The 69708-nt window shown below is 40.5% G+C and overlaps 2 protein-coding genes, 1 long non-coding RNA gene and 13 other non-coding genes across 19 annotated transcripts; 11 read left to right on the top strand and 5 right to left on the bottom strand.

Annotated features, from left to right (window-relative positions):
* Nucleotides 1-5233: 5233 nt before the first annotated feature.
* TRNAI-UAU (transfer RNA isoleucine (anticodon UAU)) lies at nt 5234-5327 on the bottom strand. The gene is made up of 2 exons: nt 5290-5327; nt 5234-5269 (listed from the first exon to the last, which is right to left on the bottom strand). It is a non-coding gene; the product is annotated as a tRNA-Ile (tRNA).
* Nucleotides 5328-8463: 3136 nt separating this feature from the next.
* LOC110144467 (transmembrane protein 225B) lies at nt 8464-11927 on the top strand. 2 transcript variants are annotated; one of them, XM_020904434.2, is made up of 5 exons: nt 8464-8620; nt 9200-9407; nt 9751-9894; nt 10180-10317; nt 10743-11927. In XM_020904434.2, the coding sequence occupies exons 1-5, from the start codon at nt 8576-8578 to the stop codon at nt 10877-10879; spliced, it is 672 nt and encodes a 223-aa protein (XP_020760093.1). In that variant the 5' UTR covers nt 8464-8575; the 3' UTR covers nt 10880-11927. The 2 variants fall into 2 exon arrangements, 1 of the variants encoding a protein (XP_020760093.1); XR_011483866.1 differs by having other exon boundaries at nt 8466-8620; nt 9812-9894.
* Nucleotides 11928-16795: 4868 nt separating this feature from the next.
* On the top strand, nt 16796-16868 carry TRNAR-ACG (transfer RNA arginine (anticodon ACG)). The gene has a single exon. It is a non-coding gene; the product is annotated as a tRNA-Arg (tRNA).
* A 4356-nt stretch (nt 16869-21224) lies between these two features.
* On the top strand, nt 21225-21297 carry TRNAM-CAU (transfer RNA methionine (anticodon CAU)). The gene has a single exon. It is a non-coding gene; the product is annotated as a tRNA-Met (tRNA).
* A 2352-nt stretch (nt 21298-23649) lies between these two features.
* Nucleotides 23650-23722, top strand: TRNAA-AGC (transfer RNA alanine (anticodon AGC)). The gene has a single exon. It is a non-coding gene; the product is annotated as a tRNA-Ala (tRNA).
* A 1469-nt stretch (nt 23723-25191) lies between these two features.
* Nucleotides 25192-25264, top strand: TRNAM-CAU (transfer RNA methionine (anticodon CAU)). Its single transcript has one exon. It is a non-coding gene; the product is annotated as a tRNA-Met (tRNA).
* Nucleotides 25265-33999: 8735 nt separating this feature from the next.
* TRNAM-CAU (transfer RNA methionine (anticodon CAU)) lies at nt 34000-34072 on the top strand. The gene has a single exon. It is a non-coding gene; the product is annotated as a tRNA-Met (tRNA).
* Nucleotides 34073-36868: 2796 nt separating this feature from the next.
* TRNAA-AGC (transfer RNA alanine (anticodon AGC)) lies at nt 36869-36941 on the top strand. The gene has a single exon. It is a non-coding gene; the product is annotated as a tRNA-Ala (tRNA).
* Nucleotides 36942-38964: 2023 nt separating this feature from the next.
* TRNAM-CAU (transfer RNA methionine (anticodon CAU)) lies at nt 38965-39037 on the top strand. The gene has a single exon. It is a non-coding gene; the product is annotated as a tRNA-Met (tRNA).
* Nucleotides 39038-41275: 2238 nt separating this feature from the next.
* On the top strand, nt 41276-41348 carry TRNAV-AAC (transfer RNA valine (anticodon AAC)). Its single transcript has one exon. It is a non-coding gene; the product is annotated as a tRNA-Val (tRNA).
* Nucleotides 41349-41807: 459 nt separating this feature from the next.
* TRNAA-AGC (transfer RNA alanine (anticodon AGC)) lies at nt 41808-41880 on the top strand. Its single transcript has one exon. It is a non-coding gene; the product is annotated as a tRNA-Ala (tRNA).
* A 1205-nt stretch (nt 41881-43085) lies between these two features.
* On the bottom strand, nt 43086-43158 carry TRNAM-CAU (transfer RNA methionine (anticodon CAU)). Its single transcript has one exon. It is a non-coding gene; the product is annotated as a tRNA-Met (tRNA).
* Nucleotides 43159-48867: 5709 nt separating this feature from the next.
* Nucleotides 48868-48940, bottom strand: TRNAA-AGC (transfer RNA alanine (anticodon AGC)). Its single transcript has one exon. It is a non-coding gene; the product is annotated as a tRNA-Ala (tRNA).
* A 562-nt stretch (nt 48941-49502) lies between these two features.
* Nucleotides 49503-49575, bottom strand: TRNAA-AGC (transfer RNA alanine (anticodon AGC)). The gene has a single exon. It is a non-coding gene; the product is annotated as a tRNA-Ala (tRNA).
* Nucleotides 49576-50186: 611 nt separating this feature from the next.
* On the bottom strand, nt 50187-55704 carry LOC110144457 (uncharacterized). Its single transcript, XR_002315898.2, has 3 exons — nt 55642-55704; nt 53106-53253; nt 50187-52975 (listed from the first exon to the last, which is right to left on the bottom strand). It is a non-coding gene; the product is annotated as an uncharacterized lncRNA (long non-coding RNA).
* Nucleotides 55705-55813: 109 nt separating this feature from the next.
* ZNF322 (zinc finger protein 322) lies at nt 55814-68074 on the top strand. 3 transcript variants are annotated; one of them, XM_020904439.2, is made up of 3 exons: nt 55814-55987; nt 56919-57007; nt 63708-68074. In XM_020904439.2, the coding sequence occupies exon 3, from the start codon at nt 63890-63892 to the stop codon at nt 65096-65098; it is 1209 nt and encodes a 402-aa protein (XP_020760098.1). In that variant the 5' UTR covers nt 55814-55987; nt 56919-57007; nt 63708-63889; the 3' UTR covers nt 65099-68074. The 3 variants fall into 3 exon arrangements, with proteins under 3 accessions (XP_020760098.1, XP_020760099.1, XP_070312380.1); XM_020904440.2 differs by having other exon boundaries at nt 55814-56131; XM_070456279.1 differs by lacking the exons at nt 55814-55987; nt 56919-57007 and adding an exon at nt 57490-57674.
* Nucleotides 68075-69708: the final 1634 nt, after the last annotated feature.

The raw sequence follows: 69708 nt of genomic DNA, 5'->3' as shown, positions 1-69708 counted from the left end.
AAACACAGTTGCCTGGGCTTTCACTCCCTTTCTAGGGTTGTCTCGTTCCCGGCAGGGACTGAACCTGGGCTGAACCACAGTTTGCTGTCAGGGGAGCCTGGTCCCGGGTTCGAGCACGCTGCCGAAAGTCCCCCGGGGCAAAGGTTCCCGGAGCCGGGTCCACTGGAGTCGACCTCGGCGGAGCTGGCGAATTTGGACTCCTAATTTGTGGTTAATAAAACAGTCTGGAAAATTAGACGATGGATCTGAGTAGGGCTCAATTTCTGTTCAGTGTTATTGACGGTTGTTCAAAAGCTTAGGGTGAAATTGCATAGAGAAAAATCATTAGCTTCGCGGGGCTCTTCTCCCCGGTCATCCTCAGAGGAACCACGAATTCTGATCCTCCCCACTGAGTGTTTTCTAAGGAGAGTTTGTCCAACTTCCACTAGGTTTTCCAGGCGTTCTGGTACCGAAAACAAGAAACTCAACACTAGCGAGAAATAATTCAAAGAAAGAAAGGCGGGGCGGGGGGTTGGGCGGGGGGGCGGGGGGCAGTGTTCAGCTCCATCCACTTCCTTGTTTCATAAGAATAAACACGACAGACAGGTGAATGAATAAGAATAGGAAATAATTCTGACTAATCAGGTTGATCATAAATGCCTGGGGAAAGAAGGTAATATTGAAGGCGAGTCTTGACCAGCAAGTTTTCTAGTGGGCGCGAAGAATGTGGTTGTCGCAGGCTGAGAGGAAAGGGCCTGAGCAGAGGCAAGGAGGCGTGCAAAGCAATCATGACTCATCCTGTTGTCAGTTTTGATAGCAAAGGATAAAGGAGTTATATTCTTTTCACAAGGAAGAGCAGTATAATTAACAACAACAACAACAAATGTCAAAAATACATAGTGCTTTCTCAGAAAGTAGTGGTGAATCATTGGGAAAGTAATACACTAACTCAAGTATTTGAAATTATTAAAGAGGAATTTGAAACTTAAAACACTGAAAACATATACATAAACAGATTTATTAGATAGAGCAGAAGAGAGAATTAGGAAGCTGAAAGTAAGATTTGAGGGAACTATGTAAAATACTATCCACTGATACAAATAGTTGGAAGTGAAGGAAGAGGGATAATAAAGATTAAGGTTAGGAGAGAAATTCTACCATATATCTAATTAAAGTCTCAAAAGAAGTTATTAAGAAAATAGGAAAGAGTTAAGTGTCTCAAGTATGCCTGACACATGCTTTAACAATTATCAATATGTTGTCAAACTGGTTTTCCATATTATTGCAAAGTTTATCTCAGGCAGTGTATTATTTTGTATGTCCTTTCATTTGTTCAATAAGAATACTTACTAGAATATTTATTAGTGTTCATTTCAAAACTTCTAGAGTATAATTTGTTGAATAAATCATTTTCAATCAGCCAATTCTGCCACTGTTTTCAGAAACAACAGTGGGGAGAGGACAACAGTTTTTGTTTGTTTATGATGCTATTACCTATGTTTCTATTTATTTTCTACTGTCGTTAAAACTCTACAAAGTAGAAATGATTCTAGATTTAACTGTTTAAAATAATATGGTTGGTGCTTAAAACAAGAAGCAAAATTATTCAGTGAATTTCTACAAAAGTGCAAGTCTTGAGTAGCATAAGCTTGCAAGTTCAAGACTACTACCTTCCTAACAGTCTGCTCTATCACTCTCTTCAGCATTTAAACATCAAGATTCAGTCTATAATTGCTCCTCATCGCTTTCACTTGTCTCTTCTTTCCTCTTTAGGTATCCAATACTAGGCTTCTCATGGTGATTCAGCTCTCAAATACCTCGAACTGAGTTATCTCATTCTCTGGCCATGCCCCCTAGATGTCAGAAGTCTTCTGCTTGAGTAACCAGCATGCCTGCTCCAGCCTACTGTCTACCCAGACATCAAGGACTGTAAGCCCAGATCCTGAGCATACTATAAAGCCTGCTTAAAACTCTTTAACAACTATCAACCACCTACCCCCTGGTGACAGACCTCTACCCTCTCTCACCAGCCTCCTCTGCCCTCTTCCAGTCACACTTTGGCTGCATTCTCTATTTAGTAACAATGTATTTGAGGAAAATCAAAGTATCTTCTTTGGGGAAAATATATGAGAGTAGTTCATATTTTTTCACAAGCCACATGTGGAAAAGCCTGGACTGCGAGACTGTGCTTGAGTGTTGCTTTTCTTTATATCTGCAGAAGTTTCTAAACTGTTCTATTCAGTGATGGCCTGGCTCTCATTACAAAAGAGAACCACAGAGCAATCGGAGAGACCTAAATAATGAACCCAGTTGTCCTGCACGGGGCCTCTTCTTCCTCTGCGGAGAGGTCCAGGAAGTTAAAGTACCTCAGAGCTAGAGCTTTTCTAGAGTAACCTTCCAGGCTTGGCTGTTTTTCTCTTTCCTTTGCTCGGTGGTCCAGGGTGCCTGCTCAAGGCTGCTTATGAACTGTCTCAATTCCAATCCATACAATTTGGCCTTGGTGAGCATATAGTCACCAATGGATCCTGAAGGTTCTGAAAAAAAAAAAAAAAAAATTGGATATAGAGATGAAATTGACAACTGCTCTCATTGGCTGAAGACAGAATTGGCTCAAATGGCAGAACACTAGCTTTGCCTGAGAGAAGGGTAGTGGGATCAATGCCTGCCTTCTCCAGTTTTGGGTAAACCACTTATGAGGCAGATTCAAAGCCAGGAATAACTGGGTATGTTAAGGGAGGTTGTTAAAACATTCATTTATTTCTGTTAGGTTGCTTACCATTCTACAGCACCCAAGACAGGATTACAGTGGTGGGGAACAAATCCAGAGCAAGTGATGACATTTAATGAGGAAAAAAAGAAGGCTGTGGAAAAAAATTCCTTGTGTAATTTATTTTATTCTCTGTAATCATAAAAGCTTTTAAGGATTAGAACTGAAACCTAAGTGGAGTCTTGACAGAGTCATATAAACTTTAAGCTGATATTTCTTTTTCATTATTTTCTGACTACATTATGCTCTGACTACATTTTTCTTTTTATTCAAAAAATGCATTTGAAAATATATATTAGTAGATTTACTTTGTTTTCCATATGCTATGGTCTGAATACTTCTGTCCCTCTAAAATTCATATGTTGAAAATATAATGATCAGGGCAATGGTATTAGGAGGCAGGGGCTTTGGGAGATGATTAGCTAATGAGGGCAGTGTCTTCATTAAAAAAAAAAAAAAACCCAGAATACAACTGGTTTATTTTGCTATTTCACCTCTGGGAAGTTATTTTCAGTTCAGTTCAGTTGCTCAGTCATGTCCAACTCTTTGTGACCCCACGGACTGCAGCACGCCAAGCTTCCCTATCCATCACCAACTCCCAGAGCTTACTCAAACTCATGTCCATTGAGTTGGTGATGCCATCCAACCATCTCATCCTCTGTCATCCTCTTCTTCTCCCACCTTCAATCTTTCTCAGCATCAGGGTCTTTTCCAGTGAGTCAGTTCTTCGGATCAAGTGGCCAAAGTATTGGAGTTTCAGCTTCAATATCAGTCCTTCCAATGAATATTCAGAACTGATTTCCTTTAGGATGACTGGATCTCCTTGCAGTCCAAGGGGCTCTCAAGAGTCTTCTCCAGCACCACAGTTCAAAAGCATCAATTCTTCAGTGCTCAGCTTTCTTTATAGTCCAAGTCTCACTTCCATACATGACTACTGGAAAAACCACAGCTTTGACTAGATGGATCTTTGTTGGCAACTTAATGTCTCTGCTTTTTAATATGCTGTCTAGGTTGGTCATAACTTTTCTTCCAAAGAGCAAGGATCTTTTAATTTCATGGCTGCAGTCACCATCTGCACTAATTTTGGAGACCAGGAAAATAAAGTCTGTCACTGTTTCCATTGTTTCCCCATCTATTTGCCATGAAGTGATGTGAATGGATGCCATGATCTTAGTTTTCTGAATGTTGAGCTTTAAGCCAACTTTTTTCACTCCCCTTTTTCACTTTCATCAAGAGATTCTTTAGCTCTTCACTTTCTCCCATAAGGGTGGTGTCATCTGCATATCTGAGGTTATTGATTTTGCTCTCAGCAATCTTGATTCCAGCTTGTTCTTCATCCAGCCTGGCATTTCACATGATGCATTCTGCATATAAGTTAAATAAGCAGGTTGACAATATACAGCTTTGATGTACTCCTTTCCCAATTTGGAACCAATCTGTTGTTCCATGTCCAGTTCTAAATGTTGCTTCTTGAGCTGCATACAGATTTCTCAGGAGGCAGGTCAGATGGTCTGGTATTCCTATCTCTTTAAGAATTTTCCACAGTTTGCTGTGATCCACACAAAGGCTTTGGTGTAGTCAATAAGTCAGAAGTAGATGTTTTTCTGGAACTCTCTTGCTGACCCAATGGATGTTGGCAATTTGATCTCTGGTTCCTCTGCCTTTTCTAAATCCAGTTTTAACATCTGGAACTTCTCAGTTTGCATCCTGTTGAAGCCTGACTTGGAAAATTTTGAGCATTGCTTTGCTAGCATGTGAGATGAGTGCAACTGTGCAGTAATTTGAGCATTCTTTGGGATTGGAATGAAAACTGACCTTTTCCAGTCCTGTGGCCACTGCTGAGATTTCCAAATTTGCTGGCATATTGAGTCCACCACTTTCACAGCATCATCTTTTAAGATTTGAAATAGCTCAACTGGAATTTCATAACATCTGCTAGCTTTATTCAATAGTGATGCTTCCTAATTCTCACTTGACTTCTCATTCCAGGATGTCTGGCTCTAGGTGAGTGATCACAATTTAGTGATTTCTAAGTACCTGCCAGAGGTTACCTGAAGAATGAAGGTTACAAGACCAAAGGTGGGGGTGGATGTTCTTTATCAGAAATCAGCTTACAAGACAAGGGGGCTTTCCTTGTGGCAATCCGCCTGCAGTGCGGGAGACCTGGGTTCGATCCCTGGGTTGGAAAGACCCCCTGGAGAAGGGAAAGACTATCCATTCGAGTCTCTGGCCTAGAGAATTCCATGGACAACAGTCCTTGGTGTCTCAAAGAGTCGGACACGACTAAGTGACTTTCATTTTACAATACAACGTGGGGGATAGAGAATTACAGAGGCTAGCCCACTGCAACACAACAAGGTCGTTGCTTGGTTCGAACAGTGCTAAGGGGCAGGTAAGAATAACCTCTATAGGATAAATTCAAACACATCAAAGATGGTGTAGTAGGAAAGGAGAGCGGAAAGCGTCTCAGAGATGCTGGCAAAACAGTGCTCCAGGTGAGGATCGAACTCACAACCTCGGCATCACCCGCACACATACTGCCATATAAGTACCGCGCGCTAACCGATTGCGCCACTGGAGCTCTCGCGTCTTGCTTCCGGTCACGCATTACACGGCGTATGCACCCCAGTCCCTGCATCACCACCACCACCGTCTCCGAATCCTGCAGCTGCATCCTGAGCGGAAAAACAAAAGTTCAGCTGCAGACCCCACCCAGCCGCCAGTCCTGAAGGGCAGAGGGTGCTCTGCTAGCGGAAACGAGGGCGGATACTTTGAACACAACTGCGAAAAGTGCAGACACTCGGGAGACTCTGACTGTCTCGAGCATTCCGAGGAGGACATTCGGGGGGCTGAAAGGGCTGGCGAGCCTTCTGCTGCTGCGTGGGTCCCGGAGTCTTTCCATTTGCCTCTCTCCTGGATGCTTTTCCTTGCGGCGTCAGAAGAAGGTTTCCTGTCTGAGCCTGGGGAGGGGGCTTCTGAGCCTGAGCCGTTACAGGCTATCTCAGAGTGTGTGGGCATCCAGAATTCCTGTGGGCTTCCAGGGCACGTTTACTTAGTCCTCTTTAGTTAGGTGCAATCTTCTTTCACGAGTTGGAAGACAGTTTACCCCCAAGGTATACCTCTTGTTGAAAGTCTTTGACTTTTTAAAATGCAATATTTGGATAACTTAAGAATACAGTATTTGACTCTAAAACGTATCTGTATAATCAGTCAGCTGTGACCCAGTTGACTTTAAATGTTGTGAATCCAAGTATATAGTTTCAAGCAATGATAACTCATTCTAGCCTGTGTGCTGCTAGATTTTAAAGTTTGTCAAGAATACAAACCACTTGGTATGTAAATTTTTATACTGTCCTAAGATTCTTTAAAACTGTTTCATTTTACTTTAAGTTACTTTTCTTAATAAGCTAATAGGGATCTCCATGGAGCAATACTTAATATCAAATTTTAGTATGATGTTTAAAGATGGAGCAAAGGATTCAGATTTCCAGTAGTAACTATGATGATGGTTTGAAGTAGAATTTATACAGGGCTTCTTTTTTTTTAAGTACTTTTATATTTACTTTCTCAGTCTAGTTCTATAGCAGTCCTACAGAGGTAGATTTTTTATTTAAGTAATATATAAATGATATTCTCTAATCATTTACTGAGATTAAAAAAGAATAAGTATAAATGAACAAAACAGTCAATCTCTTGTGGAGTTTATATGTAAGAAACCCAGAAAAGTCATACAATTTAAAAAATGTATTAGTGAATACACTTGAATATAATAGAGAGCAGACAGCATTTTCACTCATATGAGCAGATTGTTTACTAAAGAAAAAGAAATTAGCTTCTAGCCCTTTAGGTGACTGAGATGTCAAATTTGTAAACTTATGGAAATTTTCAAACATAATGAAGTTGACATAATTAGGTAATGTAATTGATTACATGTAATTGATTTTACAGTCATCAACATTTTACTAATCTTGTTCCCTCTATCTTTCCACTACCATTTTTGTTGGGGGGTCAGGGGTAGGTGATTGAAGGTGGGAGTGGAAGTATTTTAAAGTAAAACCTAGACATATCGTCTCACCCTAACTTCTTCAGTCTGTACGTCTTCGAGATAAGAATTCTTTTTATTTTATTCCGCTTTTCCTTTTTTTAATGTATGTGCAATATCTTTATCACATTCAGCAACTTTGGCAGTAATCTCTTACTAAAAGAAGTGACTTGGCCAAAAAGTAAGTGGCAAAACTAAGGTTTGAATCCAGGTTCTCTGCCCTTGGGGCTTCCCTGGTGGCTAAGATGGTAAAGAATCTGCCTATAATGTGGGAGACCTGGGTTTGATTCCATGTTACCCACTCCAGTATTCTTGCTGGGGAATTCCATGGACAGAAAAGCCTGGTGGACTATAGTCCATGCTGTCAGGAAGAGTTGAATACAACTAAGCCATTAATACTTTTCTCTGGCTCTAGCTTCTCATACTTGATTCCTTTTCCAAGCCATTTTAAACAAAGAGTTGTCTTCTTTGAGGGAGTGTGTGCCTTCAAGTGAATGTGGAGTAATTAACAATTTTTTAAAATATTTAGACTGAGAGGTTGTCTATAAGGGAGAGAGTAAATGACAACTGTTTAGAGTAAACAATTTACTTGATAAATATATTTATAGTTTCTCTTTACTCCTTTTCTGACATTAACAGAAATCTGTTTACCTATCTTCTGGGGTCAGTTCAAAGCTCAGGATAAAATATGGCACTCTTCTCAATGGGGCCTTCTACCAACCTTGAGACTTAAAGATATTGTCTTGCAATAACTACTTTTCCTAGATCTCAGGGCTGGATTTCCACATGCATATGACTGTCTAAAGCAATCTTCACTTTGTTTCCTCTGATTTCATGAATAATCCTTCTTTTTTCAACCAATAGCATTATCATGCTATCTGCTTTTAATAGTTCTACTGATTGACACATAAACCTACAATTCTAGGCTGGAAATATATTACTGTTGCACACTCTAACATCCTAGTTTATTCTAGAAATATGTAGCATACATACAACAAAAATTCAACTGAGAGAAACTGACAGATATACCAACCCCCTGTCCTAAAGATGATCCTTTTGTTCCTAGATTAGTCATTCATTCAATAAATATTTACTTAACACCTGCCTTGTACCAGAATCCATAAGTGAATAGAATAGACAAAATCGCTGCCTTCCCAGAGCTTACATTTAAGAAAATTTTAAACAGAGGTTCTTAGCAGCCCTCTGTTTTGTCTTTCTTGTATCCATTTATTTGTTAATCCGTTTATCAAAAAACACATGTGTCCATCATTGCCAAGTGGTATGTTAGACAACAAGGTTGAGATCAGAAAGTATTGCATGTCTTAATATTATTCGGGTGAAGGAATTGAAGGGTGTAGTGTGAACCACTGCACCCTTAACACAAAACTGGTTTCCACTTACATCTTTCAGTTATTTCCCTGATTATCCTATTTTCTATGAAGCATTCTTTAATCTTGTGCAGAGATATAGTGTTCCTGCCTATTCCATATTAGAAGTCAGAACTAAGGGCATAAGCCATAACTTCTGAGGCACACGTGTACCAAAGAAAACCAAGACATTGCTGGGTGGAGGGAGTGGGAAATGACATATTAAAAAAAAAAAAACAGGGCCAGTAGGATAGGATCTCACATTTTTGTTGGGATGTAGAGTTCACATACTTATGATGTCACTAAACATTTCTGCCAATGAGGAAACAGGAAGGGACCACAAGGTTCTACTCTTGAAGAGAAGGCTAGGATGGGCCTCAGTGTTAAAAAGTACTATAGAAAACAAAATGTAATCAAAAGATGAAAACTGAAACAGAAATATTAAAAGAAGAAATAAGAGAAAAGGTAACCTCTTAACAGTAAGAGAAGGGAAAGGGGCTGTGATTTGAGGGGAGTGATGATGGAGGGCAATGTTGAGACTGCAGAGCATAGGAAAATTTTTACTTCCCTTGACATCACTAGGAAATGTATTTGGTGTGCACATTTTTTTTTCCTTTCTGTTAACAGATATTCACTGAGATCCTCCTACATGTAAAGCACTATGCTAAACATGATGGGAAATTAAGAATTCGGGGCTGTGGTTCTCCAGGGACTTCTAGTGTAGGTGGTGAGACACAATACCCAGACACCCAGGGAAAGCAGAGTAACAAAACAGAGTTGTGGATGGTTGTGTCCAAGTGGTTTAGACATGATATGTAGAAAAAAGGAGAAAGATGTCAGTTCTTGCTGATGAGGGACATAGGGTCAGTCTGTGACCTGGGGAGGATTTGGTTAAGAGATGAGAAGGGGAGCTCTGCAAGCCTGAATATGAAAGGCAAGGAGGTTGGACTTATATGGGCTTGTATGGGTGTTTCAGAATGGAGAGAAATCCCACAGTAACTGAGGGCATCTGACTCATTCGCCTCCCCCTGCCCTTTTTTTCAGTCAGCACCCTTTTGTGTGAAATGTGGGATAGTTAAACCATACCGAGTTCTTATCCTCATCTGCAGTTTCACTGGTTCTGCCCTTCTGTGGTGGGCCTTGAACCTTTCAACCTGGGTGAAGATAGAAAACTCACACCAATCCTTCTTCAGTGCTCTCTTTGCAATATGCAGTGGTGAGATCAAATGTTGGGCTCTACCATCAAAATCAAGTAAGTTCTGGCCTTGAAAGGGAGGGCCCTGCTTCCACCCTGTCCCTTCCCAGAATTTTCAACCTCCTTTCCTGCCCCAGCATACCTGAAGGAAGCAATTATAAGCCCACCAGTAACACTGGCTACCAGGCCTCTCAAGGGATACCAGCCCAGCTAGAATCACTATTTTAGATCTTTTGGCAGCATACTTCTCCCTCCATCCCTATGCTTCCCACCATGTGCCATTGGTTCCTACCTTAAAGTCTCTGCACTGCTTCTTTAGTATTCTGGGGATTCAGACTCAGAAGGAAGGGGGCCCTAGAGGGAGCTCCTGGCCTTTCTCCCCTCTCCCTCCCTAATTCAGACTACTACATATTTGGTCAAATTTTCATGATCAGCGCCCTTCTTCTCTCCTTCTTCCTGAGCTTTATACTCCTGGCCTTCCCGCATTCCCTTCCTGATACCCGGAAACAGTACTTCATCTTCACAACCACCTTCTTCATCATAGGTAAGGGATGAAACAAAGAGGACTCCTTCAGTCATTCTGGTTCTGGGCTGGGGTGGTGCTCCATTGGGCATAACCTCTTAGAAACTGTTGAGGGACTGTTAAGGGCAAAGGTAATACAATGACAACAAGTGGAATGACAACAAAAGGAAAAAATGACAAAAGGAAAGAAATAGAGAGTATGGGGAGTTAAAGCAACAACTTAAGTCTCGGAAATTAGTCCTAAGGCCACAGATTAGGCTAACCAGATGGGTTGTTGTCCCTCCCCCCTTCCTTTTTTTTCTGCAGGTATCTGTGTGTTCCTTGCACTACTACTGCATTATCTGTATATTTTGAAAACAACTAACCTTTATAAGGACATGAAAATCACCTTTCTCTACCCCTCGTTCCTCCTTATATTCAGCACCATACTGTTTTTCTTATCTGGTGAGTGTTCTTAGGGCTTAGGGAGTTTGTGGGGGTAGGTACTGAATTCAGAACAATTCTATTTATGGGTTTCAAGTATTTCCTTTGAGTACTGCTAATTTTCGGACATGGATTTGGTGCAATGATATCCCATTTGCTCATTGCAGCTCCTCCTGCTCTACAGTGTTAGAATGTTGCCTTTATAGAAGACATAGAATCCATTTCTCCCCTATACTGTAAGAACCGTGTCTTGGAGATGGAGAGAGAAATTATAAGAAAGATTGTAGTAGAGTAAAGGGGGGGTGGGGTGAAGATTGGTGTTGACAGATTGGTACTTTAGGTCCTAGACCATACTGTCATTTGCTAATCCTGTTTAAAAACTAAATTTCATAGTAAATATCAAGTAATAGTCATTTTCATCTTCAACATGATCACTCTTTCCTCAGGATTTCTCTGCTTGTGCAGCACCCATCATTGTTGGCTCCAGTGTGTCTTAATGCAACCAATCCAAGTGAAACCCATGCAAATATCAGTGGACAATGGGAACTCAGTCACAGAAGGGATACCGGGGAGAGATGGCTAGCCTAACGTCAGTGATGGTGAGAAGGCTAATTTCTGAAGAAAAATCATGTCTACCCTGTAACTCAAGACTTCACAGCTATGCACACACTCTTGTTTAATTACTAAGACTAGAAAGAATTGACTTGTTACTAATCATTATTCAGATATGGATTAAGATTCCAGGAACTCAGGTCTTTCACTAAAGAGAAGACACAGTTGGGATGAGGGGATGGCTGAGCATGTTTGGCTCTGGGGACTTGAAGCGAAAAAACTTCTCCTCACCTTGAAGATTCCCTAGGCACCCACCTCCCAACCCTCTCACTGGTATTCCTGGTCTCCTGGAAATAGATTTTTTTTTTAAACAGTAACAAAACTCTTTCTCTTGTGAAGCCTTAGTTTTGATAAAAAAAAAAAATTTTTTTCCCTGAGGAATTTTATGAGTGGAATCTTGTAACTACTGTATTGTTCAGGCCTTTTGTATTGTTCAGGCCTATATGTTGTTGCATATAACAAAACCTTATCCAAACTACCTCAACAACAACATAAAATGAATATATTGGAAAAGATGCAGGGGTAGCTCATAGATGCACAGAAAGTTCTAATATAACTAGGGTTACATGAGAGATGTTGGGGACTGGAATTGGAACTCATTTCCTTCAAGATACTTTTCCCCCCACTGTTTATTAAAGGTTAAAGGAATTTCCTGATCTATAAATAGTAAAGTCCACAGATCCACTATCCCCAATTCCATTTGTTCATCACTTTGAATGAATTATCAAAGCCTGTCGCTTCCACCTCAGCCAAACCTCCATTCCCCCCTCTGAGCTCTCCTCACACCTAGTTATCTGGACCAGGCCTTTGTTATTCCTGCCCAGACCTGGTGTGTCTACACTAGGCGTCTCCCTGCACTTCGGTCTACCTCTACAAGTACTGCCCAATTTGATCTTCCTCAAACACAGAGCTGAGAATGTTCTCCTTGAAGACCTATTTTGCCTTCTTCTGTCTTCAGGATAAATTTCTTATCTTGATTATCTTGATTTTAAATAAAGGTATTTACAAATTGGCACCAACCTATCTTTTGGAATGTTTTAATTTTTTTATTGTGATGCATCTCAAACATGTCACATAAGCAAAATATATCAAAATATTTACAGTTGGAAGGATAAGAAATGAACCACCATATCTAGAAAAAAATAATATTGCCGGTATATTAGAAGCCTCTAGTGCGCCCCAACAAGCTGTTTTTACAGCCACTTGTCCTGATCCTCCAGTTCCTCTTCCTTATGCCAATTAAAACTGTAGTTCTACCTCAAGAAACTGCTTTCCTCCAACAGACCTTTTGTAACTTCTCCTCATACAAATACTGAATACTCTGGCTTTTTATTTCCTCCTTCTTTACAAGGTCAAATTTGTTTCTTCTTCAAGATTAAAGCCAAATGTGATAGCAAGAAAAACTTCTCCTGACTTCCCTTCCAGAGTTAATTGCTGGACTTCCATTCTGCTGGGAAGTCCCTGGTGGCTCAGTAAAGAAACTGCCTGTGATACAGGAGACCCAGGTTCCATCCCTGGATTGGGAAAATCCCCTTGAGGAAGAAACGGCAACCCACTCCAGTGTTCTTGCCTGGAGAATCCCATGGACAGAGAAGCCTGGTGGGCAACAGTGCTTAGGATCACAAAGAGTTGAACACACAGTGTGATGAACACTTTCAGGCTGCTGGCACATTTTCCTTTTTATTTCTGGAGTAGCACTTCTCCTGTTGTAATTATGAATTTAGATATGTCTCTCTGACTTGATGTTAGTTCTTTGAGGAATTCAGATTATTCTTTACCTTTGAATCCTCCACCTTCACATTCTGCTGTAAATGAATATTCAGTAAATGCCTTTGGAGTTATTAAGCTTTAGAATATTGGGAACAGTTGGACATTACTATTACGGACTGTTACTTTTTATTGACAGCCTAAATAGTTAACAGGACTTGACCTGCTTTATGTAATTTAACCTCACCACAAACCTGCAAAGTAAGTATCATCTCCATTTTGTAGATAAAGTAATGGGGTGACTGAAAAGTTAAATGATTGGTCCAAATTCACACATTCTAGTAAAGGGCAGAGTCTCTTTCTAAAGCTGCTCTCATTTTTCCATATCAAGTTTCTTCTACATGAACAGTGATAAGAATAGAGAATAATAAGAGCCTGCTGTGTAGCACAGAGAATTCTTCTCAGTACTCTCTAATGGACTATATGGGAAAAGCATCTTTAAAAAAAAAAAAAGAGTAGATTTTTTTACATGTGTAACATTCATTTTGCTGTACACCCAAAACAAACACAACATTGTAAATCAATAAAAACTAAATACTCCAATAAAAATTAAAAAGAAAAAACTTTAAACATACAAAAAATAGTAAATTTTAAGACAGAAAGTGTTCAACTATGCTTATACTGGAAAGGAACAGATTGTGATGAAGAAATAAATTTAAAATGTCACCTGTTAAAGAAGCTACAAAAATAAACCTGGGGATCAGTGAGTGTAATATCTTTTATAGACAAATTTAGGTAGCATAAATTACTGATTTCCAGAGTTAGGAATTTAAGACTCCTGCCCTGCTCTGGAGCTGTTTAAGGTTGAGCTTCAGATCTCTACACTATTATACACTTGTTAGCCTCTGACACTTTAAATTAAAAAACTGTAGTGTCATTTTACTATGCAGTCATGTTAAGATCTGTGATGTATGGCATTATTAATAACCACACTTATACAATTCTGATTTTTAAGTCAATATGTCATCATGAGAGACTCTTGAGAGTCCCTTGGCCTATAAAGAGATCAGACCAGTCAATCCTAAAGGAAATAAACCCTAAACATTTATTGGAAGGATTGATGCTGAAGCTGAAGCTCCAATACTTTGGCCACTTGATGTGAAGAGCCGACTCATTGGAAAAGACCTTTATGCTGGGAAAGATTGAAGGAAAAAGAAGAGGGCTGTGGAGGGTGAGATGGTTAGATAGCATCAGCAATTCAAAGGACATGATCTTGAACAAACTCCAGGTAATAATGAAGGACAGGGAAGCCTGGCGTGCTGCAGTCCATGGGGGTCACAGAGTCAGACATGACTTAGCAACTGAACAACAACATGTAATCATGTACAATTAATGTACTTGTTCTAAATACAAATACTAAATATAAGCTGTATATCAGATGCTTTTTGTAATGGTTAGCTCTGGAAATTTAGATCTAATGTTGACACTGACAGTAGTGGACTTGGCAGCAACAAGGGTTCAGTTAGTCCTTCCCCAAGAGGGTGTTAAAGTATTAGGTAAAAAAAAAAAAAAGAAAAGAAAAGAAACCTTGCTGTGCAAGTAAGGTGTGAAAGAAAATCACAGAAGCGTGGGAGAGAGAGTGAAAGGCGGGAGTCTCCAGTCAGCCGTTCAGACAGGACCCGCAGTTTGCCTTGAACTCCTGGGTTTTGGTACCAAATGATCTCAGAGGGATAGCAATGAGCAGTCCTGAAAAGAGATCTTAGTTTCCTGCCCAGAAATTAAACCTGGGGAACCTAGATGAAAATTGAAAGTTCTAGCCACTAGACCATTGGGGGCTAGAAGTTAGAAGCAAAGTGGCCCTGGCTGTTGACCCTGTTTGAAAGCAAAGAGTATTTCAAGGAGGCAAAAACTGTAAAAACAGGTCCAAAGTTTATTATTAGAGACACAGCACAATGTATGGGAGAGCACACAGGAAAACAGCCTCTACCTAACTAGCTTAGATAGAAGACTAACTAACAGATAGAAAACTAGCTTCTATCTAACTCAGAAGCTAGGCAGAGATACACACCCGGAGAGGAGTGCAGGCGTCCTGAGCGCAGAGGAGCTCAGTAAGGAGGTGATGTAAACCACTTATATAGGACAGTCCTTCTGAGTCTTTGTTACCCGTGGCCAATTATCTTGCTCCTTTCTTCACATCTGACTGGTCCATGGATCCTCTCCAAGATGTGTGCGCAACATTTTTCTAAGATTGATCCCACCGCAGAGGCCTATGAGTGTGTGTCCACACTTGTTATGAAATGGGGCCTGCTCCCTTTTCGACCCCCAAGAAGCCCTTCCTGCATGTGTATAGACAAGGAAGTCTTCCTTGACCTTAGGAGTGGGCAGCTTATCTCTTGAGCAGAGCTCAACTTTTAGTTTTGTCCTTGGAGTGTCTGGGTGAGAACAAAGGCTTCATTTTACTCCATTTCACAAACACCAAGTGTTTGGCCCAGAGGCCCACTGTCTCCTACCTCAATGTGAGTTAATAAGATAAGGAATGGAGGTCTTGAACATGCTAAAAAAAATGCTTACTTCATTTTATTTCAAATATGGGGATGGTGTAGGGTACAGCAACATTGCTTGTTAGTTCCACCACCAGTCACCAACAGCAGAGCCCCTATTCTCTTCTCGAACAGAAACATGACTTTGTTCACATAACCTTTTCTATGCTGCCTTGGCTTTGCAGGAGGTTATGATTGCTCTAACTGATCACAGTGGTCACGTTCTTGGCAGTACTTGGATTAGGTAAGAACATGTGATACAAATCTAGCCATTGTGAGGGGGAAATCCACTAAGGAATATATAAGAGAAGTTGTTCTCAACAAGAGATACAATCAAGTCTGTCTATTTTCCTGGAGTTTATCTTGATATTGTGAGAGCCAGAGGTACTACAAGGAAACCAGCTGGTATAGAAGATCCATATAGTGAGAATGACAGAATGCAAAGACTCATTCAAAAAATTCATTCATTCAAAAAATTCAAAAAATTTTGAATTCATTCAAAAAATCTTGGTTCTGAATAACAGCATAGAGTCACTGAATTAATGAAGCTCATAGCCTCCCTACCTTCTTGACTTGTCATGTATGATAGTAAATCCATTGTAAGTCAGTTGAATGCTGTCGTTCGAATAATTGTAGAGCTATTACTGAAAGTGTCCTTTATTGGGGAGGAATCTTTGGGCTAGATGTCTTATAGTTCTGTAAGAATTGTAAGTCCTCCTGATAGTTGGCATTATGAAAAACTCAAAACAAGCTACATAAGTGGTATTAAAAAATATTGGTCTGGTGTGCCCTTGGTTCACTAAGTTTTTTCATTGCTATCAGCAGACTCAGCATTCTCTTCACTTAGAAGGCCTACTTCTCAGCCACTAACTCCAGCCCAGCCCTACTGTCTGATTGCCGCTGGCTTCAGACTTAATGGACATATGCCCAGCCTCCACCCCTGAGTACAGAAACAGCCACCATGAGCCTCTTTCAAAGTATATTCAGGAAACTAGAATTCTCCTCTTGTACATAGCATGCCTTTGCTCTTCCACTAAAACATCTGGATTGAGATAGCATGGAATCACAGACTTATGATGCCTACCTGTACCATAAACTGTTTTCCTGATGCTTACCGGCATTTTTCTCAACTCTTCATTCATGCATGCAGACTTTTAATGTAAAATTAGTCATTGTAAATACGGAGCATGATGGCCTTAAGAATATAAAATTGAGTGGGGAGGACCACTGAGCAAACAGCTGTTCACAACAGTGTGATAAATGCTGAAAAGAGGGGTGTGCTCTGCACCCTAGACGTACAAGGAAAGAACACCATCCAAATGGGGGAAGAATTAAGAACTCGATTAGGTTTGCGAGTATTTCTGTTATTTTATTTGTTTATTCTGGTCCCTGTTTCATGGTTTCCTTCCGTTCTCATTAGCAAAATCTTAAGAACTCCATCATTTGCTCCTCCCAGGCCCTTCACCACGAGGTCAAGGACTTTAGGCTGGCAGGTTATTGCTATAATGAGGCTTCAAAGTAGACTGTAAATCTTTATGTCCTCTCATCTGGGAAAGTAGAGGGCAGACAACTCAAAAGAAGAGCAAGTGTACTTCTTAAAGGCTAATTAATAATGGTTTAAAAAGTATCCATAATCAATAGGGCCAGTGGCGCAATGGATAACGCATCTGACTACGGATCAGAAGATTCCAGGTTCGACTCCTGGCTGGCTCGAGGTCACTTCTTCTCTCTTCAGGGGGATGGTAGGGTGGTGTCTTGCTTACATCCCACTCTAAAAACCTTTATTGTTACTTGTTCGATCACCACAAAGAATGGAGGGAAGATGACCGGGGCGGGGCTAGAAAAGATACACAAAAGAATAAGACAGGAATTTTGCACATCAACTAATATCTGTTGTACTATTGCCTGTTGCATGGAAAACTCTCCCTTTTGAGAACACTTGCCTCTAGAGAATATAGTGCTTTCTAGAGAATAGAATCCTCGACGAATCCTGCTAACATTTCTCCAACGTTCAGCTGTCCGAGTCCACACCGAAACAAGCAACGGCGATGTCATAAACAACAAAGGAGAGAACCGTAGGTAGGGAGGGCAGAACGCGTGGAAATCAGCGCTCAGGTCTTAGAAGAACCTCGAGTGAGGAAAAGCAGTTCGTAAGCATTCAGATCTTCACACAGTAAATGAGGACGATGTGGATCTCGTATCTATCAAGGATTGGGGGATGAGAATGGGATCTGGCTGCCAGCACGTTTCCCTGCCCCGCAGGTGTCTGCAGAACATCAACCCAATACCGCGCTTTAAGCGCATCAAGCGCAGTCCGGGGTCGGCGACTCAAAGTTGAGAAGTCCCTGCGTTGGCTGCCCTCCAGAAGAGACTCCTCGTGAGGGTCGAGGACGCTCAAGCAGCCGGGTCAGCTGACAGAGGGGCAGTAAATGGACGGATTTTTCTATCCTGTCTACTGAGATCCATGCTGAAAGAGCGCTGGAGGCGGCTGAAGGGATTCGAGGACAGACAGGAAGAGAAACGAAAACAAAGGAGAGTGGGAAGAATGGCTCCTTTCATCCTGGCTGCGTTGTGGCCTTTTAGGATACTGTAGATCAAACTTTTAAAGCCTGGAATAGGAGGTGCATTTCTAGAGTCAAAAGACAGACACCACCAATACCACTGCCCAGGTTGCTGAGCCAAAGTGTGCCGGGCAGGAGGAAAGTCTTGATGAATTTGCATTCTCATTCCCTTCCTGCTTTCCTACTCCTCAGTACCGACCCCTCTACCGAACCACCCGTTGTAGTCATGCCTCCCTTTGTTCAGGGGACTTCTAACAAGGTAATGGCTCTCTTGATTATCCAGATTACTAACCAAGTTGTTGTAGCCAAACGATCCAGGAAGCAAAGTCACCCAGAAGGACAGCGTGAATAGTGGAGTGCAGTTACACCGGCGGGTCAGAGGCAGTTTCCTCTTTAGCAGGGACCCCGAGCGATTTTTGTAACAACCTTTTATACCTAAAGTGTACGTGCCCAAGCCCACATGCCCAAATTTCTTAAGTCTGCTCTGGAAAATGTTAGAGATACAATTAGGTTACAGCCATAATTCACAATCTGAAGGTCACCTAGTCATGCAGAGTAGCTCACATCAACGGGCATTACAAAGATTACAGAGGTGATTGATTACATAGTGGTTTATTATACTCTTCCTGGCTTCAGGGAGTCTAGATGCCAGTTCAGCCTGGTCGGGTGTTTTTCCCTTGGGTGGGGGGTCGGGGGGGGGGGGGGGGGGGGAAGGAAGCTGCTTGGCCATTTGGTATGTTGTCTCCATGGTTACCAGATAAGTAGTCGAAAGTTCATCAAGAGGGCAAGATGGAGTTCCTTTCCTTTTAAAAATGGAGTCAGTCCAGTCAGCACAACCTGTTCCTTTCCTTCTTCAAGGTAATGAAGTTAACAGCAGGCTATAACCAACCTAACTGAGAAAACTAACACCCTAGTCAGATCTCTCAAGTGTTTTCCAGAAAGCTGAATAATAAACCACATTCCAGTATTTTCCCCTTCTTCAAATTCATTAGGAAGACTTTATCATCTCTTTATTATTAGCCTGAAACTTTGGTAACTATGAAACTTGACAGTAGGAAAGTTCGAATGTCATCTGCTCAGTCTGATGACCTCAGTTAAAATGCAACCTACCCTGTTACCCCCATAGCCCTCACTGTTTCTAGACCCATTTCCTGCTTTACTTGTCTCCATAGGGCCTGAAGGACACTCGCTGAAGCAAAATCAAATTTCCTCTTCTTCCCCTCCCAGACAATCATGTTGATCAAAGGCAAACAAATAAATACATACATTCAGCCCCTCTGCTCCTGGATTCTTGTCCAAATCCGTTTCCATTCCAGCCATTTTTCATAAAGGTAAATATTTTGGTTCTCCTGAAGTTTGCATTAACTTCTGATTGCAGTCCCAAACCTGACATTTGTGAAAGGAGGTATAGGTTACCTTAATATTTCTATTGATTTGGATTCCCTTTCTTCTCAAAGCAAGTCGATTCGATTGACATTCTGTACACAGAAAAATAAATTCACATTAAACCCCCACATTAGTATCTTCAGAATGGGAAAGGAAAGCTTCACTGATCAACCTACTGGATGAGGTGGTTGCATTCACCTTCAAAATTAACACCAAGTTCCTCCTCCAGGGACAGACACCAGCCTCACCCCATGTCCCCACTGCCTCTTGTTTGTAAGAAAAGATTTAGCATCTGAGATCTTCCCTCAACTTCAAAGAGCAAATTTAATCAGAGAAGTGAGAAAATGCAGAAACAAAGGAAAGCAGTCAAACAAGACAATAGTTTAGCCATAAAATAGAGCCATGAGCCTTAGTTTCTCCTCAAGGGCTATGGTTAATATTATGAGCCATATCCTTGAATTATTTTGCAGATACTAAAACTCCCACCAGATGAAAAAGGTGACTGCATGCTGACCAATAGTTTGTAGATCTCAGACTGGTTGGAGGCAAAAACTGACAATTGTTACCCAAAATACTACCTTGTTACCTCACCATCAGCCAATCAAAGAATTGCACATTGGTTCATAATACACGCTGAGAAAGTCTCCCTCACACTATCACACTGTCACACTGTCCTGGGCTCAGTCGCATCTGACTTTTCAGGATCCCATGGATGGTACCCCGCCAGGCTCCTCTGTCCATAAGATTTCCCAGGCAAGAATACTGGAGTGGGTTACCATTTCCTACTCTAGGGGATCATCCCCACCCAGGGATCAAACTTGAGTCTCTTGCATCTCCTACATTGGCAGGTGGATTCTTTACCACTGAGCCACCTGGGAAACCCTTGGTTATACACCCTGAAACAGTCACCCTCACACTGTCTTTAAAAGTCCTGCCTTGAAAGACTTTGGGGTATCTGAATCTTTTGAGCTAGTTCTCCTTGCTTGGCACCCTGCAATAAATCCTTCACCTTCCTTCATCACAACCTGATGGTGGCAGATTGGCTTTGCTGCTCTGGGGCCAGCAGCCCAAAGTTTGGTTTAGTAACCTATGATAAATTGTTTTGTTGCCAAAACTCAGTTAGACTACATGAAATAATCTCCATAAATCTCTTAGCATAATTAATAGCATATAAAGTTGAGGGAAAAAAACAGGAAGACCTTTTAAAATTAAGTTCAGTTTATGTTTCTGTAGGGAAGAATGTCTCCAGTCACATAGATGCAAGTAGAGATGTAAAGATAGAGAAGTATGGACTGTAGACAAATTTGAGGAATACTGATTCAGTCAGTCAGAGAAATAATATTAATTGAGCACCTTCTACGTTTCTTCAAAAAAGATCACGAAAGATGTAAGATCAGTTGAGGGCAGGAAACATGATGTCTTTCAAACACAAGACCAGCAAAAGACAGACACAATGAACTGTCCTTACTGCTGAAGTATAGGTGGTCCTGTCTTAGGCTGAATACTGGAAAGGCATGGACTCTCACCTTTCATAAATATGGAATCCTACCCATGTAGCATTGACTTAAACATCATGATTTTCAAGTAACATAGAGTAGATTCTTTTTTTTTTCTTCAGCTAAGACAGCAAAAGAGATGGTTTATTGTACACGTTACATTCAGCCACAACTGAGAAGAGAACTAGTCCATAGTTATCACAGGTCCAGGGCAAAGGACCAAAAGGGACGGCTTTGATACGAGCAAGGTAGGTCTCTCAAAGGTGGTCAAGGCGATCAGAATGGCCATAGATGTTCCAGATCCATTGAGAAGTTCTAGATAGTAGGCGTGCAGTCCACAATTTGTACCAGCGTCCCTGGCCTCTGGCTTCCCTTGTTTCTGCTTCTGTGGCTTCCATGGGTGTACAAGTTTACTTGGACCTCTGCCTCATCTTTCTTCTTTTGCGCTTCAGCCTGTGCATTCGCTTCTTCCTCCACTTCGCTCTCATGGCGCAGAGGTTTCTCAAAAGATGGTGCTAAGGCCGAGAGAGGAGTCGATTCTTTAAAAGCTGAAAACAGATGAAGTAGACACGCTTGAAAAATGCTGTTTCATATTTTAATTTCAATGTTCAGGTATTAAGCTGTCTGCCCTCTTAGCGCAGCTGGCAGCGCGTCAGTCTCATAATCTGAAGGTCCTGAGTTCAAACCTCAGAGAGGGCAGGCCCTCACTTTTTTCACAGTCGTCCTGGTGAAAAGCCAAGTTGAAAGGAAAAAAAGTGTGTGTAAATCTGCGCTTAAAGAAATCAATACAAAAGAAAATTAGCAAATGCTGCCAGATAAGCATTGGATGCTGCTGCTGCTGTTAAGTTGCTTCAGTCGTGTCCGACTCTGTGCAACCCCGTAGACGGCAGCCCACCAGGCTCCACTGTCCACGGGATTCTCTAGGCAAGAATACTGGAGTGGGTTGCCATTTCCTTCTCCAAAGCATTGGATGGATGCTCCAATATTCAATATATATTCAAGAAAATGGAATCAATTTTCTGGTTTGTTGCACCTCTCAGCAGTTTGAGTGAAATGGACAAGAAACTTATTACACCAGAAAACAAAAGCTATACTATATTTTTTATCTTCCTCTCCTGGTGGAAGAACCGAGGGAAGTTTTCTCTTTCAAATTCATGCTCTGAAGATTGTCCAACCACAGTTAAGACATGGGGAAGGGTAAAATCATTTATTTTTTAAATCATGTAACAAATATTTCTTGTTAATGCACTGTTTTGGGTGCAGTTGAGAATTTGGGGCTATCCCACTCATTGTGTATGTCTCTATAGAAACAACTATGATTATTACAAGATTTTGGAAATAAGGCTTAAATATCGGAGCAGGGAGGAGTGTAGCTTTTGTAGATCTAACCTGTAGATCTGGGGTGGTTTCTGTAGACCTAATCTGCACCACATTCTAGAAAGTGTGCTGAAAGTTTATTGATTTTATGCAAGTCGTTTGATTAGGCTTGCAAATAACCCAAGTATCACCACTCCCATTTGAAAGATGGAATTGAATTTCAGGGGAGTTGAATCATTTTTCTCAAGTCTGTTAGCTCTAAGGAGCAAAACCAGACATAAAAAAGCTGGTTGTTTGTTTGTTTTCTATATGAAAATATGTGAGCTTGTCTTTTAATTTCAGGTATAGTCTCATAAGTCTATAAGGAATACCAGTTCCTCCCTTCATATATGCATAGAACAAATTTTTTTAAATGAGTGTATTTATTTTTCCACTCATCAGACACTAGATCAAAATCACTTCTGTGTCTGCCACCCAGGTTCAAGACTTCTAAGTGCCCTTGACTACTTCTCCCTCAAATCTCTACATCCGGTGTCTTGACACATACTTAGATATTGTAGATCCTTCCTACACAACTCTCCAGAATCTTTCTCTTTCTTCTCATGCATCTATGTCTTGATCTATTCTATGTTTATGGAGAAAGTATTCTGTGCCAGCCAGTGTCTTGGACTGGAGATGCAGAAAGACTCATGCTACTGCTAAGCTCAGAAGCTAAAAGAATAAACCTCAATCCCTTAATATAACTTCTTTTTCATTCTCCTTAATTCCAGTTTCCCCATTTCCTACTTCTATGGCATTCAAAATTAAAAATTTATCATAAAATGTTACCTTGATTAATGTAAGCTGTCTACACAGAATTTTTTCAAGTGTTCTTAAGCCTCCAGTTTTATTCCCAGTGTATCTTCATGTGTCCAGGCTTTTCAACCGCTGTTTCCCTTCGTGTCTATTTTACACACACAAATGCACATACACCCACTCCAACTGAACAGGTATATTTCTGAACACAGGAATCCTCCATGCCTTTTCCTTCTATTTTATGTTCACTGTACATCTACATCCTTCAATGTCCATACATTTTTCCTTTTCTCTATGTCTCACCTCTAATTTCCGATGGTTCTTGCATGTGATAGTATGTACTTCTTTTTTGTTCTTGCATTTAATGTAAATAGGTAACTTCTCAAGACCTGCCTCAGTAAGAATCCCATAAATATTCCAGAAATAAAGCAATGTGTAAGTTTCTGTAGTGTAGTGGTTATCACACTTGCCTAACATGTGGAAGGCCCTTAGTTCAAAACTGAACAGAAATAATTGCTCCCTTGTACCTTCTACTATCTGGGAAAACTCAGCCCTCTGCCTCCGCTAAAGGGAACCAGTGATCATCTCACTTCTGTTGCTTTGCTGTTTTAGTTTCATGTTTAAGAAACAGGTTATCAATCTGAGATAGTCTGGCCACATTAGCCCACTGTTCTGGGTGAGTCCTCCCAAATGGGATGTGGTCTCTTCTGTCGGGAAAATCTGAAACCCATAGTTTTTCGGCCAGATTTTGTCACAGTGATTTTCTTTTCTCCTTGGCAGAGGAATAGGTACCAACTGCTCTCTTGCCTTGGAGGATCCTTGAGAAGATGGACCCTTAGTCCAGCTTAAAGACCTTGAAGTTCTGGCAGCCTGGAAGAATGAATAATGATGTGGATACAGTCTACTGAAAAATGGAAGGAAAAAATGCCTGCTGGATGTGGGGAATTAGCTCAAGTGGTAGAGCGCTCGCTTAGCATGTGAGAGGTAGTGGGATCGATGCCCACATTCTCCAGTTTTTACTCTTTCATCTGAGGAACTGCAAATCTTCTAAACTGTAGAAAGAAAGGAAAAAATCAGACACTTTGGACCCTTCCCCGGGCAAGGGCAAAACAGGACAGCCCTGGCTCTATTGGCCTTCAGTATGTACATCTCTCATTAATGATAAATCTAGTAGATAATAAAAATCAACAAAAAAATAAACACCACCATACAGCAATGGATCGAACTGACCTTATATAGCAAAATCACAATGAAGTTCTACCAAAGAGTTGAGGGAAAAACAAGATCATATCAAAAATAAAAAATCAAGAATGATCAGATTGAAGCAAAGAGACATTGTGGAAGCAAACATTTTTTAAAGTATTATTTAGTTGTAAGTGCCAGGGAAGACTGGAAGTAGTGAAACCAGAAGACTGTCCCTTGTCAATATACATACTTACAACATACATACTCCAGAGGTCTGGGTGGTCAGATTTCTTCTGAATCAACTGGGCCTACTGCAGTGCCAAGCACAGAGCAGCTCCCCAATGAATATGTCCTGACTGAATGGAAAGGAAGTGATAGATTTAAGAGCGTTTCGCAAGAATAATAGTATTTGCCAGGACAGTGAGTGTGGATTTTGAAGATGCAGAATGAGCCACAATTGACTTGGAAGTCTACGTCCAGAACACCAGCACAGAAGAGGTTAGGAATTAGAGTTTGGATGAATGAGTTATTTTGGAGACCAGACAGTGAGACCCTCAGCTGCAGCAGAAAAATAAAATCACAATTTGGAATTTAAAAATCTGTTTTTCAATTCATGCTTTGCTACTTAGCAGCTCTGGGACCTTAACTTTTCTGAGTCTCCATTATATCTGAAAAATGTAAATTATGATGCATACTTCTGTTGCTGAAGTTCAATTTGAATGTATGAAATCATCTCCCTAAATCCCTTAGTATAATTATAAGGCTGAAACAAATGAGAAGGTTTTGAATTAAGTTCAGTTTGTGTTTTTTTGTAAGGAGAGTATCTCCGGACATGTAGATGCAACTGGAGACATGAGTGGACAAAGAAGTATGGAGTGCAGACAAATTTGAGGGGTATTCATTCACTTAGTCAGTCAGTGAACTATGAATAGTATTAACTGGGTACTTCTTAAATTTCTTTTGAATATAAGGTGCCAAGGAAAGTGTAAGAGTGACTGAGGTCTCTGAAGGAGGCAACAGGCAGATCATTAGCCCACAAGAGGGGAAAAGAGCAGGACAGTTGTTACTGGGCCAGCCCAAATGGTACTGCGGGCCAGAGGGTGCAGTTGTCGGGTATATGCTGGGAAGGTGGGACTCCACCGCTGCTGGATGCGGAGCCCTTCAGGGGCAGCGCCGGTTTCAATGGAATGATTCACAAGTAGCGTGGCTACCTTCCTTAAAAGTGGGAAACTGATGGACATGCCTGGAAAGTACTATTTCATATTTTACCTTCAATGCCAGAAGCCCTGACCATCTGCCCTCTTAGCGCAGTAGGCAGCGTGTCAGTCTCATAATCTGAAGGTCCTGAGTTCGAGCCTCAGAGAGGGCAGCTGTTTTATGTTTGTTGCTCAGCCTTGTCCAACTCTTTGTAACCCCATGGACAGTGGCACTCCAGGCTTCCCTGTCCTTCACCATCTCCCGGAGCTTGCTCAAACTCATGTCTGTTGAGTTGGTGATGCCATCCAACCATCTCATCCTCTGTCATCCCCTTCTCCTCCCGCCTTCAATCTTTCCCAGCATCAGGGTCTTTTCATTATTTTTTTTCCATTTATTTTTATTAGTTGGAGGCTAATTACTTTACATCATTGCAGTGGTTTTTCTCATACATTGAAATGAATTAGCCATGGATATACATGTATTCCCCATCCAGGTCCCCCCTCCCACCTCCCTCTCCTCCCGATCCCTCTGGGTCTTCCCAGTGCACCAGGCCCGAGCACTTGTCTCATGCACCCAACCTGGGCTGGTGATCTGTTTCATCCTAGATAATATACATGTTTCGATGCTGTTCTCTTGAAACATTCCCACCCTCGCCTTCTCCCAGAGTCCACAAGTCTGTTCTATATATCTGAGTCTCTTTTTTCTGTTTTGCATATAGGGTTATCGTTACCATCTTTCTAAATTCCATATATATGTGTTAGTATACTGTAATGGTCTTTATCTTTCTGGCTTACTTCACTCTGTATAATGGGCTCCAGTTTCATCCATCTCATTAGAACTGATTCAAATGAATTCTTTTTAATGGCTGAGTAATATTCCATGGTGTATATGTCCCACAGCTTCCTCATCCATTCATCTGCTGATGGGCATCTAGGTTGCTTCCATATCCTGGCTATGATAAACAGTGCTGCGATGAACATAGGGGTGCACGTGTCTCTTTCAGATCTGGTTTCCTCGGTGTGTATGCCCAGAAGTGGGATTGCTGGGTCATATGGCAGTTCTATTTCCAGCTTTTTAAGAAATCTCCACACTGTTTTCCATAGTGGCTGTACTAATTTGCATTCCCACCAACAGTGTAAGAGGGTTCCCTTTTTTCCACACCCTCTCCAGCATTTATTGCTTGTAGACTTTTGGATAGCAGCCATCCTGACTGGCGTATAATGGTACCTCATTGTGGTTTTGATTTGCATTTCTCTGATAATGAGTGATGTTGAGCATCTTTTCATGTGTTTTTTTGCCATCTGTATGTCTTCCTTGGAGAAATGTCTGTTTAGTTCTTTGGCCCATTTTTTGATTGGGTCATTTATTTTTCTGGAGTTGAGCTGGAGGAGTTGCTTGTATATTTTTGAGATTAATCCTTTGTCTGTTGCTTCGTTTGCTATTATTTTCTCCCAATCTGAGGGCTGTCTTTTCACCTTGCTTATAGTTTCCTTTGTTGTACAAAAGTTTTTAAGTTTCATTAGGTCCCGTTTGTTTATTTTTGCTTTTATTTCCAATATTCTGGGAGGTGGGTCATAGAGGATCCTGCTGTGATTTATGTCAGAGAGTGTTTTGCCTATGTTCTCCTCTAGGAGTTTTATAGTTTCTGGTCTTACATTTAGAGCTTTAATCCATTTTGAGTTTATTTTTGTGTATGGTGTTAGAAAGTGTTCTAGTTTCATTCTTTTACAGGTGGTTGACCAGTTTTCCCAGCACCGCTTGTTAAAGAGGTTGTCTTTTTTCCATTGTATATCCTTGCCTCCTTTGTTGAAGATAAGGTGACCATAGGTTCGTGGATTTATCTCTGGGCTTTCTATTCTGTTCCATTGATCTATATTTCTGTCTTTGTGCCAGTACCATACTGTCTTGATGACTGTGGCTTTGTAGTATAGTCTGAAGTCAGGCAGGTTGATTCCTCCAGTTCCATTCTTCTTTCTCAAGATTACTTTGGCTATTCGAGGTTTTTTGTATTTCCATACAAATTGTGAAATTATTTGTTCTAGTTCTGTGAAAAATACCGTTGGTAGTTTGATAGGGATTGCATTGAATCTATAGATTGCTTTGGGTAGTATAGCCATTTTGACAATATTGATTCTTCCAATCCATGAACATGGTATATTTCTCCATCTGTTTGTGTCCTCTTTGATTTCTTTCATCAGTGTTTTATAGTTTTCTATGTTATAGGTCTTTTGTTTCTTTAGGTAGATATACTCCTAAGTATTTTATTCTTTTTGTTGCAATGGTGAATGGTATTGTTTCCTTAATTTCTCTTTCTGTTTTCTCATTGTTAGTGTATAGGAATGCAAGAGATTTCTGTGTGTTAATTTTATATCCTGCCACTTTACTGTATTCATTGATTAGCTCTAGTAATTTTCTGGTAGAGTCTTTAGGGTTTTCTATGTAGAGGATCATGTCATCTGCAAACAGAGAGAGTTTCACTTCTTCTTTTCCTATCTGGATTCCTTTTACTTCTTTTTCTGCCCTGATTGCTGTGGCCAACACTTCCAAAACTATGTTGAATAGTAGTGGTGAGAGTGGGCACCCTTGTCTTGTTCCTGATTTCAGGGGAAATGCTTTCAATTTTTCACCATTGAGGGTGATGCTTGCTGTGGGTTTGTCATATATAGCTTTTATTATGTTGAGGTATGTTCCTTCTATTCCTGCTTTCTGGAGAGTTTTAATCATAAATGGATGTTGAATTTTGTCAAAGGCTTTTTCTGCATCTATTGAGATAATCATATGGTTTTTACCTTTCAATTTGTTAATGTGGTGTATTACATTGATTGATTTGCGGATATTAAAGAATCCTTGCATTTCTGGGATAAAGCCCACTTGGTCATGGTGTATAATTTTTTTAATATGTTGTTGGATTCTGTTTGCTAGAATTTTGTTAAGGATTTTTGCATCTATGTTCATCAGTGATATTGGCCTGTAGTTTTCTTTTTTTGTGGCATCTTTGTCTGGTTTTGGAATTAGGGTGATGGTGGCCTCATAGAATGAGTTTGGAAGTTTACCTTCTGCAATTTTCTGGAAGAGTTTGAGAAAGATAGGTGTTAGCTCTTCTCTAAATTTTTGGTAGAATTCAGCTGTGAAGCCATCTGGTCCTGGGCTTTTGTTTGCTGGAAGATTTCTGATTACAGTTTCGACTTCCTTGCTTGTGATGGGTTTGTTAAGATCTTCTATTTCTTCCTAGTTCAGTTTTGGAAAGTTATACTTTTCTAAGAATTTGTCCATTTCTTCCAAGTTGTCCATTTTATTGGCATAGAGCTGCTGGTAGTAGTCTCTTATGATCCTTTGTATTTCAGTGTTGTCTGTTGTGATCTCTCCATTTTCGTTTCTAATTTTGTTAATTTGGTTCTTCTCCTTTTGTTTCTTAATGAGTCTTGCCAATGGTTTGTCAATTTTGTTTATTTTTTCAAAAAACCAGCTTTTAGCTTTGTTGATTTTTGCTATGGTCTCTTTAGTTTCTTTTGCATTTATTTCTGCCCTAATTTTTAAGATTTCTTTCCTTCTACTAACCCTGGGGTTCTTCATTTCTTCCTTCTCTAGTTGCTTTAGGTGTAGAGTTAGGTTATTTATTTGACTTTTTTCTTGTTTCTTGAGGTAGGCCTGTAATGCTATGAATCTTCCCCTTAGCACTGCTTTTACAGTGTCCATCAGGGTCTTTTCAAATGAGTCAGTACTTTACATCAGGTGGCCAAAATATTAAAGTTTCAGCTCCAGCATCAGTCCTTCCAATGAATATTCAGGACTGATTTCCTTTAGAATTGACTAGTTTGATCTCCTTGCAGCCCAAGGGACTCTCAAGAGTTCTCCAATACCACAGTTCAAAAGCATCAATTTTTTGGCACTCAGCTTTCTTTATAGTCCAACTCTCACATCCATACACGACTACTGGAAAAACCATAGCTTTAACTAGGAAGACCTTTGTCAGCAATGCAATGTTTCTGCTTTGTAATATTCTGTCTAGGTTTATCATAGTTTTTCTTCCATGGAGCAAGCGTCTTTTAATTTTGTGGCTGCACTCACCATCTGCAGTGATGTTGGAGCCCAAGAAAATAAAGTCTCTCACTGTTTCCATTGTTTCCCCATCTATTTGCCATGAAGTGATGGGACCAGATGCCACAATCTTCGTTTTTTGAATATTGAGTTTTAAACCAGCTTTTTCACTCTCCTCTTTCACCCTCATCAAGAGGCTCTTCAGTTCCTCTTCAAACTTTCTGCCATAAGGGTGGTGTCATCTGCATATCTGAGGTTATTGATATTTCTCCCAGCAATCTTGACTCCAGCTTGAGCTTCATCCAACCCAGCATTTGGCATGATGTACTCTGCACATAAGTTAAATAAGCAAGGTGACAATACAAAGCCTTGACGTATTCTTTTCCCAATTTGGAACCAGTCGGTTGTTCCATGTCCAGTTCTAGCCATTGCTTCCTCACCTGCATACAGGTTTCTCAGGAGGTAGGTAAGGTGGTATTCCCATCTCTTTAAGAATTTTCCACAGTTTGTTGTGATCCACACAGTTAAAGGCATAGTCAATGAAGCGGAAGTAAACGTTTTTCTGGAATTCTCTTGCTTTTTCTATGATCCAACGGATGTTGGTAATTTGATCTTTGGTTCCTCTGCCTTTTCTAAATTCAGCTTGTACATCTGGAAGTTCTTGGTTCAGGTACTGTTGAAGCTTAGCTTGGAGAATTTTGAGTATGACCCTGCTAGCATGTGAAATGAGTACAGTCTGTGGTAGTTTGAACATTCATTGCCTTTCTTTGGGATTGGGATGAAAACTGACTTTTTCATCAGTGGCCACTGCTGAGTTTTCCAAATCTGCTGGCATACTGAGTGCAGCACTTTTAACACCATCATCTTTTAACAGCATCATCACTCTTCATCTGTACTGCTCAATGCCCATATTTTTTCCTTCACTGTAACATGCTCTTGTGTCTTATTTCCAATGGCTCTTACCTGTAATATTTTGTACTTTTTATTGCTGTATTATATGGTGTAGATATATAATTTCTCATGACCTGCCTCAGTAACAATGGGAAAATATCTTAAGATAGAACAAAGCATGAGCTTCCCTAGTGTAGCGGTCATCACACTTGCCTAACATGCGAGAGGTCCTTGGCTGGAAACCGAGCAGAAACAGCTGTGTTTTTTGCCTTCCACTATCCGGGGAAAATCAGTTCACCTCCTCCCCTAAAAGGAATCAGTGATCATTGCACTCCTGTTGGTCTGTCATTTTCATCTCATTTTTAAGAAACAGATAATCATCCTAAGGTAGTCCTGTTGTATTAGCTGGCTGTTCTGGGTGAGTCCTCCCAACTGGGACATTTTCCCTTTTATTTCAGAAAGTCTGAAATGTGAAATTTGGGGCACTGAATGTTTCCCATGGCTCCTCCTCACCCCTTTTCCTTAGAGGAGGAATAGCTACCAATCTCACTTTTGCTTCGAGTCGTCTTTGGGAAGACGTGCCCTTTGTAGTCCTGGTTTCAAGTGAATAATGGAGATGGTACTCTGAAACACTGGGGAAAAGAGCTTGATAAAGGTGGGGAATTAGCTCAAGTGGAAGAGCACTTGCCTAGCATGCGAGAGGCAGTGGGACTGATACCCACATTCACCAGCTTTTAAGAAGCACTGGCAAAAAAAAAATACATCCAAATTGCAACTTCAGACCTGAAAAAATAATGTGTAGATAGAACAATAGCAAATACTCAATCCAAATGACAAAGAGGCAAGTGTACTTTAAAAAATGAACAGAACTTCAGGGACAAACAGGAAAATAGCAAAGTGCTTACATTCACATCACTGGAGACCCAACAGAGGAAGAAGGGAAACAATGGGGGGGGGGGGGGTGGTGGAATTGGTTACTCAAATTTGGCAAAAGACATAAACCAGAATAAAAACATTCAGCAACCCTAAAGCAGGTTAAAATCAAATAAACCCAGAGGCAGACAGATGACAATTAAACTGCTTGAAACTAGAAAGGCGGGGGCGGAGAGGGGCGGAGGGGGGCGGAGAGGGGGGATAGCTCTAAAAGTACCAGAAGAAAATGAAAGGGAAACTGCAATCTGAATGATTGTTAATTTCTCATCAGAAACTGTAAGAACCATAACAAAGTAACATGATTTTTATGTTATTTTGAAAGAAAAGACCTGTCAATCTAATAGCTAAATACAACAAAAATACCCTTCAGACAGACATAAAGTTTACCTTCTCATTTGAAGGTAAACTGAGTGACTCCATTGCTAATGGAAGTTCTAGAAAAGAGTAATGCTGTGAGACAAGAAAATGATACTAGAAGGAAATATATAGGATAGTATAAATGAAGAAAGTTAACCAAAATTTCAGAAACAGAAACTCGTTTGAAATTAAATAGCCCATATTGGAGGTTTACTAGGACTGCAGTCTGCGAAACACAGATTTAAGAAGCACAAGAGTTGTGTTCCATTGGACTACAAAATGAAGGAAGCTTATTAAAGGGAAAAAACTGCAAGGCCACACAGTGACATAAGTTGTTTTTCTAGCATTGTAATTGATGCTAACAAGAAGAAAGACAGCTTATTAAGCAAGAATTGGTTAGAGTCTGCGATGGTTACTTAGTTACAAGGGGGAACCTTGAGACTACAAGTTTGCAGCTGGTGGATGTTGTTCCGACTATGGCTGGTGGTGGCCCTGGGTTTGGTACAGTGATATAGGGAAGGGTCCAAGGCCAGATTCCTCAATGGCCATCCTCCCCATTTTTGTGTGCCTGAACTGTGATTACTCCCTTATGATTTCAATTTGTCACTGGAACCATAGACGAGAAGGAAATAACCGGGAAAGCATAATAGATTTGTATGTTCCTCTTTAATTCTTTAAAGTATGTTTGATGCTTGAAAGTGAAAATCATTACATTGTCTGATGGAATTTTCATTGTATCTATATGTACTGTATGAAGGGGTTGTGGTAAAGAGACTACATGGTGGTGAGGTTTCTATACACAACTTGAATGGTAATTTATTGATTCTAAGTATACTGTGAAATATTAAGGATGTATATGGTAATCAATACACCACCTACTAAAAATGTTTAAATGAATCAAGTAAGGGTAGGGAGGAAGAGGAGCAGAGAAAAACAAGAAACAAAGGAAGCAGCTATTAATAAATTATTTAGTAAATCTAAAAGCAAACTTACTAGTCATAATATTATTTGAGTTATTATAGTCAGCAATTTATTGTTAATGCATTCTAACAATCCAGATATATCAAACAAAATCAGTTTGTCACAATACATTAAAAATATATATGATGATTAGAAGGAATTCACTTCAAATACAGTTAGTTGTGAGATGAAAAGCTGTATTCAAGATTAAAAGTTACATAGGAGATTGAAAGCAAAGAATAGGAAAACAGACCTATGCAAACATTAATAAAAAAAAATAAAGTAGATATATTACTATAAGACTAAGTGGATTTCAAAGCAGAGAAAAATTCCAAGCATTGCTTTGAGAAGCTATACAATTATAAAATGTCAACTCACTAATAAAACAACTATCCAAAATGTGTATGCCCCTGACCACGGAGCTTCAAAACCCATAAGCAATAGCTAATGAAACTGAAAAGACACATAGAAAAGTCCTCAGTTATTGTTGAAGATATCAACAATCTTCTCTCTTTAATTGATAGATCTAGTAGATAACAAATTGGAAAATACAGTGTGGAACTTAACACTATCCACCACTGAATCTAAATGACCTTATTAAGTAAAATTGCAGTGTCAGTAGAAAGAAGGATCAAAGAGTTGGGAGAAAAGCAAAATTATATCAAAACAAAGAAACCAAAAATTGTCAGTGAGAAGCAGAAAAGTGGTATTTCAGAAAGAGTTATTTAGCTGTAAATGCCAGGGAGACTGAAAGTGGTGAAACTGGAAGCAGATCATTCCTTTTCCATATTTATCCTTCCTATTCCTGAGGCCTGGAGTAATCAGATTCTGTGTCAGTCCTCTGAACCTGCTACAGTGCCTAACACTGTAGCTCCACAACAATAATGCACTGAATGAATGAAAAGGAAGTGATAGATTCAAAAAAGTTGCACAAGAATAATGTTTAGTATTTGGCAGATCATTTGATATGGGTTTTGAAGGACTTGGAAGTCTAAGCCCAACAGTCCAGCACAGAAGTTGGGAATTAGATAGTGGGTGTGAGCTGGAGTAGAGAGAGAACTCACAATTTGGAATCTAATAATTTCTCTCAATTTATACTTTGCTGTTTAACAGAAATATTACTTAACTTCTCTGAGCTATCAGTTTGTCTGGAAAGTACAAAATATGATACAAAGGTTTATTACCTAAATTCAAGTGGACTATATGAAATAATCTCCATAAATCTCTTCGTATGAATTAGTATGTAAGGCTGAAAAAACAAGGTAGTTTTTGTAAGTTTGTGGTTTTTGCAGGAAGAATGTCTCTAGCCATGTAGGTACGAATGGAGATGTGGAGTAAGACAGAGAAGTCCAGACTTGAGGACTATTGATTCACTCAGTGAACTAATATTAACTAGGCAATTCCTATATTTCTTTTGCCAATGAGATCATGGAAAATGTAAGATCAGCTGAGATTTCTGAGAGCAGGAAAAAGCACATCTTTGGACCACAAGGCTAAGAAGACAGCACATTAATTGTCCCCAGCCATGCAGCCCAGATAATCTTATTTTTGGGTGTATACTGGAAAGGCTTGGACTGCATCATTCCTAGCGTGGAATCCACTGGATTTATCATTGGTTTATTGGAATGATTTTCAAGTATTTATTAAAAACTAGGAACTGATAAAAGTGTGGGTGGTTGGAAAATACTATTTCCTTTCTACTTTCAATAGGAACTGCTTATGCTATCTGCCCTCTTAGCGCAGTAGGCAGCGCGTCAGTCTCATAATCTGAAGGTCCTGAGTTCGAGCCTCAGAGAGGGCAGATCCTACTTTTTGACCTGGCTAAAGTTATGTTGCAGGAAAAACCCAACAGCAAGTAAAATTAGGTGGGCACCAGCAAAACATTTGAAAAATGACCGAATATTTGCTTAGAAGGTTGAAATAAGATTTTAAGTTTGTTGCAATTCCCAGTAACTTCAGCAAAATCATTGGTGAAGAAGTTTAGATTCACCAGAAAGATCTCGGATCAAAAAGAGAGTTAGAACATGGGAATTAGGTTAAATGTTACAAAGCCTTCTTTGCACTCAAAGCTAGTGGGAAAGACACTTGTTTCCACCAGTTTTGCTCTATCATTCCTTCTCCACAGGACCTGAGTCCTCAGAGGTTCTTTCCTGAACCCAACTTCGGGAAATATTGGATTTCTTTTTTAAATGATGATTTATAAATTTCTGGTTCTTTTCTTATTTCACCCAGAAGAGAGTCTTTGGTCTTTGACCAATAATACTCTTTGTCGCAAACAGTTGGACTCAACTGAGTGACTAAGCACGCACGCACCCACTTTCGCATTATGCTACAATAAGGGAAAAAAAAACGTGCTGTGAAGGGAGTGAGCATGATCTGTACTGGAGTATGCTAGCCTTTCCTTCTCAACATTCATGACTTTTGGCTAGTGGGAGAGTGGACCTCCCATCCTTGTAAATAGAGAGAAAAGAAGGCTGTTTTGCAATCGACATTTATGGGACCTATTGACCTGGGGAAAGAGAGAAGTCTCTTGAGGGACATTTAAAGAGACAAGATGGACAACAGAACTTGTGGGTCTGAGGACTGAGTGCCCTGGGTCTGAGAGGGAACCACAAAGATCCAGACTGTCAAAAACAAAATAAAAAAGAAGATGTGAAGTCAGGGGAATTCTTAGAGCAAACTCATGAACAAGAATAGGAGTAGGATCTTCGGGTAGTTCTTCGTTATGGAAGTTTCTTACCCATCCATTTCAACCCAACCATCATAGTACCTGTAATGACAGTCCAAATTAACACCTTCAGAAATATCACCAAGAATTGAAACAATCTGGTGATATTTGACTTCCACATATAGAATCCCAAATAGAATTTTTCCTCTTTGCACAGGCAGCTAGAATGTTTTAAATGAGGCAGGAGGGATTCCAGCAGGTAATACAGGAAATATATTTAACATCATTAGTGATAAGATCCTGATGATGGGATGCATGAGACAAGTGCTCGGGCCTGGTGCACTGGGAAGACCCAGAGGAATCGGGTGGAGAGGGAGGTGGGAGGGGGGATCGCGATGGGGAATACATGTAACTCCATGGCTGATTCATGTATGACAAAACCCACTGCAATGTTGTGAAGTAATTAGCCTCCAACTAATAAAGATAAATGAAAAAAAAAAAAAGATCCTGATGAAGTCCCAAAACAGGAAGGAACGTTAAAGAGGGTCGTGATTCTACCATGCAGAACTGTGAACAGCCCTTGCACTTTGCTTTTCCCTGAAAGACTTCCCTCTCCTTTAACCTGATCTTAAGCTTCTTCAGACACAAAGAATCCTATGGATGATGCCCTTGGAGGCTCTGTGAAAGGGCGGTCCTTCAGCAAGCCCACCATTTGGTTAGGCCTTTGGCACCACAGTCTTGAAAGGAGCTGGAAATTTTCTTACATTTTTACTTTTCTGTGGGCATTTGGTAACTGGGCTCTGTCTGGGTTTCCCAACTGCACACAGAGGACTTCTCTTCACCTCTCAGATCCTGACTAATATAACTTCTTATTTTGAATCAGACTTAGTAATATGCCTACTTCTTGGCACTGAGCCCCTAAGTCAAATGTTACTTTGCTTCTGAGACCCCCCTCCCTAGCTAATGCCTCTTATCATGATTTCAATCTGTCCATCAATTTATGCCACCTTCCTTACAAGCACTGTGTTTTAGAAATTGTCTTATGAATTTTCAATTAAATTTCCTGTCTCTCCTCTAGAATATAAGGATCTTTAGGCTCAAATCATTGTGTCCTCATTGCCTGGAGTTAAGGCATAAACATGGCTTCGGCCTTGAAATGGAAGTATTAGGTAAGGATAGGAAATAGGTAGATCAAATTAATAAATTATTTTATTAACTCCCAAAATGTTACTCTCTGGTTCTGTCAATTTATTTTGCTCTTTCGATATGCCTTACTCAATGTTTTAAATTTTACTGATGAATGGCAGTTTATACAACTTGAAATTTTCCCAGACAGAATTTTCTGCTTTCTAATTAGTGAACTGAACTGAACTGAATTAGTGAATAACAAAAAAAGATGTAAGGGAACACAGATATTTAGGACTACTGTTACAAAAGTCACAACAGATAGCAGTTTAGTGTTAGTCACTCAGTTATGTCCGACTCTGTGACCCACCAGGCTCCTCTGTCCATGGGATTCACCAGGCAGAATACTGGAGTCGGTGGCCATTCCCTTCTCCAGGATAACAGTTTAAAGTTGGGTGAAAACTAGAACAAATTAAAAGCCTATTTCCTTTTGCATGTATTTTCTTTCAACCATTTTCTTCTTCATGGATTCTTAATTTCTGGTTTCTCTTCAGTCAACAGTGAAACCGCAGAATGTTGCCTCTGTCTCTTCTTTTTCCCATGGTGACTTTCTCCTCCTTTCCTCAGCAGAGGAGTAGATAGCAATTGCACTACTGCCTTAGGCATCTTTGAGAAGATGTGCCCTTAGTCCAGTCCTGGTTTCACTTTAAGGACCTTGATATTTTCTGAAGTTCAGGCTGCTCAGAAGAGTAAATAAAGTGGAGACGGTGTGAAAAGCTAGAGGAAAATGATAAACATGAGGGTGGGGAATTAGCTCAAGTGGTAGAGCGCTCGCTTAGCATGTGAGAGGTAGTGGGATCGATGCCCACATTCTCCAGTTTTGGTCCTTTCAACAAGGAGCTCCAGCTGACAACCGCAAATCTTGCAACCTATACAAAAAAGGGAGAAAACACACATTGCACTCTTCTCTGGGCAAGGATGAGATCAGCTCTACCGTCCTTTTGGTATATATATCTACTATCAACCTATAATCTGCTTTCTGTTTGTTCAGAATAGCTTGTCATCTCAAGGAATATGCCCAAATGCTCTCTTTATTCCTGTTTCTTCCTGCAAGTTGGCTGCAAGGCTGCCTAATCCTGAGAAGCGTAGGGCAGAGCAGGGTCAATATGGGAAAGCAGACACCACAGAGTATTAATCAAAAAACAGCTGAAGTGGATATATTAATGTCAGACAAAGTGGATTTCGAATTTCCAGTTATTAAGTGAGAAGTTACATAATTATAAGGTGTTAGCTTACCAATGAAATAAACTATCCTGTGTGTGTATGTCCTTGATCACTGAACTTCAAATTCATGAACTGAAACTGATAAACTTGAAAGGAAAAATAGAGAAACCCACAGTTATCATCATAGGTGTCAAAATTTCTCTAATGGTAGATTAGAGAAATGGTAGATTAGATTAATGGTAGATCTAGTAGTTAACTAAACTACACCATTCACCAGTGGATCTAATTGATCCGATAGAGCAAAATCTCAATATAGAAAGGTGGAAAGAAAAGCCAAAGAGTTGAGAGAAAAGCAAGATCATATCAAAACTAAAAAATCAAGAATGGTCAGAGTGAAGCAGAGGGACATCATGAACATATATTTTTAAACTCATTATTTAGTTGTAAATGCCAGGAAGACTCAAAGTGGTGAATCTGGAAAAAGATTGTCCTTTGTACATATACATCCTTCTAGCTCCAGATGTCTGGGTGATCAGATTCCTTCTGAAATACCTGAAGCTACTGCAGTGCCAGGCACATAGCAGCTCCCCAATGAATATGAGCTGACTAAATGGAAAGGAAGTGATAGATTCAAGAGAGCTTCACAAAATAGTGTTCAGATTTGCCAATATTACTCAGTGAAAGTGGATTTTGAAGGAAGAGAATGAGCCAAAGTTTGACTTGGAAGTCTAAGCCCGAAACACCAGCAGAGAGGAGATTGGGAATTACAGTGTGTATGAATGAGCTATTGTGGAGAAGAATGTACAGTGAGATTATCAGCTGGAGCAGAAAAAAATAACATAATTTGGAATTAAATAATCTGCTTCTCAATTCAGACTTTACAGCTTAGCAGACACATTACTTAACTTCTCTCAGTTGCCAACATATGTGGGAAATGCAAATTATGACACCTAGCTGTCAAAATTCAATTGGAATATATGAAATAATCTTCATAAATCTCTTAGTCTAATTAATAGCCCAAAAGGCTGAAGAAAAACAGGGAGCTTTTTTGTTAAGTCTGTCTGTAGTTTTTTGGTTTTTTTCCAGTCTGTGGTTTTTGTAGAAAGATCATCTTCTGTCCTGTTCATGCAAGTGGAGATGTAGAGTGAGACAAAGACATATGGAGTGTAGACAAACTTGAGGAGTATTCATTCACTCAGTCAGTGAATTAATATTAACTGGGTATCTCCTAAGTTTCTTTTGAATATAAAGAAAGTGCAAGAGTGAGACCCAGTCCAGTGTTCTTGCCTGGGGAATCCCAGGGACGGGGGAGCCTGTGGGCTGCCGTCTCTGGGGTCGCACAGAGCCGGACACGACTGAAGCGACTTAGAAACAGCAAGAGTGAGATCTCTGAGGGAGAGAAGAGGCCAATCATTGGAACACAAGAGAGGAAAAGAGCTGCAAAAGTCACGATTGTTCCTGGTCTTGCGGGCCAGAGTGTCCAACTGGTGGATGTATACCGTAAAGGTGTGGACGCCATCATTTCAGAGGGTAGAATCCGCCGGGTGCAGCACTGTCTTATATGGAATGGTTTTCAAGGAACACTGGTTGCATTTTTTAAAATCTGGAAACTGAGAGATGTGCCTGAAAAATATTATTTCATATTTTAATTAGAATGTAAGGACTTTACGTTGTCTGCCTTCTTAGCGCAGTAGGCAGCGCGTCAGTCTCATAATCTGAAGGTCCTGAGTTCGAGCCTCAGAGAGGGCAGCTTGTTTTTTTCCTCCGCAGTCGAAGTAGTCTAATGTCACTCTGCTAAGAAGAAAACGTATGCAGGCTACACCAAAACCAAATCGAAAGGAACAAACAAAGAATCAACATAAAATAACCCTGGGAGTTAGTGAGGTACAGGGAAGCCTGGGGTGCTGCAGTTCATGGAGACGCAAAGCGTCAGACACAATTGAGGGACTGAACAGCAAAGTAAAATGATCAAATGCTGCCAGATAAGCATTTGATAAAGGATCCATTATTTGCTCAGGAGTGTAATTCTAGATTTCAAGTCTGTTGCACTTCCCAGTAACTTCAGTAAAATCATAGATGAAGTAATGTAGATGACATCACAAAAATATGATATTTTTGTGTCTTCTCCATCTGATAGAAGACTTCTCTTTCACATTGGTGCTCTAAAGGACGCCCAATGGCAATTAAGGAATGGAAGATGTAAAATCATTTATTCTTTTAATCATGAAACAAATAATTCATGTTTACACCACTATTCTGGGTGCAGTGAATCAAGAGTGAATAAAATCTCCAAATTTCCTTCCTTGTGGAGCTACATCCCTCCATCTTTCACGTCTTTTAGAGTGGCAGGATACAGGGAGCTTGAAGATTTAACTAATACGGTTTGTGAGGGTTCTTACACTTTATCTCTGGCATTGTGAGCTTGGAGGCTGGAGGGAGAAAGTGGAGACAGGGGTTACTTCTGGCCTGCTGACAGTGTAGATGGTGTAGTAGCCTTTTCAGAATAATCAAATATCATGAAACCACTTTATTCTTTGGGGACCAGAGACAATATGGTGACATATGTGATTATGGATTGTGGGATTCCAACTTTGCCCAGTTGATTTTCCTTTAAAATGTGAAAGAGAAATGATACTCTGTTTTACTTCTTATACACGTTACCAAAATGATACTCAGGGTTGGATTTCTGAAGGTTAGCTTGTCCAGAGCTTCCTTCCTGCAGATTTGACCTTGCTGTTGCTTCCCCTTAAGGGTTCAAGGAAGGGAGGCACCTTCAGCCTGCAGAAAGCACCAAGCTAGTTACCTCTTTCTATTTGCTGCCTCTCTGACCCTTTGAGAGATCGATGACCACCACTGGGGACTTGGAATACCGAATACAAAAGAATGAAGAGGAATGAAAAAACTCCTTTTTCAGCACTGGGTGCTAAAACTTATATTACATGTTTATTAATCTTATGCAAGTTGTTTGATTTAGCTTTGCAGTTCATTCAAATATCATTATTCCCATTTTACAGAGAAAACTGAAGCTTAAAATAGTTGAACCATCTTTTTTTTCAGTTCGCGTGGCTCTCCGGAGCAAAACCAGAAGCGCAAAGCTGATTTTTTTTTTCTATATTAAAATGTAGCCTTTTCCTTTAACCCTGCACTTAGTCTTTTCCTCCAGACCAATTCATTTATTAATTCACTATTATTATAAATGACAGGATTTAATCTTCCATGCATCAGATATTAATTCACAATCACTTGTGTTTACTACCCAGACTCAAGTATTCTACATGCCTTTGACTCTTCTCCTTCAAATCTCTACACCCAGTATCTTGATATGTGCTTAAATACTGTAGATTCTTCCCACACAGCTCTCCAGAATCTTTCTCTTCCTTCTCATGAACCTATGCCTTTGTCCATTCTGTGTTTATGAAAGATGTATTCCGAGCCAGCTAGTGTACTAGGCCGCAGGTACAGAGGGACTCTTGATCTTACAACTTCTTTTTCTTTCTCTCTAATTCTATTTTCTCCATCTCCTACCTATTTGGCATTCAAAACAAAAAAAGTTTCATAAAATATTTTTATTTTAAAGCCATATGCCTGCATGTTTTTCAAAGGTTTTTAAGCCTCCCCAATATTTTCCCCAATGTACCTTCATGTGTCCAGGCTTTTTCAATCACTGTTTCTCTCCATATCTACTTTACAAACACACACATACACTAACACACTCCACTCCAACTACACAGGTATATTTCTGAACACAGGAATTCCTACCATCTTGATTGTTCTTCCACCCTGTTGATTCTTTATCCTCACACCTCAATGTCCGTATTTTTTTTTTCTCTTTCATGGGATCTCACTTCTTATTTTTGATAGGTCTTATTTATAACAGGGTTTTTTTGTTTGTTTGTTTTGGTTATTCTCTTATATGATGTAGATGTGAAACCTTTCATGAGCCACCTCAGCATGAACTGCTTATCTCAAAAATGGACTATTATGTGAGTTTCCGTAGTGTAGTGGTCATCACGCTCGCCTAACACGCGAGAGGTCCCCGGTTCGAAACCGGGCGGAAACAATGGTTGTTCTTTTACCTTCAGTCATCCAGGAAAAAATCAGCTCACCGCCTCCCCTAAAAGGAACGAGTTATCAACCCACCTCTTTTTGTTGTTTGGGCCCTCTTTTTAAGAAACAGATAATCATCCTCAGATAGTCTCGTCGCATCAGCTGACTGTTCTGGATGACTCCTCCCAACTGAGACGTGTTCTCTTCTGTCCCAGAAAATCTGAAAGGGGAACCTTTGGAGTGCCAAACGTATCCTATGGCTTCTTTCTCCTTTCCTGGCAGAGAAATAGGTACCGATTGCGCTCTTCCCTCGGGGTATCTCTGAGACGGTGTGCCCTTAGCTCAAATTCTGATTCCCATTAATGGGTTTGACATTTCCTGAAGTTTGGACCACCCAAAAGAAGGAATAATGGAGAGGGTGTGTTGATAAACTGGAGGGTGGGGGGAGAAGCGAAAGAGAAGGCTTCATGGTGGGGGATTAGCTCAAATGGTAGAGCGCTCGCTTAGCATGCGAGAGGTAGTGGGATCGACGCCCACATCCTCCAATTTTACTCTCAACAGAGGCGCTCCAATCTTCCAATCTCCAGAAAGAACTCTCTAGAAATTAGTCCCTTTAGACTCTTCTTAGGGAAAGAACAAGACAAGATAGCGATGGCCCTTCTGGTTCGTACATCTACTACCAACGTATGACCTGTGTTCTGCTACAGAATAGCTGGCTCATCTCAAGGGCTATGCCCACTTCCTCTTTTTTCCCCTCCGTTTCTTCATGCACTTGGCCGCAAGGCGGCCCAATCCTGAGAAGCGCAGGGCAGGGCAGGGTCAATAAAGCCTCAACTTTCTTGTCAGGGGCTGAAACCGAGTGCCCCAAGTAACCAAAAATCTCGGGAAAGACCCTATAGGAAGCAAATACGTGAAGTTATAGTTAACTTCTGGGTGCACCCACGAGCTGTGAATGAGTGGCTCTGATCCTGAACAACAACCAACCTAGAGTTGCTAAGATGGAAAATGACCAGCTCAGCCTCCCACAGACTTTCTTCCTCTTTGAGCATCTCGGCCTGCTCGAGACTCCTCATCTCTCTTCCACTATTTTCCTCCACTGGCTATAAGGTTGGCTTGTCAGTTAAGATATCTCCAGCTCTGACATGTGTGAAACCATACAAGGGGTGGTGGGGAATCAGAAAGATCCGACTTATCACACGTCCAATATTTCAATGTCCAATATTTCTCTGTCTTCTTCGGGCTCATAAAAAAAAAAAGTTAAAGACTCTCCCTGCCCCTCCAAAAGTCAACGTGTTCTACATCTGTATTGAGCTGTAGTCAACTGGGAAGTTGCGGTTACCGACCCAGGGCTCAAGGAGAAGCTTAGGCGGAGAATGCGGCCACAGACCCGGCAGGCCCCAGTCAGTGAAGTTAGTGAAGTACAATTCGCCGCGACAGTCTATTTTCAGCTCGTGGTTATTTCAGCACTAGAATTTTATGCCCTCCTTGGTTTTTCGGGACTAATCTGAAGACTCAAGTGTCACTGCCGTCAAGGCGGAGCATCTCTAGAACTTCCGGATAAACCGCCATTGCGGGAGTGCTCGTCTAAATGGGGACCTGGAACGGTTATCGTGAGAAAAACTCTGACACAATCTCACGTCTTGATACTTCACAGCAGAGCAAACTGCATCCCAGAAACAAATGAATGCAAAAACAGACTCAAGGAAAATGAACGCGCCTAAGGAAAAGCAAACAACAGGAAAAAAAACCATGCCCTCTCTGAGGCTCGAACTCAGGACCTTCAGATTATGAGACTGACGCGCTGCCCACTGCGCTAAGAAGGCACTGAAAAGAAGGTGTTGGCTAGGCTTTAAAGAAACTTAAGTCAGTGCTTGCCTTCTTGCTGGTGCTGTTCTTGTTTTCTGTTCATCTGGATCATTGGTCCCTCAGAGTTAACAGTCACATTTTCACCATCCAGAGTCTTCTCTCTGAAACAATAGACTCTCACCAAATAGTAGTTGGGTGAATGTACAGAAAAATTTTCACACCTTGAAACATGTATGTAATTTTTTTTGCTCAATATTTTAGTTCTACCATAATTTCCAAAGTACAACTTGGGATTATTTTTCAAAAAGTTAATGTTTGTTTGGATTTACCTATGTTTTTGTCTATGCATTTTCTCACCATGATTTGCACTGTAAGTCTAATAGAATGCAAATTCTTTGTCTTTTTTGTTTACTGATTTGTCCAAAAAGTCTAGAGCAATGTCTCTGAAAATATTTACTAAGGAATATATCTATGAAAATTTCCTTCCTTTTATAGTATATTCTTGAGATTTCCTTTATTGGGGGTCTCTGTGGGATAAACTCTCAAATTTTCTTTTGTCTCATGCTATCTTTATATCACTATCATTCTTCAAAAATAGTCACTAAGTGTAATTTTAGTTGAAGAGTTATTTTATTTCTTCAATTTGAAAATTACCTTAGCTATTTTCTAGCTAACAGTGTCACGTTTGCAGGCAATCTCTTTTCTATTTTTTGAGAATTGTTGTTAATCATTAGTGTCATTTTGGTACTCTTGTCCCTCTTCTTCCTCTCCTTTTTCTCCTCTTCTTTTACAGTTTCACTGTGATGTAACTGGCTATGGATTTCTTTTTATAGTCCCAGCTTTTGGTGAATAGGACTTCCTGAATCTTTTCTATAAATCTTGAATTTATAGGTAAAAAATTCTCATGTATTTATGCATTCATTTTTTAAATCATGGGTCCCCTACCCAACCTCCTCTCCTGTAGATAGAAATTCACAATTGTCATTAAACAAGGGAGTGTTCAGTCAGATGACCATCCCTGATAATCATTAGAAACAAATTGTGGACGTATAGCCAAGTGTTGAAAATGTTTGGATATTAAATAGAACTTTAAATTATTGCTTAGAATTAAATCCATATAGAAGACAGTAACAAAACCTCGCCATATTTTATTACCATCAGAGGCAGCCTCCTAAAATGAATATGTATAAATTCTAGAGCTTTAAATTATACTGCTGAGAAGGGATGACCATCAGCAAGATGGCAAAATAGAAAGCACAGACCTTGTTTCCTAACAGAGACACCAACTTAACATCAGTATATGGTCCAAAAAGCTTTTATGAGCTCTCCAGAAACCAGTTAGGAAGTCGCAGTACCCTCAAGTAGTACAGAGCCAAGAACAGCTGCACTGAAATGGATAAATAAAACTATGGCGTTCGACCCACTGCAGATTTTCCTCCAAGCTGACAAAACTCAGCGAGATCAGAAGAAAATGACCAATTTATTGCTTCTCTCTTCGGACGGAAAGGGAAGAATGGAACATATGCCAAACATTCTGGGTTTTCAGGGGTTGGGCGGAGTCTGCCCAAGGGACTGGTTTCTTTCTCACTTGACTAGAAGCACTCATACCAAACTCGCATACTTTGGATGTTTGGGGGAACCTGAGAAGAGAGTTTGACAGCTTGAGGCCGCACCACAGAGCCTGCAATACCATCGATAAACACAAGAGGGAGCAAGAGACTATCCGCTCCGGGAAAAGAACCCGCTATGGAAGCCTCTAGTGCGTTTTTCACTTCAAATTTGCTTTCTTCAGCTCTGTGACTTCGGTTTGGTACTTTCTTATATTTTCTATCTCTTTGTTGAGGTTTTCATTGTGCTCATCCACTCGCCCAAGTTTGGTGACCATTTTTACGACCCATTGCTTTAAACTCTTTATCAAGTAAATTACTTATCTCCATCTTACTATTACAACCCTCCACCCCCAGAGGTTTTATCTTGTTTTCTCCTATAGAACATATTCCCTGTTTCCTTATTTTATTCCTCTGTGTTTTTTCTGTGTTCTAGGTAAAACAGAGCTTTCCAAATCTTCAAGGAGTGGCCTCACATAGGAAATGAACCTTATCTTCAACCTTGCCCTAGCTCTTTTTTCCCCACATGTAGGCATTTATTTCATTGAATATTCTTACGGTTGTGTGAAGTGGCAGGTTCGAATTCTGTATGGTTTACTTTTGCTGTTTTGGCTTGAGCTTTAGATGTCATACCTAAAGGCCATGTCATTCTTTGGCCTCTTTAGCTTCCTCAGCCCTGGCAGTTGGGGTTCATAGTTGAGGAACCGGCTCCAGGGGGGACTGGCCATAATCCTGCGTCTCTTTCTCTTGGTGATCCTGGTAATGTGCTCTCTCAAAACGACAGAAAGTCTCTGCCAGTGAACTGCCAGATTGTTCAGGGAACCCACTGGACCCAACTTGGTAGACTACCTTCCAAACTTGAGGTAGACTAGGTTCCTACCTGGCTTCCCTGGTGGCTAAAGCAAGGAACCTGCCTGCCAATGCAGAAGACACAGATTCAGTCTCTGGGTCGAGAAGATCTTCTGTATAAGGAAATGGCTACTCACTGTAGTATTTTTGCCTGGGAAATCCCATGGACATAGGAGCCTGGTGGGCTATCGTCCATGGGGTCACAAAGGAGTTGGACAACACTTTGTGTCTAAACAACAACAAGGGTCCTACCAGACTGGACATGCTTTATCTATTGTTTCAGTAGAATGGAGGGGCGATGAGAAAGGCAGTCTCCTGTGCAGTCTTTTAGTCCCTGTTTGGTCAGATAAGAATGGGCCTTCTGCCTGAAACACATCCTGACCAAGTGATAAACAGCCCACATAGCCTATGTCGGGCTTATAGCCCTATGTGGGAATCTATTTCCCTGTTTCATAGTTAATATGTATTCTTTTGTTAGGCTTACGTGTTCATCAATGACCCTCAGGCCTGCTTACAGCTTCCAGCATTTCAGACTCCCCAGGGATGGGGTTGTGGCCATACTGTGGCATGAGAGGGGTGTGCATAGCTATTGTGGGGACCTGCTAGACATCGGGAGCTGACAGACATACTAAAGCTGACCTTTCTCTGTCTCTTCTCTATGGAAGTAAAGTTTTATTCTATCCTGTGCTTGACTGTGCTGTTGTGTTTTCCTTGGTGACTCTGAAACCAGGGTGCAGTGAGCAGACTGGACTTCTATTTCTGGTGATTGGCAATAATGATGATCTTTGTTTCCCTCCAAGCAGTCAGAGTCCTCCCCTGACATCAGTGATCAGTACTATCAACCTGTGAATTTATTACCTTAATGGCAAAAAGGACTTTGTGGATGTGATCAAGGTTACAACCTTGAGATAAGGAAATACACTGGTAAGCCCAATATAATCCTATGAGTCCTTAAGAGTAGAGACGGTTTCCAGCTATAGTCTTACTTATGTAATGACGTAAGACTTAGAGAAATGTGACATGTGAAGAAAATGGTCCTTCATTACAGGCTTTAGAGATGGAGGAAGAAGTCTATGAGCCAAAAGCTGTAGGAAGCAAATTCTTCAGAAAGGAACACAGCAGTGTCAACACCTTGATTTTAAACCAGTGTGCCCTGAATTAGACTTCTGAACTACAGAACTGAAAAACAATAAATTTGTATTTTAATCCACTAGTTCAGTTCAGTTTAGTCGTTCAGTTGTGTCCAACTCTTTGCAACCCCACGGACTGCAGCATGCCAGGCTTCCCTGTCCATCACCAATTCCCGGAGCTTGCTCAAACTCATGTCCATCAAGTCAGTGATGCCATCCAACCATCTCATCCTCTGTCATCCCCTTCTCCTCCCACCTTCAACCTTTCCCAGAATCATGGTCTTTTCCAATGAGTCAGTTCCTCACATTAGGTGGCCAAAGTATTGGAGTTTCAGCTTCAGCGTCAGTCCTTCCAATGAATATTCAGGACTGATTTCCTTTAGGATTGACTGGTTGGATCTCCTTGCTGTCCAAGGGACTCTCAAGAGTCTTCTCCAACACCAAAGTTCAAAAGCATCAATTCTTCGGCACTCAGCTTTCTTTATAGTCAATCTCTCACATCCATACATGACTACTGGAAAAACCATAGCTTTGCTAGATGGACCTTTGTTGGCAAAGTATGTGGTAACTTGTTTATTGTTGTCATTTAGTCACTAAGTCATGTCCATTTCTTTTGTGACCCCATGGACTGTAGCCCACCAGGCTCCTCTGTCTATGGGATTTTTCAGGCAAGAACACTGGAGTGGGTTGCCATTTCCTTTTCCAGGGGATCTTCTGCCCCCAGGGATCAAACCCCTGTCTCCTGCACTGGCAGGTGAATTCTTCAGCCCAGTGGCTTTGTTACAGGGACCATAAAGAACTGATTCACACCTCTTTCAGGGAATACAAAGGAGTCTACAGTCATATCTGTCTTGAAACTGCCATTTCTTTCATTCAAAGCAACTTCGGGGTATGATGACCTTTACAAGTACAGCCTCCCAGTTAGTGTCTGATATATATTAACTGAGGGGCTTCCCAGCTGTCTCCATGGTAAATAATCCACCTACCAATGCAGGAGACGTGGTTTTGATCCCTGGGTGTGGAAGATCCCTTGGAGAATGGAATGATTACCCACTCCAGTATTCTTGCCTGGAGAATCCCATGGAGAGAGAAGCCTGGCAGGACACAGACCATGGCGTCGCAAAGAGTAAAACACAACTGAAGTGACTTAGCCCACATGTACGCTCACACTTATGCCTAACTGAATGAGTAAATTGAAACTGTATCTCAGTTGTGTACCTAGATTATTGAGTAGGCTAATGTTGAGCTAATATGTAATTGTCCTCCAAAAGAAGAGCCATATATTAATTTACAAAACAATCTATTGAGCCACAAATTATTAATACTTCTGTACTATGTTTTACTTGATTTTTCTGTTTTCTCTTATCCTCACTTCCAAAGTTTCTTCTATATTTATTTTGAAGGCTTCTCTTGTCTTAAACACATCAACAAACATCAACGAGAGCACAAAAGCTTTTCATTAACCTAAAGATATTATTCCTCAGCCTGCAGAAGGAATAGTGGACAGTGAACTGGAAGAAACTTGGCTTCCTGGATATTTTGTGGAACAAAGCAATCCTAACAGCCATAGACTGCTATCTCTTTTTGTCAAGTCTCTTCTGATCCCTTTAGACAAAATAACCCACTTCCTTCAACATTCTTATGGAACTTTGTACAGATATTTTTTCTAGCTCATATCCTATTGAGTTAAATTTTTCATCAGTCCTAAAGGAAATCAGTCCTGAATATTCATTGGAAGGACTGACGCTGAAGCTGAAGCTCCAATACTTTGGACATCTGATGCGAAGAGCTGATGCATTAGAAAAGACCCTGATGCTGGGAAAGATTGAAGGCAGGAGAAGGGGATGACAGAGGATGAGTCGGTTGGACAACATCACCAACTCAATGGACATGAGTTTGAGTAAGCTCTGGGACTTGGTGATGGATGGGGAAACCTGGAGTACTGCAGTCCATGGGGTCACAAAGAGTCGGACACAACTGAGTGACTGAACTGAGTAGATACACATACCAAAAGGGCAGTAGAATCAGTCTTATCCTTGCCGCGAGGAGAGTGCAATGTGTGTCTACTTTTTTATTTCTTTGTATACGTTGCAAGATTTGTGGTTGTCAGCTGGAGATCCTTAGTTGAAGGAGCCAAAACTGGAGAATGTGGGCATCGATCCCACTACCTCTCACATGCTAAGCGAGCGCTCTACCACTTGAGCTAATTCCCCACCTTCATGCCTGTGTATTTTCCTCTAGCTTTTCAGAGTACCATCGCCACTTTAGTTACTCTTCTGAGCAGCCTGAACTTCAGAAAATTTCAAGGTCCTTAAGCAGATCAAACCAGTCCATCCTAAAGGAAACCAGTCCTGAATATTCGTTGGAAGGACTGATGCTGAAGCTGAATCTCCAATACTTTGGCCACCTAATGTGAGGAACTGACTCGTTGGAAAAGACCCTGATGCTGGGAAAGATTGAAGGTGGGAGGAGAGGGGGATGACAGAGGATGAGATGGTTGGATGGCATCACCGACTCGATGGACATGAGTTTGAGTAAGCTCTGGGAGTTGGTGGTGGATGGAGAAGCCTGGAGTGCTGCAGTCCATGGGGTCACAAAGAGTCGGACCCAACTGAGTGACTGAACTGAGTAGATACACATACCAAAAGGGCAGTAGAATCAGTCTTATCCTTGCCGCAAGGAGAGTGCAATGTGTGTCTACTTTACTTATTTCTTTGTATACGTTGCAAGATTTGTGGTTGTCAGCTGGAGATCCTTAGTTGAAGGAGCCAAAACTGGAGAATGTGGGCATCGATCCCACTACCTCTCACATGCTAAGCGAGCGCTCTACCACTTGAGCTAATTCCCCACTTCCATGCTTGTGTTTTTTCCTCTAGCTTTTCAGAGTACCATCCCCACTTTAGTTACTCTTCTGAGCAGCCTGAACTTCAGAAAATTTCAAGGTCCTTAAGCAGATCAAACCAGTCAGTCCTAAAGGAAACCAGTCCTGAATATTTGTTGGAAGGACTGATGCTGAAGCTGAAGCTCCAATACTTTGGCCATCTGATATGAAGAACGGACTCCTTGGAAAAGTCACTGATGCTGGGAAAGATTGAAGATGGGAGGAGAAGGGGATGAGAGAGGATGAGATGGCTAGATGGCATCACAACTTGATGGACATGAGTTTGAGCAAGCTCCAGGAGTTGGTGATGGACAGGGAAGACTGGTGTGCTGCAGTCCACGAGGTCGCAAAGAGTTGGACACGACTGAGTGACTGAACTGACTGTCTCATGCACAGGGATAGCAAAGCAAAATCCATCCTGACTGACTGACAGACAGTGGGTATTGTAAGACACCTGAGCTTAAATTTTTCTAAAGTGGAAAAGAAAAGTCACCACTGACTGGTGTTAGTACCATGAATGTGGGGGAGGAAATTAGTAATTTGTCTCACAGATTTTTCATGAACTAAGCAAATATCTATTTCATTTTCAACTATGATTTATTAATGATAGGAACCAATTTTTTTTAAAAAAAATTCCTATTTCCAGTGCCCAAATAGACCATAGGGTAGACTGCAAACTGAATACATTTTAATGATAAATGAGACACCCAAATGAATTTTACAACTCTGAGAAGCCATTCTGCGGCATTTGTTCATTCTCCTCTTGTTTGGTTATTCTTCAGTGGAAAAAGCTGAGATACCCTAGGAAATCAGGAGGTGAAGAACAGCAATGCTATCCTATTGACATTGTTGAAGCATAAACATGGTGATTTATTTTCTAAAAATACATTAGTTCAGTCAGTCAGTCAATCAGTTCAGTTGCTCAGTCATGTCCAGCTCTTTGCGACCCCATTGACTGCAGCACACCGGGCTTCCCTGTCCATCACCAACTCCCGGAGCTTGCTCAAACTCATGTCCATCAAGTCAGTGATGCCATCCAACCATCTCATCCCCTGTTGTCCCCTTCCCCTCTTGCCTTCAATCTTTCCCAGCATCAGGGTCTTTTCCAATGTGTCAGTTCTTCATATCAGGTGGCCAAAGTATTGGAGCTTCAACTTCAGCATCAGTCCTTCCAATGAATATTCAGGACTGATTTCCTTTAGGATTGATTGGTTGGATCTCCTTGCTGTCCAAGGGACTCTCAAGAGTCTTCTCCAACACCAAAGTTCAAAAGCATCAATTCTTCGGCACTCAGCTTTCTTTATAGTCAAATTCTCACATCCATACATGACTACTGGAAAAACCATAGTTTTCACTAGACAGACCTTTGTTAGCAAAGTAATGTCTCTGCTTTTTAATATGCTAAGTTGGTCATAACTTTTCTTCCAAGGAGCAAGCATCTTTTAATTTCGTGGCTGCACTCACCATCTGCAGTGATTTTTGGAGCCCCCAAAACAAAGTCTCTCACTATTTCCACTGTTTCCCCATCTGTTTGCCATGAAGTGATGGGACCGGATGCCATGATCTTAGTTTTCTGAATGTTGACTTTTAAGCCAACTTTCACTCTCCTCTTTCACTTTCATCAAGAGGCTTTTTACTTCTTCACTTTCTGCCATAAGGGTGGTGTCATCTGCATATCTGAGATTATTGATATTTCTCCTGGCACTGTTGATTCCAGATTGGGCTTCGTCTGGTCCAACATTTCTCATGATGTACTCTGTATATAAGTTAAATAAGCAGGGTGACAATATACAGCCTTGAGGTACTCTTTTTCTTATTTGGAACCAATCTGTTGTTCCACGTCCAGTTCTCACTGTTGCTTCTTGACCTGTAAACAGATTTCTCAGAAGGCAGATCAGGTTCAGTTCAGTCGCTCAGTCGTGTCCAACTCTTTGCGACCCCATGAATCGCAGCACGCCAGGTCTCCCTGTCCATCACAAACTCCCAGAGTTTACTCAAACCCATGCCCATTGAGTCAGTGATGCCATCCAGCCATCTCATCCTCTGTCGTCCCCTTCTCCTCCTGCCCTCAATCCCTCCCAGCATCAGGTTACTGGTTTTTAATTTGGATTTAATCATTTCTGAACAAGACCAAAGCAATACAGATACATTTCTCTGCTTTGATCTTTGATACCTTCTGTTCAAGGCTAATTTCTCTTTGTACTGCAGTCGCCAGCCTCTCCTGTCTCCTAAGTGGCCTCTCTACATCAAATACCCCTTTCCTGGATCCTCAACCTCTCTACTGACTTTTTTCCTTAACAACATATTAAAATCTCCTGCACTCTGCAGCCTCAGGCCCTGCCCAATGTTTAAGTCCTGTGTTCTTTGCTAGAGATGATCTTTGTTCATCTTCATAGCGAAGCTTCTGAAAGATGCTTCAGAAGATGATGATACTGCCTATATTCCCTACTTCCCTTTCCACCACACTCCACAGAAGCTGCCCATACTAAAGACGAAAACCTCTATTTTCCTAAACTCCACAGAGCCGTTTTAGAGAGACAGAATAGAGTAGTGGTAACAAGCACAGACTTAGAAGCCAGATCCCCCAGAATTTAAATCCCCATTCTGCTTCTTATCAACTGCATGATTTTGCCCAAGTTTTGTACCTCATCTTCCTCATTTATAACAGGGGCTAATTGTGAGGACTTAAACACTTAGGGTTGTTGGATAATTAAGTGAACTAATACTATAAAGTGCTTAAAACAGCACTTAGAAGATAGTAATTATCATGTAAACCTTATCCAATAATCTTTGATGCTATCTCATCCAGTATCTTTCATAATATTTGACATTGTTCCTCAACAACCTTTTAATTGAAATTTTCCCTTGATTGTCATGACCTATTTTTGTTCATTTTCCTAATTTGCTGGCTGCTCCTTCTTTATCTTGGTTTCCAGGCTTCCTATTTTGCCACTCTCTGTATTTAAAACTAAAACAAAATCATACTTTTAAAGATTTTAAGTTTGGGAATAACTGAACTATTCTATGAATGGGTTCCCATTTCCTACAAGATAAAATTCATGAATCGAAATCACATTAGAAAATCTCTGACCTATTTCCCATCCTCCATTCCAGCCCCATCTTCAACTCCTTCCTTCTAATCTTCAAGCTTCACCTCAAGTCCCACGTTGTAGAGTCATTTCTGACCCTTTCTCAAATAAGTGCGCTTCTCCCTGTTCCCACACTACTTTATATAACTTCTACCTTTATCACACCATGTGACACCTGGTGCTGTGAAGCCTCAGAGGAATGGAACTGAGTCTTTCCCACTTTTAAATTCCTAACATTCAGCCTGCTGTCTGGTGAATTGGAAGTGTTCCATAAACATCTGTTGAGTAAATGAAACAATGAATAAAATGAGCACCTTTGTATCTTTAAAGAAAAAGCTACAGAGTTCAAGTCAACACTCATTGAGACCTTTCTATACACAATGCAGAGATCAGAATTCAATATCTTACCACAACACAGTCACTACTATTGATGTAGCCATATACACAATCCTGGCAAGCACAGGCTCTGGTATGACTGTTCATAATTCAGCTTCACTAGTTACTAAGTGTGTGATCCTGGACAAGTTACTCAATATCTTCCTGCACCAGTTTCGTCCTAAAAGAAAAACAATAACAAACATCTTATGGAATTTTTGTTACAAGTTAAAGAGATAATAGGAGGTACTGGTGGCTCAGTGGTAAAGAATCTGCCTACAATGCAAGCAACATGGGTTCCATCCCTGGGTGCAGCAAGATCCCCTGGAGAAGTAAATGGCAACCCACTCCAGTATTCTTGCCTGGGAAATTCCATGGACAGAGGAGCCTGGCGGGCCACAGTCCATGGGGATAGCAAGAGAGTTGGACGTGATTTAGTGACTCAACACAATAATGAGATAATACATGTAAAATGAGAACAATGTCTGGAATATATCACATACTCTGAAGTTATTAAAAATGATTTCAAATATTAAAAAGCTCTGTATAGAATATTTGGGCCTTACTTAGAAATTTTCATTATAAACAAACATAAAACTAAGCTGCAGCTCCTCTGGGGAAGAATTCCAGAATTAGGAACATAATTAGTTTACCTTGAATGTATGGGTGTTACGGTATGTTTGAGCCCTCTCAGTGTCTCTGGAGGGTATGAGGTTTGATTCTAAACACAATTTCGCCCCTCCTACTGTCTTGCTGTGGCTTCTCATTTGCCCTTGGCCTCCTCAAAGTGGCTCTAGCAACAAATGGCCAACATCAGTTGGAGCATCGAAAAAGCAAGAGTTCCAGAAAAACATCTACTTCTGCTTTATTGACTATGCCAAAGTCTTTGTGTAGATCACAACAAACTGTGGAAAATTCTTAAAGAGATGGAAATACCAGACCACCTGACCCGCCTCCTGAGAAATCTGTATGAAGGTCAAGAAGCAACAGTGAGAACTGGACGTGGAACAACAGACTGGTTCCAAATAAGAAAAAGAGTATCTCAAGGCTGTATATTGTCACCCTGCTTATTTAACTTATATACAGAGTACATCATGAGAAATGCTGGACGGAATGGAGCCCAAGCTGGAATCAACAGTGCCAGGAGAAATATCAATAATCTCAGATATGCAGATGACACCACCCTTATGGCAGAAAGTGAAGAACTAAAGAGCTTCTTGATGAGGGTAAAAGAGGAGAGTGAAAAAGTTGGCTTAAAAGTCAACATTCAGAAAACTAAGATCATGGCATCTGGTCCCATCACTTCATTGTAAATAGATGGGAAATCAGTGCAAACAGTGTTCATTTTGGGGGGCTCCAAAATCATTGCAGATGGTGAGTGCAGCCACGAAATAAAAAGATGCTTGCTCCTTGGAAGAAAAGTCATGACCAACCTAGACAGCATATTAAAAAGCAGAGACATTACTTTGCAAACAAAGGTCCGTATAGTCAAAACTATGGTTTTGCCAGGAGTCATGTATGGATGTGAAAGCTGGACTATAAGAAAGCTGAGCACCAAAGAATTGATGCTCTTGAACTGTGGTGTGGGAGTAAATTCATGAGCTTCCCTTGGACATCAACGAGGTCCAATCAGTCCATCCTAAAGGAAATCAGTCCTGGGTGTTCATTGGAAGGACTGATGCTGAAGCTGAAGTCCAATACTTTGGCCACCTGATGTGAAGAACTGACTCACTGGAAAAGACCCTGATGCTGGAAAAGACTGAAGGCTGGAGGAGAAGGGGCTGACAAAGGATGAGATGGTTGAATGGCATCACTGACTCAGTGGATATAGTTTGAGTAAACTCCCGGAGTTGGTGAGGGACAGAGAAGCCTGGCATGCTGCAGTCCATGGGGTTGCAAAGAGTGGGACACAACTGAGAGACTGAACTGAACTGAAGAGTGTTAAGACCCTGATGATGCTCTCACCACTCCCTAATCTCAGTATTGTGCTCCCAATTCAAGTCTTTGGTCACATCATCCAGGCTTTCGTTCTCTATATTCCCAGTACTCATCCTTCCCCTTTGATGTCTGAGGGCTTTTAGGAAACTTTTTTTCATTGAACAACAAAGCAGGGGGAGATATAGCTATAGATACATTGACTTCAATCTGAAAGAAAACTCATTTCTGCTCCAACCCAAACATGTGATTACTTAAATTGATTCCAGCCCTGGAGCACAATCATAAAGGACTGGGAAACCTCCTACAATCACAGCAGTTCTACCCTCCTCTGCAGTTTACTGTACCCACACAAAGCCAACACTACCCCCTCTTTAAAGCATTTCATCCGTCTCTCTGGCCACATCTTAGGTGACGGAACGCTTCCACTGTGTTTTGGAAGCCTCAATTTCTTTCAGATCCTTCCCGGGTGTTTTCCCCAGGGTCGGAGGCATCCATCTCTTGTGACGCTACTCTGGCCTACAGTTCTCTTTCAACAGTCTTGAGGAAAGAGAACAGAAGTCGGAGACTGTAATATAAACAGGGTTGCTTCTTAGACAAGCTGGCAGTGGGGTCCTCTAGTTACCCCGCATACCTCCGCAGAGTCAGAAAGCACTCTTAAGCAGAGTCCTCTTCAGCTCCGCCCCGAAACACCACCACGGGCCCTGGAGCGCAGGCGCCCCAGGGCCCCGCCCCCCATTTCAAAGGCTCGGTCCCTATTGGCCCAGAGGCCGGAGATGGAGCGCCCTGGTCTCGGAACCGGGGAGATCATGTGATTCTCGGGGGCGGGGCTGCGCCGGCCGCTTCCCAGCCAGGCTGAAAGAGCTCGGGAAGCTAGCTGGCCTTGTTGGCCCTTAAATCGCATACTGAATGACCTGGCCCCAGCTACCCTCGCCGAGCCGCGCAAAGAAGGCTGCTCCTGGCTCTCGTCGGCCTCCCAGGTTTGTTTTCTTTCTTTTCCCTAAGGTGGGCCCTTAGGTTCACCGTCCGGAGCCTGCGGCCGCCGGGAAAACCAAACCCCGAGTGTCCGGAGAGTAACCGGAAGTGCCCTCCCAGGCGGAGGGGCGGCGCCGGCTGCAGCCGGGGTAAGCGAGGCCCGGGGGGCTTGGGAGGGGCATGGCCTGCGAGGCCCAGGGATGTGTGGAGGGGTTCGGCGGGACTGGAGACCTCTCGGCCTCTGCCTGGTAGGAGCAGCCTCTGTTCCTCGCTACGGTGCAGGGTCTGGAGACCTCCCTGAGGGCGGACTGAAAGGCGGTCAATGAAAAGTTGAAAGAAGGAGAAGCATGGTACTATCGTTCCTGGAAATAATAATAGTAAACACTGCCGGGCACTTTTCTAAGCGATCTGTATCTTTCACGCTGGGGGGAAAAAAAACAAGGACGTTGAATGGAGTTCTCCACCCACCACCCATCCCCATCTTTAAGGCAGAGATCGGTCGTGTTTCATCCAGTCTGTATGCAGAAGAATCTGGTTTAATCATCCCATAATTATTATTGGAAACCGGCATTATATACAACTTTGTGTCGTAGGCACTTAACAACTGCATCTGGAGGTTTATAGTGGTAGAAGAATGGGTCATTGACCTCAGAAGTTGAGATAATACACTTAGCAGAGGCGAAAAATTGAAACAAGTGAAATAGGATTCAGGGCTTTATTATGAAGTTAGTCATTACCCAGAAAGACTCTTCAATAGTTTGTCTAGAGCTCTCTGGGAGAAAACAATGTGAGGAGAGGTGGGAAGAGATAAGTTATGATTGAAAGATACTGACCAGACTGGGAAGTAAAGGGAACCAATTTTTAGATGTCCAGCGCCAGAAAAATTAAAAATGTCACAAAAATTTTAAATTTCTACATTTTTTACTTTTCCTCCAGGAGAGGGAAGAATTGAGTATTGTTAATAACTATGGACTGGAGACCTTTTGGAGCCAAAAGGAAGACAGTCTTGAGTCTTTCTTGTTATGGTAAGTAGCATAGCAAACTGTGTTTCTATATAAATGGTGGAGTTTTAGGGGACAAGTGAGGGAAACTGGAGGAGAACCAGAAGGAATGGGAGAAGATACTTGGAAAGAAGATACATGACCCTTTCTTAGCTCCTGAGGTAACCCTGCCTACCAATGTTAGTGTATTTTCTACTCCTTTCCAACATGTTTATTCACCATAGGCTTTTAATTATTCCTTCATGATTGATTTGCAGCCCCCAAATGACAATATAGTCAATGCAGGCCCTGGAGTCAGAAGATGGATATTTACATCCTGGCTCTGCTATTTACTAGCTGTGAGTTCTTAGTTATTTAACTGCCCTGAGCATCATTTTTCTACCTGTAAGATACAAACATTGCTCTTAATACCTATTTTACAATCTTGGAAAGATTAAATGAGATAATCCATGTAATCATTGAAAAATAGATGAGATAATCCCTAGCCTGGGGCCTGATACAGTAAGCATTAATAGATAGTGCTTTATTGACTTTAATCTGCTTGTGCCATACATCCTTTAAATGTAAGGATGACCTTGGTCTTTGAAGTTCTACACTCAGCCTGTCTGCTTGGACTTTTACTGCCAGCCTGCCTGTTCTGTGCACTCCAATCCTAGCCATGAAGTGAGAACCAGTCTTTTCCTAGGATGAGGTAAGAGAAACCTGATAGCAAAGGGTACTCTGAAGCTGAGACTTAAAGGATATATTTTGGTTTGCCATTTGGAACAGCTGGGGCTGTTAGCCTAGCCTAGATTGCTACTGAGGCTTAGAGGATGATGATGACTCTTTTTTGGTTCTGATATTTGTTCATATTTTTCATTCATTCAACAGACATATTCTAGACACTAGGAATATTGCAGTGAACAAAAGACTTCAGTCCTAACCATAATGAAAGTTATATTCTAATAGGAGAAAGAAAGAAATGAACAGATATAAAATACCACAAAGTTGGATGATAAGTGCTATGGAGAGAAATAGCTAATTTAGTTAAAGTTGCCAAGATGTGCCTCTTTTTGAGGAAATAATTTTCAGTCAGAGACTTGAGTCAAATAAAGGAGCAAACTCCTTGGGTGAAAAGCATTTTGAGTAGATGGAGCAAGTGTAAAGATTCTGATGTGTTATGGGAGGCAGAAAAACTACATTAGGTGGTGTAGTGAGAACCTTAGGTTTCATTGTTAGTGTGGTAGAAACAGTTACAGTATTTTTCACTAGGGAAGTATCATGATTTACTTTAAATTTTGACAGCCAGACTGTATATTATTTTCTAGGTGCTGACATCCATCTGAAAGACTCAAATGTGAATAAGAAAATGGTTTCCTTATTTTAATTTTCTTTCCTTGGTACCCTACAAATTATTGGCTATTTAGGGCAAATATGACACCCTGAACTGATAAAATTAGGGAATGTTATAATTCATTTACCAGGCTATGACCATGCTCAGAATTGTATGTTTATACTCTAACTCTATTGACCTTAACAGCAGTACACGTTTTAATAAGATAGAACTCCTGGAAGACCACTGTCTTATAGTAGCTGTTTGCATGACTCCAGAGCTTTACTTAGCTGTGATTTTGAAGTCCTCCTTTTCCTTCTAACATTTCTCCATAAATGTTTTTTTTCCTAGTTTTTGCATAATCCTCATATTAATCATTAACTGATTGAGTTATTTCATTATTTAGTTAATTATTTTAATGCATTTTGAACAAGGCTTTGCATAAGAGACTGGCACAGAGGATGACCTCAAGAAATGTTAGGGTTTTTGTGACCCTGAAGATGGTATTAAGAAAATAATAGAACCTGCCATTTACTGAGCATCTGTTAATTGAGCACCCAGGTCCTGAGCCAGGTCCTTTATTGACAGTATTCTAGTTCTCCTGGCAACTCCTTAAGACATGTAATAGTATCTTCCTTATTTTGTCAAAAGGGAAGTAAAAGCTGAAGGAAGTAACTTACCCAAATTCTCATAGCTACAGAAGAACATAGTGGGAATTCGAACCAAAATCTGATTCCGGGGTTTGAACATTCAACTTCAGCTAGCATAGTATACCAACTCTCAGCTCCCATGTTTTTAAAACACAAGATAAGATACATTTAAATTTTGAAATAATTTCATATTTACAAAAAGTTGTAAAATAATATAAGAATGCTCATACACCCTTCACCCACACTCCCTAAATGTTAACATTTTACTGTATTTGTTTTATGAGTCTGTCTACTTACTTCTCTGTACATACATGTACCTTTGTGTACATTTTTTTCCTGACCCTTTTGAGAGTAAGTTACAGACATAATGCCTCATCTCAAATGATGAGAGAATTAAGTCCTAAAGTCCTAAGACATGCTAAGCCCTAAAATCCTAAGAGAATTAAATCCTAAAGTCATAGGTATTAATGAATTAACTTCTCTCCCATGTAGTGCTATTAGCTAAATGCATTTTTGGGAGAATTAAAAAAATAGTTACTCAAATCATTTTCCATAGGACTTCATTCCTTCACAGAATGCTAGTTGAAAAAGTCTGTCCTAAATACTTAATTTTTTATTCCCTAAAAACAAGTCTATTCTCTTTTATTATCTTTACAGTTATCAAAGTTAGGAAATTAACTTTCATGTAATACTATTATCTGATCTCAAGACGTTAGAGTTTAGCCAGTTATTCCACTAATGTCATTTTAGGAAAAGAAAAACAAGTTATTTTTGTTGTCCAAGATCCAGTCCACCACCACCCATTTCATTTAATTGTCGTGTCTTTATTGTGGAACATATCCTCAGATTTTGTCTTCCATAACTTTGACTTTTTTTTTTAAGTTTAAGCCATTTATTTGGCAGAATTTCCTTTAATTTGGCTTTGTCTAGTGTTTCCTCCTGATGAGATTCAAGTTACAATGTTTAATGTTCTGTTCCTCTCTTTGTGTCATATTAGGAGACAAGTTTATATCTTGTTATTGATGATGTTAACTGATCATTAGTTAAGATGGCATCTTCCAGGTTTCTGTGAAATTATTTTTTTTGTGTCTTTGTAATTATTAAATGTCTAGTGGGGAAATATATTCTGACTGTGTAAATATCCTGATTTTCATAAAACTTTTCATCCACTGTATTTTTGCCTGAAACAATTATTGCTCTTCTTTTGATTAGACATGTGATGTTTTTAATTCCATCATTTCTTCTACATTTAGTTATTGGTTTCTTTAATAAAGGAAAAACTTTCCCTTCTCCCTTACTATTATTTATTCACTTTTTAAATGAGTATGGATTCATCGATTCTTACTGAATTACTTACTACTGTCTGTATTTATTTTGATGTTGTTTGTCCCAGATTTATGTAGTGGCAGCCCCTTCAGTGAGGCTTCTGGTCCTCTTAGCATATTATCACCACTTTTTGAGCACGCACTTGTTTTCTGGAACAACAAGATGTTTCAGGTTCATTGTGTGCTTTCTAAACCCTGAGATTAGCCATTTCTCCAGTGAGCCCTGGTTCCTTTCAGTGGGAAATGATATTTAGAAACCAAAATCTGAGTGCTTGGTATGCTCGTTACTATTGGGATTTCAATGTTTCTGTGATCTCTCAGCAGACATTAGGAGACCAAAAAAAAAAAAAAAAAAAAATACTTTAACATTTCTATTTTTTCTGTGTATACTTCAAAACCTTGACTTCCTACTAATACTTCTAATTCCAGTTAAACACTGTAGATAGAGAGTTCATTCTAGCCTTTCTCTTTTCTGTTTCTGACTCCCTCATCTGACAGTGAGACTTCTGGTTGCCTTTATATTTACTTATTTTGTCATTCCTGGTCTATGCATTAAGTAGTGAACCTTTACCAACATGGGGGAAAACTCCTACTAATTACAGTTCAGTAATTGTTTATAGTTCTTTTTATCTTTAGTTTGAGTTTATATAATGCTAATACTGTATTAGAGAATTTTTTGAGTTATTTTCCCCCTCCTGGGTGGTTTTATTATTAATTTGAAATTCAGACTTCTTTGTTTTTATTTGAATTCTATTTTATTTTCTCCCCTAGCTTTTCTGTTTATTTATTTATTGAATATGTGAAATATAACAGTTTAAAAAGTTAAAATGTGTGTTTTACAAAAACATACTAAAGAAGAGTATGACTCTCTTTCCTTCACCTTTTGGTACCAGTTTCACTTTCCTGTCCTTTTGATCCCATTTCCATCTGCCTTATAATAACCAAACTCATTAGTTCTATCTTTTCTAAGTTTCTTTTTGACCAAATGAATAGATCCATGTGTAGTTTTTTAAATTTCTACTTCATTCTTATGAAAATGTAGCATACTTTTTTACACCAGTGCTTTCTAAAATTTATAGTTTATCCTGAAAACTGCTCCACATCAGTTCAGAAAAGTTACCTTCATCCTGTTTCACAGCTGCAGAGTACCTCATTATATGTGAACATACCTGCTCTGTGCCAGACACTGTCACAGGTGCTAGAGAAACAGCAACAAATGAAATGAACTAAAATCTTTGTCCTTTAAGGGGCTTACGTTCTATGGAGAAAAATAAGACGTGAAACGAGAGGAAGGATGTTACATGTGTGGGTCATCTGGGATGGAGATGTGTCATAATTTAAAATAGGATGGTCAGTTATGGCGTTACTGAGAATATGACAATTTATCAAAGATAAGAATTAAAGACAATGAACAGATTGATTTCTTTTGAGGAATTTTGCTGTAAATAGAAAGAAGTGAGAGTAGCTTAAGGATGAAGTGGTTGAGAGAAGTTTCTTTTTGGTGCTGTTGTTTTAGGAGAGGGATTCTTTTGAGAAATTTTGCTGTAAAGAGAAAGAAGTGAGAATAGCATGAGGATGAAGTGGTTGAGAGAAGTTTCTTTTTGGTGCTGTTTTAGGAGAGGGAACGGCTAGTTTGCTGATTAGTATGACTCAGTGGAGAAGAACAAATTGGTATTGCAGAAGAGAGGATAGAATTGCAGGAGTGATGTCCTTGTGGTGAAAAGGGGGTAGAATCCAGTACCCCGACCAACAGATTGTCCTTAGATTGAGCAGGGGCAGTTTGTCATCCATGGTAGCAGAAGGAAAGATGGAGTGCATGACCACACTTGCAAGAGGTTGGTTGTTGTGGTGGAAGCATGTGCAAGTGTTTTTTATGTTACTGTTTTTTGCCTTCCTTTGATTTTCTCAGTAAAATAGAAAGCACAGTCATCAGTTTTTATTCCTTAGGTGACAGAGGAGGGGGTTTGAATATATGAGAAGGTCAAACATGAAATGATCATTGAAAAGAGTAAGTGTGAAGGATATGGAAAATGGGGTTTCTTCCCCTGTTTCTCATGTTTCTTCTTTAGTATATTATTGGCAGTTGATAAATACAATAGTTTATTACATTTATCTTCTTCTCCCTTGAATTGGCCCATTGTTCTTCCTTAGTGTTAGTCTGTATTTCTGTATTTCCTGTTGGGCTTGAACCTTTAACTTATCTAGTGGTGTAGCGTACAGAAGATAGGGCCTGAGTAGAAAGACCTCAGGCTTCTCAGGTGGCTCAGTGATAAAGAATCCGCCTCCCAATGCAGAAGACAAGGGTTCAGTCCCTGGGTCAGGAAGAGCCCCTGGAGAAGCAAATAGCAACCCACTCCAATATTCTTGCCTGAGAAATTGCATGGACAGAGGAGCCTGGTGGGCTACAATCCATGGGGTTGCAAAAGAGTTGGACACGACTTAGCGACTAAAAGACAACAACAGAAAGACCTCAATGTCTCTCTTCTTTCTGTCTCTCCTTTTTAATCTCCCAGTCATTTGAAGATGTGATTGTCTGTCTTACTGCGGAGGAGGAGTAGAGTGGTTGGACTCTGAGCACAGGGCCCTTTTCAATAATGTTATAAAGGAGAATTATATAATTGTGATCTTTCTGTGTGTAAGGACTTCTTTAAGATGCTCAATCTTTGGGTATTTCAGTACATGTACATCCCTCTAAAAACAAGAAAACCTGTCCCATATCCCTTCACTGTACAAAGAAAAGCCTGGCATTAAAGACAGGTTTGAAGCCCAGGCTTTTAGCTACAGTCATTTTTCTTTTTGAGCAAGGTTTGTGCTCTTATGATCATATCAAAGCAGAATCTTAGATCCCTTTATCATAATAATAGTTATTATAAGAGCTAACACAGAATGCTTACCATGAAATACTGATTATTATTCAACTCAATGATGTGAGGTAACTCCCATCATTCATCCATTTTATAAATGAAAAAACTAGCTACAGAGTGATTAAGAAACTTGCCAGACATCACACAGCTAGGATGATAGTAAAAGAAACTTTTCTCTCTCTTTACACTGAAAATTCTAATAATCATTTACCATTTCCTTCCAAACATTCTGCAGAAAGGACTGCACAGGTATTCGTAGTCCCTTTTGGGTGGTTTTCCTCAAGAGAAGGCCTATTAATTAGTAGATGTCTTGATTACTCAGTTGAACCAAGGGAAGAGGAGGAATCCTGGTTTTGAGATCACTTGAATTGATAAAAGAAACAACTCTTCCTGGTACTTTCCATGTATGTGTTGCTGATTTGTTTTAGTTAGAGAAAAACTTACTGCTTTCAACCCCTGTAAAACGTAGAGCACTTGTGGAATTTGATGCAGAAATTCTCTTTTCTACAGCAATTTTAATTTGGAGCATTTTAGTTATGGAAATATAAATAATATTTTTTCTTTGTTTCACAGGATTGTAAATACCACATAAAGAATGAGTGCATGTGATGCTGGAAACTTGTAGAGAGCAACTACTCATGACTGAAAGGCCTAAAACAGATGTATCTTTTGAGTTCTTATCGAGAAAATGACTATGAAGAAAGTGATGGGTCAGGAAGACCAGTGGAAAACTCCTTAGGAGAGAGCCATAGAAAATGTACACTTCAGAAGAGAGAGATAATCAGAGAACTCAAAAAAGGAAAATATATCATGTATGCCCTCAGAAGGGTAAAAAGATTTTTATTCGTGTGCATGAGATTACTCAAATAGATGATCAGATATACCAGTGCCTTGAACGTGAGCAAAACTTTTGTGAAAACTTAGCTCTTATTATGTGTGAGAGAACCCACACTGGGGAGAAACCTTATAGATGTGATATGTGTGAGAAAACCTTCATCCAAAGCTCAGATCTTATTTCACATCAGAGGATCCACAGTTATGAGAAACCTTATAAATGTAGCAAATGTGAGAAGAGCTTTTGGCACCACTTAGCCCTTTCAGGACACCAGAGAACGCATGCAGGTAAAAAATTCTATACATGTGATATCTGTGGCAAGAATTTTGGTCAGAGCTCTGATCTGCTTGTCCACCAGCGAAGCCATACAGGCGAGAAACCATATCTGTGTAGTGAGTGTGATAAATGTTTCAGCCGAAGTACAAACCTCATAAGGCACCGAAGAACTCACACGGGTGAGAAACCATTTAAGTGTCTGGAGTGTGAAAAAGCTTTTAGTGGGAAATCCGATCTTATTAGCCACCAGAGAACTCATACTGGTGAAAGACCCTACAAATGTAATAAGTGTGAGAAAAGTTACCGACACCGGTCAGCCTTCATTGTTCATAAGAGAGTACATACTGGGGAGAAGCCCTATAAGTGTGGTGCCTGTGAGAAGTGCTTTGGCCAGAAATCAGACCTCATTGTCCACCAGAGAGTCCACACAGGTGAGAAGCCGTATAAATGCTTGGAATGTATGAGAAGCTTTACCCGGAGTGCCAACCTCATCAGGCACCAGGCAACTCACACTCACACTTTTAAATGCCTTGAATATGAGAAGAGCTTCAGCTGTAGTTCAGACCTTATTGTACATCAAAGAATTCACATGGAAGAGAAACCGCATCAGTGGTCTGCATGTGAGAGTGGCTTCCTCCTAGGCATGGACTTTGTTGCCCAACAGAAAATGAGAACTCAGACAGAGGAGCTGCATTATAAATACAGTGTCTGTGATAAAAGCTTTCACCAGAGCTCAGCCCTTTTTCAACATCAGACAATCCACATCGGTGAAAAACCATATATCTGTAATGTGGCTGAGAAAGATCTTGAGCTCAGCCCTCCCCATGTATCAGAAGCCTCACAGATGTCTTGACCAGACAAGAAGTTATTATACCATAAACAAACAAACAAAAAAAGATGTATTTACAATGTAAGAGAACTCATTTAAGATGGAGAACTCAAAGCAGATCTCAGATTTTCCTCAGAGCTCAGACTTTATTGGGGACCAGAAAATCTGCAGTTATAGGAACTTGAGAACTGGTTTGACCAGAGAGCTGTCTTTACAGAATGGTATCAATCCCTCCAGTGAGAAACCTTACAAATGCCCTGAGTTTTTTGAAAACCTTCAGTCCAAGCTCATGTCTGATCACCACAAGAGGATTTATACAGGTGGGAAACTTACAAGTTCTGTGAATGTGAGAAAGCTCTCTAGCAATGCTCACCTCTCCTCATTCCAAGAGAATTCAGATCAGAGGACGATATTTTTTTAATGCCCTGTGAAACAGTGCTTCAGACAGTATGCACGCCTCATTGGACATCAGAAAGCCCCACTGGAAAGAAACCCCAGCAGTTGTGAAAAAAGCCTCTTAACATAACTGTGACTTTATTACCTATCAGAGAAGCCATACAGGTGAAAATTTGTGTATTTGCCTTGAATGTGGCAAAAGCAGTAAGTGAAGAGCCTTCTTGGGTTTGCAGCCCCCCCTCCCCCAAAAGAAGAAAATCTGATGAAGGACCTTATGAATTCTCTGAATGAGAAAACTTCTGTCAGTGATCAGTTCTTGTACACCAGGGAACTTGTATAAGTGAAAGACCCTATAAGTAACCCTAAGTCTGGGGGAGAAAAAAAAATCCATGCAGGAAATCTCTACCTTATTGGGCCCCAAAGAAACTACTCTGGAGAGCATTTTGTAGACCTCTATAGAGGTCTAACTGTGAACTGTGTACATTTAACAGGTATGAGAAGAACTGTTCTCATAGTTAGTTGACCCCTGTAGTAGAGATGACTTTTAATGGAGTCGACATGCAAACAGTTTTGTTTAGATACCCAGGAACTTGTTCTGGGAAGAGCTAGGGCAGGTCAGAGTAGGCCTGATGGGTTACTCAGGTAAAGATGCTTTTCTTTTATCTGAACCACTGAATGATTGCTTTACTTTCAGTTTTTAAAATTTGGAACTCTAATAAAAGAAAGGACTGTAATTGAGATAGAAAGTGTGGCATGTGTTACTGTTGGGAAAAGAAGTACATTGACTTTGCCTCTGTTGATTTTCTAATTCTTGGGTAGAACGGGGACTAGTGTGTTGATAACAGCATGGGAACCTTCTGCTGGTTGTGAAAAGAACCAAACAGCTAGGGAGTAGTTATCCTAAATCAAAACACTCCCCAGAATTTCCCCTTTGGAGGACCAGCCTCGTAATAAGGCAGAATGCTCAGCATTTTACTTGGTGTGAATTGAGGCATGCCCTCAGTCCTCGCCCTAAAATATCTTTCAGGTTATTAATTGGTATTTGCAATTTCAGCTTTAGAGATTTGTTTGTTATCAACACAGAAGTGCAAATTCCAGGATGATCATTACGATTTTGCTTGTTGCCATATTTTTGTGACTTCATTTATCACGTTTCTTTCAATGGTAAGAGACAATCAGTCAATTCCTTGCAAAATGTTTAAGGGAAGGCTGACAGAAAGACTCAAGTCTGAGTCGGCACAGAGTAAAACACCTACTGATACATTATTAATGGAGAAACGACTGATTTTAAGAATCCTGACTGAAGAGCTGGTGTTTTTTTTTTCCCCCCACTCCAACATCCTGTTTATAGCAAATCCAAACCTCATGATATACCTTTCATTTATTTTGATTCTGCCAAGGAAATAGAATACTTTTTTACTTCTGGGGAAAGACAAGTCACCACAATATAAGGTGTACATTTGGCTTGTAGAGTAGAGTTCTAAATGCTAGAAGGGAAAAGGAGTTGGCAAATTCATCAGAGGTTTCAGGATAAGCACTTATCTCCAATTTAGTATAATTATGATTAATATTCTCCAGAAATACTCTAATCCAGGGATCTATAAATGCATGCTTGTGAGGGTTTTTTTTTTTCCCCCCTCCCTCAGGTTAAAAGACATTTAATATAAATACTTAAGAGTCCTCCAGTATTTGGGACTGTAAACTGGTGAATAAGTACTTGCAGTCCTCTGATTTATCTTAGCAGATCCTGAACCCTAGGCAGCATTGGTATTTGGACTCATGGGGGTGGCCAGCTGCTACACGGCCACCTTGAGAATGGCTCCAAGCTTTGATCTTAATGACAGGTTTGTGACCTGGATAACCTTAGGGTCAGAGGAATAACTCATAGTGATAAGGAATCTGACTCTAGGCTGTTTTTTCTTTCTTTTAGAAAACAGATCCTGGAAGTTTATTTGATCTGATGTGTTTTGGTAATTTTCATTAGCTCTTACACCATAAAAACTTGTTCAGTGTGATAAAACACACGAGATGTATTTGTTTCTCTTCGATGAAAATCATGCCTATCACTAGTATATGTTTGACAGTTGTAATTCTTAAAATAGTATTGGATGTATGGCTTGGTGGTGATAAAAATTAGTCCTTATCGCTACTTGTTAGTCATTAGAACTTGGAGAAGGGCACAGTTGTAACTTTGGTGGGGCAATGACCTGCCCCTTTCAACTAATCTTACTGGTAATTGTTTCTAGTCTTTAAGTAAATTAAGGATGGACCATCCCTCAGCCAAAACTTTGAGGGTATGAAATAGGTCTGAGGGCTTTTAACCATGGGGAAAAAGGGTGTTGGTATTACTCATATAGAATAACCTGAGGTTGGAGAGGACCACTTGGGAGCCTGTAACCAAAACTAGAAGGTAACTTCTGGAACGGAGGGAGGTTCTCTTGAGACAGTGCCAACCTAAATCTACCTCAGGTAAGTAGTTAGAGGAACTTTATCAAAAGATTTCAGACCAAACAAGACACTTGTATTCAGTCAGTGTATTCCTATACTTTTAATGTTTTTGTTTTCCCTTAATTCTTAAATAAAAACATTGTTCTGAAAACTCCATCTTTGCCTCCACTGTACTAAGAAAAAGCGTTTCCCCTACATTTGTGTTACCGTAAAGCAGATGTTCAGGAATCCTTACCGTGTGTACATATATTAAACCATCATCATGTATACTTTAAATACCTTACATTTTATTTGTCAGTTACACCTCAGTAAAGCCAGGGAAAAAGAATAAAGTGGATATTCATGTGACCTTTAGGCCTGCTGGTGATACTAGCCATTGGACCATCACTTGAATTCCAGGAATTTTTTAAAAATAGGATCCTGGGAATTTTTGATGTTAAGAAAGAGAGTGAATGAAAACCTGGAAGGGATTACTGTCTTTGCTGTAGCCTTTGGGTTCTATTGGAGCCTCCCCACTGCATTACATACCAAGAGTGGGGAGGAGTAATAGCTAAAACTAACCATGTGTGGGGCTAAAACTCAGAAACCAGCAAAACTGTCTATGTGAGTAAGCTACACCCTCAAAGGACAATTTTTGAACTTTCAATTCCCAGTAAGTAGAATCCACATATGACTCCAGTTCTACCTTCTCCCACCTTGTCTTATTGTTTGTGGTTGGTGTACCTCCCATTACAAAGTTTGCTCCAGTTTACATCTATTTGCTCTGTCACAGAATAGGTCCTAGCGTTTTAAGGGGTTCTCACTGTGGGAAAAGAATAAGAGTTAAGACCGTTTGGGTTGTCTGAAGTTTGGATTCGTGAAAAGGGGAAGGGGCAATGGTACAGTTTCAAGGCCTGTGGCCTTCATGCTTATTCCCCCCACTTAAAGTGATGCTGGGCTGTGGTGAGGAATATTTCTGGAAAAAACTCTAGTCATATCCCTTACAAGTAAGTAGAGGGATGGTGCCACACTGTCTCTGGGGTAGAAGAAGGGAAAGGTGCTTCCCAGGACACACACACGAGCCACCGGAGTTGAAATAGTTCATGTCGCTTCCGGGATGACGGGGGTGGGGTGGATTTGTAACACAACTGAAGCTTTCTTGTTTCACGCCCCAAACGTTAGCTTGTGTCCTTACTCAACCCAAGTGGAGACTTGAATTTAAAAGTGAGGGAGCCTGAAGGCTGTTAACCCTTGCAGAAAGAATCCTTTTCCACCCAGCAGAGGACACTTTAAAAATAGAGATACAGAGATCCTACTATCAGTAGTGACTGATAACATCAAATAACTGGTAATTAGTGAAGAAAATCGAAGACTGGAGTAGCTCCTGGTGTTTATCTTTTATACCCACTTTCAAATTCTCTACAACCCTCTTGTACCCAGGAATCTTGGTCTTGATTTCCTGGCTCAAAAAGTTGCATTAATACATCTGAGAAAGAGAAGTCCTATACAAAATTCTAAGTGGACCTCACTATCGAATCCCACACCTCTTCTAAATGAGGAGTCTGTCTCCCAGGTGGAGAAGTTGGTGCTGCTTTGGAACACATGAGGAGTTTGTTTGGGGGCAGTAGGGCCATATCGTGGTTTGCCAACAGGCTGTTTAAACCAGATCAGTTGTTCTGACTGGGCAGGGAGGGGACTGATAAGGGAGTTGTATGGAACTGTCACTGCTGCCGTGACCTGGCTTCTCTGTCAACGTCATAAACCCACACTCTCAGGCCTCATTCTCCATCCCTATTCAGCCACCACCACCA

The sequence above is a fragment of the Odocoileus virginianus genome, chromosome 27 (assembly GCF_023699985.2).
Source record: "Odocoileus virginianus isolate 20LAN1187 ecotype Illinois chromosome 27, Ovbor_1.2, whole genome shotgun sequence".
Classification (NCBI taxonomy): Eukaryota; Metazoa; Chordata; class Mammalia; order Artiodactyla; family Cervidae; genus Odocoileus; species Odocoileus virginianus.
Note: the sequence above shows the minus strand (reverse complement) of the source record. Positions and strands in the feature narration are given on the sequence as shown.

Excerpts from the sequence above, each read along its gene's own strand:
- LOC110144467 (XM_020904434.2), top strand. The coding sequence starts at position 8,576 with ATGAAAACTGAAACAGAAATATTAAAAGAAGAAATAAGAGAAAAG. Across the intron at positions 8,621-9,199 it reads AAGAAGAAATAAGAGAAAAG|TCAGCACCCTTTTGTGTGAA; the intron begins GTAACCTCTTAA and ends CCTTTTTTTCAG. Across the intron at positions 10,318-10,742 it reads CATACTGTTTTTCTTATCTG|GATTTCTCTGCTTGTGCAGC; the intron begins GTGAGTGTTCTT and ends CTCTTTCCTCAG.
- ZNF322 (XM_020904439.2), top strand. The coding sequence starts at position 63,890 with ATGTACACTTCAGAAGAGAGAGATAATCAGAGAACTCAAAAAAGGAAA.